Below are 72,089 nucleotides of genomic sequence, written 5' to 3' on the forward strand. Positions count from 1 at the left end.
TGCATTATTTTTTCTAGATTTCTGTTTGTGGTTTTCCCGTTTTTGTTTTTGGCTTACTGTGTTGGTTCTTTTTGTTCTCTTTGTTTTTATTCTCTTTTTTTAAACAATTCCTTATTTAAATCTAACATTTTATGGATCAACAATTTTCAAATATACTATGAATAGTTTTCCAAACATGATGAACATTTTTAAAATATACAATGAACATTTTCGTAATATATGATGATCATTTTTAATTACTCGGTGAACATTTTTTTATACACGTGATCATTCTTTCGAATATACACTGAACATTTTTTCATAACACGGTATATAATTTCTCAAACAAGGTGGACATTTTTTGAATTTACACTGAATTTTCTTGTACTCCTGTTGGAAATATACATTGAACATATTTTCTGCAGTAATTAAATGCATTTTCTGTTCATTTTGCTAAACAGTCACTTAGTTGACATTTCACAACAACATTGTATCTTCGAGCCTTTTTCTGTCATTTACCTTTTAGAATTCTTCTCAGGTTAGCATTTTTGTTCTAGAAAAATGGAAATGCAAATAGTCAACGCATGAATGAAATAGTAAACAATCAAAATAAAAAATTGAAACAGTCAGCCAAAGTAGTTAGGAAATTGGAGGAAGAACACACGCTAGAAATAGGAATACAATGTATGAAACAGGAAAGAAGGGTAAGAAAGTTAATGGGCACAAAATAGTCAACCCGCCAGCAACCTCTCTTTGCGAAGGCTAGTTAATTTGACGCCAATACGCATCAACAAGGAGCTCTCCAAAAAAATGACACCACCAAATGTGAGTCTTTTTGGGGAAAAACTACTAAAAAGACCTAGTATTTTTTTTTTTGCTTGTGAAGCAAACCTACGAGGAAAAAGCAAAAAAAAGTCTTAGTTGCGAGTTTATGGTGGACTTGCAACTAAGGCGGAAAAAAGTCTCGCCCAGTTGCAAGCCAGGGGTGGAGCTAGGAAAAAAGGATTAAGGGCCCAGTTGCATGTCGATGGTGGACTAGCAACTTGGACAAAAAAAGAGTCGGGCCCAGCTCGAATGGTTGACTTGAAATTGGGAAAAATATTGGGCCTATTCCGAGTCAGTAGTGGACTTGCAACTGATGCAGGAAAAGCTCAAGCTCAATTATGAGTCAAATGGTGGACATGCTAACTGGGGCAAAAAAAGATCAAAAAGCCCAGTTGCATGTCATGATGGACTTGCAACTGCCACAAAAAGGGCAACCCCAGTTGTGAGTCAATGGTGGATTTGCAACTGGGATAATAAAAGGGTCAATCCTAGTTGTTAGTCGATGATGGACTTGCAATTGGCTGGAAAAAAATTGGTGAAAGAGCATGGTGCCCCCATGTTTGGTTTCGGGAATTGATGTCAATCCTATTGACTAATGTTTGCCTTGAGTTATATTTTAAGGGTTTATCCATAGGCGTTACTTGAAGACACCATTTGTTGGTTTCACAGTTATTAGAAGAAGATTATGTGTAGACCAAGGTGTTATTCAAGGAGTTATCCAATGATTGATCATGCGAGAGTTGAGCTTATTACAAGCATGTATGTCTTGAACAAGAAGATTGTGTGAACATTCATGTTTAGCTTCAAGACATCATCTTTATAAAGAGAGAAGATAAGATACAAGGTTGATCAAGACTAAGTCAAAGAGTGATTCAAGTTGATCAACACACAAAGCGTAGAAGATGTACCGAGAGGGAACAAGTGATCCCATGGTATTTTAAGCATTGGCCATTATGCTTTGTCTAGTAGCCCATGATCTATGTGAGGGTTCTTTATGGGGTTAGGTATGTTTCCATGGGCGTGCATCAAAAGAAATATCTCATATGACCCATGGAGGATGACATCAAGTGGTGATCGTCATCAAGGTTGTGTTGTGCAAGTTCAAGTGGAGCATCATGAAGAGACCACATGGTTGAAGCTTGTCATCCATCCTCGTGATGATGGACATGTGAAGATATGCCTAAAAGAGGCTCACCCATAGTTGAGTATGGGAGACCAATTCACTAGTCTTCATCGAGTCAGCGCAATCAAGAAAGGTGGTCCAACTTGAGGAGGTCAAGATTTTCATCATCTAGCTCAAGTATATTATGCGCAAGGCAAAGGTTTGATCTTGATAGGTTTTGTATTTTACCGGTCTCATGGTGTTAGTGATAACCCACAAGTATAGGGGATCGCAACAGTTTTCGAGGGTAGAGTATTCAACCCAAATTTATAGATTCGACACAAGGGGAGCCAAAAAATATTTGAAGGTATTAGCAGTTGAGTTGTCAATTCAACCACACCTGGAGATTAATTATCTACAGCAAGTAATTATTAGTAGCAAAGTAGCATGATAGTTTTGATAGTAGTAGCAGCAGCAATAGTAACGGTAACAGTGATAGCAGTAATTTTGTAGCAAGTGTAACAGTGATGATAGCGATAGTAACTTAGAAAAAACAATATAAGATAAATTTGTAGACATTGGATCGGTGACTTGTTGGATGATATTCATCATGAGACAGTTATAACCTAGGGCGATACGGCACTAGCTCCAGTTCATCAATATAATGTAGGCATGTATTCAGTAAATAGTCAGACGGGCTTATGGAAAGAACTTCCATGACATCTTTTGTCCTACCCTCCCATGGTAGCGGGGTCCATATTGGAAACTAAGGGATATTAAGGCCTCCTTTTAATAGAGAACCGGAACAAAGCATTAACACATAGTGAATACATGAACTCCTCAAACTACGGTCATCCCCGGGAGTGGGCCCGGTTGTTGTCACTCTGGGGTTGCCGGATCATAACACGTAGTAGGTGACTATAACTTGCACGATCGGATCTAGAACATGGATATAATGATGATAACATAAACGGTTCAGATCTGAATTCATGGCACCCGGGCCCAAAGTGACAAGCATTAAGCATAGCAAAGTCATAGCAACATCAATCTAAGAACATAGTGGATACTAGGGATCAAGCCCTATCAAAACTAACTAGATTACATGATGAATCTCATCCAACTCCTCGCCGACCAGCGAGCCTACGAAGGAATTACTCACTCCCGATGGGGAGCATCATGGAATTGACGATGGAGAAGGGTTGGTGATGACAAAGAACGAAGATCCCCCTCTCCGGTGCCCCAAACGGACTCCAGATCTGGCCTCCGGATGAAGAACAGGAGGTGACGGTGGCTCCGTCTTGTGGATCACGATAATTCTTTCTCCCTGTTTTTTGTTGGAAAAATAGGATTTTATAGCGTCGGTTTCAGGGTCTGCGGGGCTACCAGGTGGGGACAACCCACCTGGGCACGCCAGGAGAGGGGGGCGCACCCTAGTGGGTTGTGCGCACCCAGGGGCCCCTCTCCGGTAGGTCTTGGCTCAAGAAATTCTTATATATCATATAAAAATTCCTCGCAAAGTTCCGTTCCGTTCCGAGAACTTTTGTTTCTGCACAAAAACAACACCATGGTAGTTCTGCTGAAAACAGCATCAGTCCGGGGTTAGTTTCATTAAAATCATGCAAATTAGAGTCCAAAACAAGAGGAAAAGCGTGAGGAAAAGTAGATACGTTGGAGACGTATCAACTCCCCCAAGTTTAAACCTTTGCTTGTCCTCAAGCAATTTAGTTGATAAACTGAAAGTGAAAAAGAAAAACTTTTACGAACTCTTTTGCTCTTGTTTGCATAAATAAGCTTAAACAACACCCAGGTTTTCAGCCAACATTGTAAGTAACCATGCCGACAATAACTCTTAAAGATTATATTAACTCATATCAATGACATAATCAGCTAGCGAGCAATAATAAGATATCTCAAACAGCAACGCGTTGTCAAAACAACCATGATATAATATGACAATAGTGGTATCTCGCTAGCCCTTTTTGAGACCGCAAAACAAAAAAGCAGAGCACCTCCAAAGTTCAAGCAGCGACTAAACATTGTAATTCATGGTAGAAAAGATCTAGTCATGATGCACCCAACATTAGCTACACACAATGCATAAATCATGACAGTTGTGCTCTCTTAGTTTCTGGCGCTTGTTTAAGAAGGTGATGACACAGCATAAAAATAAATAGATAGTCCCTTCGCAGATTTGCAGAGGTGCCAGAGCTCAAGTTTTAAAACAGAGATAAATGATATTTGAGACATGCACCCTTCTTATTCACTTCACGACCATCAGTTATCAACATCTTCCATGCTAAGCACGCTAGTGGCAGTTCCCAAGCGATAAAAGTAAAGGTTTTGACTCCATTGGGAGTTTTTGTTTGATTATTTAAGAGATTAACTCTTTTTCATGTTTGCAGTTTGGGATTGGGCATCCCTATTACCGCCCTTTTCTCGTGCAATGGCGAGTGAATAAACACTCAGCCTGAGAATAACCCGCTTAGCATGGAAGATACCGACCACCTCCTGTCGTTCCATGAACGATTCAGGCACACAAAAAGGATAATATTTAGAAGTGTTTAGAGGTGGCACATGCAAATTTACTTAGGACGGCAGGGTAATACCGCATATAGGTGAAGGAAATGTGCCCTAGAGGCAATAATAAAGTTATTATTTATTTCCCTATTTCATGATAAATGTTTATTATTCATGCTAGAATTGTATTAACCGGAAACTTAGTACATGTGTGAATACATAGACAAAACAAAGTGTCCCTAGTATGCCTCTACTTGACTAGCTCGTTTATCAAAGATGGTTATGTTTCCTAACCATAGACATGTGTTGTCATTTGATGAATGGGATCACATCATTAGGAGAATGATGTATGTGATGGACAAGACCCGTTCATTAGCTTAGCATTATGATCGTTACAGTTTCATTGCTACTACTTTCTTCATGACTTATACATGTTCCTTAGACTATGAGATTATGCAACTCCCGAATACCAGAGGAACACCTTGTGTGCTATCAAATGTCACAACGTAACTGGGTGATTATAAAGATGCTCTACAGGTTTCTCCGATAGTGTTTGTTGAGTTGGCATAGATCAAGATTAGGATTTGTCACTCCATGTATCAGAGAGGTATCTCTGGGCCCTCCCAGTAATGCACATCACTATAAGCCTTGCAAGCATTGTGGCTAATGAGTTAGTTGCGGGATGATGCATTACGGAACGAGTAAAGAGACTTGTCGGTAACGAGATTGAACTAGGTATTGAGATACCGACGATCGAATCTCGGGCAAGTAACATACCGATGATAAAGGTAACAACGTATGTTGTTATGCGGTTTGACCGATAAAGATCTTCGTAGAATATGTAGGAACCAATATGAGCATCCAGGTTCCGCTATTGGTTATTGACCGGAGATGATTCTCGGTCATGTCTACATAGTTCTCGAACCTGTATGGTCCGCACGCTTAACGTTCTGTGGTGATTTGTATTATCAGTTATGTGATTTGATGACCGAAGTTTGTTTTGAGTCCCGGATGAGATCGGGGACATGACGAGGAGTCTCGAAATGGTCGAGACGTAAAGATCGATATATTGGAAGGCTATATTCGGACATCGGAAAGGTTCCGAGTGATTCGGGTATTTTTCGGAGTACCGGAGAGTTACGGGAATTCGTATTGGGCCTTAATGGGCCATACGGGAAAGGAGAGAAAGGCCTCAAGGGTGGCCACGCCCCTTCCCCATGGACTGGTCCGAATTGGACTAGGGAAAGGGGGCGCCCCCTTCCTTCCTTCTCCTTCTCCCTTCCCTTTTTCCTATTCCATGTGGGAGGTGGAATCCTACTAGGACTAGGGAGTCCTAGTAGGACTCCACACTTTGGGCCTATGAGGGCCGGCCTCCTCCTCCCTCCATCCTTTATATACGTGGCCAGGGGGCACCCCATAGACACACAAGTTGATCATTGATCTCTTAGCCGTGTGCGGTGCCCCCTCCACCATAATCCACCTCGGTCATATCGTTGCAGTGCTTAGGCAAAGCCCTGCGCCGGTAGCTTCATCATCACCGTCATCACGCCATCGTGCTGACGAAGCTCTCCTTCGACACTCTGCTGGATCGTGAGTTCGTGGGACATCACCGAGCCGAACGTGTGCAGATCGCGGAGGTGCCGTACTTTCGGTACTAAGATCGATCGATCGTGAAGACGTACGACTACATCAACCGCGTTGTCATAACGCTTCCGCTTACAGTCTACGAGGGTACGTGGACAACACTCTCCCCTCTCGTTGCTATGCATCACCATGATCTTGCGTGTGCGTAGGAAACTTTTGAAATTACTACGCTCCCCAACAGTGGCATCCGAGCCAGGTTTATGCGTAGATGTTATATGCACGAGTATAACACAAGTGAGTTGTGGGCGACAATAGTCATACTGCTTACCAGCATGTCATACTTTGATTCGGCGGTATTGTTGGATGAAGCGGCCCGGACCGACACTACGCGTACGTTTTTGCGAGACTGGTTCTACCGACGTGCTTCGCACACAAGTGGCTGGCGGGTGTCAGTTTCTCCAACTTTAGTTGAATCGAGTGTGGCTACGCCCGGTCCTTGTTGAAGGTTAAAACAGCACATACTTGACGAAAAATCATTGTGGTTTTGATGCATAGGTAAGAACGGTTCTTGCTCAGCCCGTAGCAGCCACGTAAAACTTGCAACAACAAAGTAGAGGACGTCTAACTTGTTTTTGCAGGGCATGTTGTGATGTGATATGGTCAAGATATGATGCTAAATTTTATTGTATGAGATGATCATGTTTTGTAACGGAGTTATCGGCAACTGGCAGGAGCCATATGGTTGTCGCTTTATTGTATGAAATGCAATCGCCATGTAATTGCTTTACTTTATCACTAAGCGGTAGCGATAGTCGTAGAAGCAATAGTTGGCGAGACGATAACGATGCTAAGATGGAGATCAAGGTGTCGCGCCGGTGACGATGGTGATCATGACGGTGCTTTGGAGATGGAGATCAAAGGCACAAGATGATGATGGCCATATCATATCACTTATATTGATTGCATGTGATGTTTATCCTTTATGCATCTTATTTTGCTTAGTTCGGCGGTAGCATTATAAGATGATCTCTCACTAAATTTCAAGGTATAAGTGTTCTCCCTGAGTATGCACCGTTGCTACAGTTCTTCGTGCCGAGACACCACGTGATGATCGGGTGTGATAAGCTCTACGTTCACATACAACGGGTGCAAGCCAGTTTTGCACTTGCAGAATACTCGGGTTAAACTTGACGAGCCTAGCATATGCAGATATGGCCTCGGAACACTGGAGACCGAAAGGCCGAGCGTGAATCATATAGTAGATATGATCAACATAGTGATGTTCACCATTGAAAACTACTCCATCTCACATGATGATCGGACATGGTTTAGTTGATTTGGATCACGTGATCATTTAGATGACTAGAGGGATGTCTATCTAAGTGGGAGTTCTTAAGTAATATGATTAATTGAACTTTAATTTATCATGAACTTAGTCCTGATAGTATTTGCATAACTATGTTGTAGATCAATAGCTCGCGACGTAGCTCCCCGTTTATTTTTGATATGTTCCTAGAGAAAAATAAGTTGAAAGATGATAGTAGCAATGATGCGGACTTGGTCCATGATCTGAGGATTATTCTCATTGCTGGACAGAAGAATTATGTCCTTGATGCACCGCTAGGTGACAGAACTATTGCAGGAGCAGATGCAGACGTTATGAACGTTTTACAAGCCCGGTATGATGACTACTTGATAGTTTAGTGCACCATACTTTATGGCTTAGAACCGGGACTTCAAAAATGTTTTGAACGCCACAGAGCATATAAGATGTTCCAAGAGTTGAAATTGGTATCTCATACTCATGCCCGTGTCAAGAGGTATGAGACCTCTGACAGTACTTTGCCTACAAGATGGAGGAGAATAGCTCAACGAGTGAGCATGTGCTCAGAATGTCTGAGTACTACAATCACTTGAATCAAGTGGGAGTTAATCTTCCTGATAAGATAGTGATTGACAGAGTTCTCTAGTCACTATCCCCAAGTTACTAGAACTTCGTGATGAACTATAATATGCAAGGGATAACGGAAACGATTCCCAAGCTCTTCGCGATGCTGAAATCGGTGAAGGTAGAAATCAGGAAAAAGCATCAAGTGTTAATGGTTGACAAGACCACCCGTTTCAAGTAAAATGGCAAGGGAAAGAAAGGGAATTTCAAGAAGAATGTCAAGCAAGTTGCCACTCCCATGAAGAAGCCCAAAGCTAGACCCAAGCCTGAAACTGAGTGCTTCTACTGCAAAGGAAATGGTCACTGGAAGTGGAACTGCCCTAGATACTTGGCGGATAAGAAGGATGGCATAGTGAACAAAGGTATATTGGATATACATGTTATTGATGTGTACTTTACTAGTGTTTATGGCAACCCCTCGGTATTTGATACTGGTTCAGTTGCTAAGAGTAGTAACTCGAAACGGGAGTTGCAAAATAAACAGAGACTAGTTAAGTGCGAGGTGATGATGTGTGTTGGGAGTGATTCCAAGGTTGATAAGATCACCATCGCACACTCCCTTTACCTTCGGGATTAGTGTTGAACCTAAAATAAATGTTATTTGGTGTTTGCGTTGAGCATGAATATGATTGGATCATGTTTATTGCAATACGGTTATTCATTTAAGTCAAATAATAATTGTTGTTCTATTTACATGAATAAAACCTTCTATGGTCATACACTCAATATAAATGGTTTATTGAATCTCGATCCTAGTGATACGCATATTCATAATATTGAAGCCAAAAGATGCAAAGTTAATAATGATAGTGCAACTTATTTGTGGCACTGCCGTTTAAGTCATATTGGTGTAAAGCGCATGAAGAAACTCCATGCTGATGGGCTTTTGGAATCACTTGATTATGAACCACTTGATGCTTGCGAACCATGCCTCATGGGCAAGATGACTAAGACTCCGTTCTCTGGAACAATGGAGCGAGCAACTGATGCTTACGAACCATGCCTCATGGGCAAGATGACTAAGACTCCGTTCTCTAGAACAATGGAGCGAGCAACTGACTTATTGGAAATAATACATACTGATATATGTGGTCCGATGAGTGTTGAGGCTCGCGGCGGGTATCGTTATTTTCTGACTTTCACAGATGATTTGAGCAGATTTGGGTATATCTACTTGATGAAACATAAGTCTGAAACATTTGAAAAGTTCAAAGAATTTCAGAGTGAAGTGGAAAATCATCGTAACAAGAAAATAAAGTTTCTATGATCTGATCACGGAGACGAATATTTGAGTTACGAGTTTGGTCTTCAATTAAAACAATGTGGAATAGTTTCACAAACTCATGCCACCTGGAACACCACAGCATAATGGTCTGTCCGAACGTCATAACCGTACTTTATTGGATATAGTGCAATCTATGATGTCTCTTACCGATTTACCACTATCGTTTTGGGGTTATGCATTAGAGACAGCTACATTCATGTTAAATAGGGGACCATCTAATCCGTTGAGATGACACCGTATGAACTATGGTTTGGCTAGAAACCTAACTTGTCGTTTCTTAAAGTTTGGGGTTGCGATGCTTATGTGAAAAAGTTTCAACCTGATAAGCTCAAACCCAAATCGGAGAAGTGCGTATTCATAGGATATCCAAAAGAAAATGTTAGGTACACCTTCTATCATAGATCCGAAGGCAAGATCTTTGTTGCTAAGAATGGAATCTTTCTAGAGAAGAGTTTCTCTCGAAAGAAGTGAGTGGGAGGAAAGTAGAACTTGATGAGGTAACTGTACCTTCTCCCGAATTGGAAAGTAGTTCATCACAGAAATCTGTTCCAGTGATACCTACACCAATTAGTGAGGAAGTTAATGATGATGATCATGAAACTTCAGATCAAGTTACTACCAAACCTCGTAGGTCAACCAGAGTACGTTCCGCACCAGAGTGGTATGGTAATCCTATTCTGGAAGTCATGTTACTAGACCATGACGAACCTATGAACTATGAGGAAGCGATGATGAGCCCAGATTCCGCGAAATGGCTTTAGGCCATGAAATATGAGATGGGATCCATGTATGAAAACAAAGTATGGACTTTGGTGGAATTGCCCGATGATCGGCAAGCCATTGAGAATAAATGGATCTTCAAGAGGAAGACGGACGCTAATGGTAGTGTTACTATCTACAAAGCTCGAATTGTCTCAAAAATGTTTTCGACAAATTCAAGGTGTTGACTACGATGAGATTTTCTCACTTGTATCGATGCTTAAAAGTCTGTCCGAATCATGTTAGGAATTGCCGCATTTTATGAAATTTGGCAAATGGATGTCAAACCTGCATTCCTTAATGGATTTCTTAAAGAAGATTTGTATGTGATGCAACCAGAAGGTTTTGTCGATCCTAAAGATGCTAACAAAGTGTGCAAAGCTCCAGCGATCCATCTATGGACTGGTGCAAGCATCTCGGAGTTGGAATATATGCTTTGATGAGTTGATCAAAGCATATAGATTTATACAGACTTGCGGTGAAGCCTGTATTTACAAGAAAGTGAGTGAGAGCACTATAGTTTTCTGATAAGTATATGTGAAAGACATATTGTTGATCGGAAATGATGTAGAATTTTCTGGAAAGCATAAAAGGAGTGTTTGAAAGGAGTTTTTCAAAGAAAGACCTTGGTAAAGCTGCTTACATATTGAGCATCAAGATCTATAGAGATAGATCAAAACGCTTGATAAGTTTTTTCAATGAGTACATACCTTGACAAGATTTTGAAGTAGTTCAAAATGGAACAGTCAAAGAAAGAGTTTTTGCTTGTGTTGCAAGGTGTGAAATTGAGTAAGACTCAAAGCCCGACCACGGTAGAAGATAGAAAGAGAATGAAAGTCATTCCCTATGCCTCAGCCATAGGTTCTATAAAGTATGCCATGTTGTGTACCAGATCTATTATATACCCTACACTGAGTTTGGCAAGGGAGTACAATAGTGATCTAGAAGTAGATCACTGGACAGCGGTCAAAATTATCCTTAGTGGAATAAGGATATGTTTCTCGATTATGGAGGTGACAAAAGGTTCGTCGTAAAGGGTTACGTCGATGCAAGTTTTGACACTGATCCAGATGAGTCTAAGTCTCAATCTAGATACATATTGGAAGTGGGAGCAGTTAGCTAGAGTAGCTCCGTGCAGAGCATTGTTGACATAGAAATTTGCAAAATACATACGAATCTGAATATGGCAGACCCGTTGACTAAACTTCTCTCACAAGCAAAACATGATCACACCTTAGTATTCTTTGGGTGTTAATCACATGGCGATGTGAACTAAGATTACTGACTCTAGTAAACCCTTTGAGTGTTGGTCATATGGCGATGTGAACTATGGGTGTTAATCACATGGTGATGTGAACTATTGATGTTAAATCACATGGCGATGTGAACTAGATTATTGACTCTAGTGCAAGTGGGAGACTGAAGGAAATATGCCCTAGAGGCAATAATAAAGTTATTATTTATTTCCTTATTTCATGAAAAATGTTTATTATTCATGCTAGAGTTATATTAACCGGAAACTTAGTACATGTGTGAATACATAGACAAAACAAAGTGTCCCTAGTATGCCTCTACTTGACTAGCTCGTTTATCAAAGATGGTTATGTTTCCTAACCATAGACATGTGTTGTCATTTGATGAACGAGATCACATCATTAGGAGAATGATGTTGTGGACAAGACCAATTCATTAACTTAGCATTATGATCGTTACAGTTTCATTGCTACTACTTTCTTCATGACTTATACATGTTCCTTAGACTATGAGATTATGCAACTCCCGAATACCAGAGGAACACCTTGTGTGCTATCAAATGTCACAACGTAACTGGGTGATTATAAAGATGCTCTATAGGTTTCTCCGATAGTGTTTGTTGAGTTGGCATAGATCAAGATTAGGATTTGTCACTCCATGTATCAGAGAGGTATCTCTGGGCCCTCCCAGTAATGCACATCACTATAAGCCTTGCAAGCATTGTGGCTAATGAGTTAGTTGCGGGATGATGCATTACGGAACGAGTAAAGAGACTTGTCGGTAACGAGATTGAACTAGGTATTGAGATACCGACGATCGAATCTCGGGCAAGTAACATACCGATGATAAAGGTAACAACGTATGTTGTTATGCGGTTTGACCGATAAAGATCTTCGTAGAATATGTAGGAACCAATATGAGCATCCAGGTTCCGCTATTGGTTATTGACCGGAGATGATTCTCGGTCATGTCTACATAGTTCTCGAACCTGTATGGTCCGCACGCTTAACGTTCTGTGGTGATTTGTATTATCAGTTATGTGATTTGATGACCGAAGTTTGTTTTGAGTCCCGGATGAGATCGGGGACATGACGAGGAGTCTCGAAATGGTCGAGACGTAAAGATCGATATATTGGAAGGCTATATTCGGACATCGGAAAGGTTCCGAGTGATTCGGGTATTTTTCGGAGTACCGGAGAGTTACGGGAATTCGTATTGGGCCTTAATGGGCCATACGGGAAAGGAGAGAAAGGCCTCAAGGGTGGCCACGCCCCTTCCCCATGGACTGGTCCGAATTGGACTAGGGAAAGGGGGCGCCCCCTTCCTTCCTTCTCCTTCTCCCTTCCCTTTTTCCTATTCCATGTGGGAGGTGGAATCCTACTAGGACTAGGGAGTCCTAGTAGGACTCCACACTTTGGGCGAGCCCTATGAGGGCCAGCCTCCTCCTCCGTCCATCCTTTATATACGTGGCCAGGGGGCACCCCATAGACACACAAGTTGATCATTGATCTCTTAGCCATGTGCGGTGCCCCCCTCCACCATAATCCACCTCGGTCATATCGTTGCATTGCTTAGGCGAAGCCCTGCGCTGGTAGCTTCATCATCACCGTCATCACGCCGTCGTGCTGACGAAGCTCTCCTTCGACACTCTGCTGGATTGTGAGTTCGTGGGACGTCACCGAGCCGAACGTGTGCAGATCGCGGAGGTGCCGTACTTTCGGTACTAAGATCGGTCGATCGTGAAGACGTACGACTACATCAACCGTGTTGTCATAACGCTTCCGCTTACAGTCTACGAGGGTACATGGACAACACTCTCCCCTCTTGTTGCTATGCTTCACCATGATCTTGCGTGTGCGTAGGAAAATTTTGAAATTACTACGTTCCCCAACAATAGGTAGGTATGGTGGACTCATCTGGAATAACTTTGGGTTTAAGGTTTTTGATGTACAAGCATAATTCCCACTTAGTACAGTCGAGGGCTAGCAATTAGATTGAGAAGCGGCCAGCTAGAGAGCAACAACGGTCATAACCATGCATTATGCATAAGTAACATTGGACACTAGCATGAGTAGGATATGAACACCATGAATATAAATATCATAGAGGTTATGTTGGTTTTGATTCAACTACATGCATGAACATGTGCCAAGTCAAGCCACTCGAACATTCAGAGGAGGATACCACATTATCATACTACATCACAATCATTTTAATGCTATATTAATATCCAAGATAAATCATTATCCACTCCTAGATACTTATGCATGGCATGAGAAGCTATAATCTCTAATTGTCATTGCAAACATGTTTAATCATAATGGGCCGAATTATGGATACTAGGTTAAACATATGTACACAAACAGAACAAGTTGAGTTCATACCAGTTTCTCTCTGCCACGGCCAGTTCATCGAATATTGTCATTATTGCCTTTCACTTGCACGACCGAGTGATATGAAAATAATAATAGTGCAAGAGTGCCGTGGACTAAGCTGAATCTGCAAAACATTTTATTCAACAGGAGAAGACAAGATAAAATGGGCTCTTTATTAGATCAACATTTATTCATATGAGAGTCACTCAACATTTTCATCGCGGTCTTCTCCTCGGTAAGATTCGAATAAAAAGAAAAGAAATTTAGAGAAACACACTAAAATATTTTTGGAGTTTTTGGTTTTCTTGAACAAGCAAATTAAAGGGGAAAAGCAAAAACAAGAAAAACTATTTACACGGGAAAGCTCCCAACAAGCAAAAGAAGAACAAGGAAGTCTTTTTGGGTTTTCTTTTTAGTGCTACTACTAAGCATGCAAAGAAAGTAAACTACTACAACTAATTTTTTTAGTTTTTCTGAAGTCTTTTAAACACACAAAAAGAAAGCAAGAAAATAAATTTAACATGGATGATACAATGAAAAAGTGTGAACACCGACAAATAGAAATAAGTGGACATGAATGTAATGTCGGTGGGAAATACGTACTCCCCCAAGCTTAGGCTTTTGGCCTAACTTGGTAATCAATCAGTAGTCTGGATGGTAGTTGGGGTACTGAGGCGCGGGCATCCACTCATCCAACTGTTGAGGCTCCTCCTCTGCCTCTGCAGCAGCCTGAGCATTCCGGTAGGCGATGATGTCTACAGGCATAATCCGATATCCGCCCTTGGCAATAGAGTCAAACAAAGGAGGTGCAGGCAAAGAATAATATCACGAGTTTTAACGCTAAAGACCAGGTTATAAGGAATGGAGATGTTAGGATAATCTCTTGCAATAAAATGATGGTGCTCCATGGCTGCGCGGTCTAGGTAAACCTTGGTCAGAGGGTAATCATGAGGGTGTATTTCGACATTAAAGTGAGCCGCCAAACGAGTAGCAAAGATCCCACCATGTATCTTACCCTGGGATTTATTAAGATGGAGGCGACGAGCCACAATAGCTCCCAAGCTATGAGTGTTATCACCCTCTAGTGCACGACGTAGAACCGCAAGGTCTGGTGAACTAAGTGCACCCACCTTCTTCCTAGCAAGCAAGCATTTTGTAATGAAAAGTGCAAAGTAATGAACAGCGGGAAAATGCAAGCCAGCGGCAGTGGTAGCCGACACCCCTCTCTCATCTCCCACTGTCAAAGAGCGATAAAAAGCCTCAAACTCAGCCGGCCTAGGCTCAACTAAACTCCCATCAGAAGGGATCATGCATATGTCACAAAATTCAGTAAGTGGTATCTGATGGTTTTTAGCGTATAAATCAAAGCTCACTTCAGGAGGATTATTTCTAGGCAGGAAAGTAAAACTCTGAACAAAGATGTTTGTGAGGATTTGATGCTATTCACACTCATCTGCGATGAAGTCGGTGAGGCCGGTATTAGCAACATATTGTGTGAACTCCTGAAGAATTACAGCCTCTTCCAGGAATGGGGTGTGCGGCCATTCGCATGGCCGTACCTCCGCCAACCTCCGAGGGTGGAGATCACTGTCAGAAGACTCCCCAATAACACCCTTGGAGTTCTTCTTAGAGCCAAACTTCCTAAAGATATTCATGTTCGCGTACAACTTTCTAAAAAAATTTGGGTGACAAAAATTTGTCAACAAAACTTCATTAAACTGATAGCAGCTACTCATAGGGATACTTAGAGGCCATAGCAAGCATTCAAACTACTTAGAACTCTAAGAATTTAACATGCAAGCTCATCTACAGCAGCACCAAGAGTAGCTAATTATCCAAAATATAAACCACTAAAACAAAAACTAATTGGACAAACGGTGGAGTCACATACCAAGCAACAATCCCCCGAAACAGTTTCGGAAACGGAGCTTCGAGCAAAGAGATCGAAATCTGCGGGTTTGAGGGCAAGAACACGGGAGAGAGAGCAATCGAGATTTTTTTTCTAGAGGTAAGTGATGATGTGGGCTAAAGAGATAAGTGAGGGGGCCCACGTGGGGACCACAACCCACCTAGGCGCACCAGGACCCTGGCGCGCCCAGGTGGGTTGTGCCCACCTGGTGCACCTCCCTCTAATATTATTTGCACCAGAAATTCAGAAATATTCAGAAAAAAATCATATTAAATTTTCAGAGCATTCTGAGAACTTTTATTTTTGGGTCATTTTTTATTGCATGGGAAATTCAGAAAGCAGACATAACATGGCATTTTATTTTATTTAACTAAGAAAAACAAAAAACAAAAGGTAGGGACAGAAGGTAGTGCTTACTAAATTCATCAACTTCATACCGCTCAAAAATGATCCATTAATAAGGTTGATCAGGTCTTATTAACAACCACTTTCGATTAGCATGAAACCGAAGAACTTTCATAAATCACTAAGTTACCTCAACGGGGATATGAATGTCCCCAACAATAAGCATTTCATATTTCTTTTTGACAGTAGGTAGAGGTATTTGAAAACTTCCAATAGTGATAGTCGGAGATGATTCAATAACATTAATACCATTCACTTGGAATTGTTTCTTCGGAAAGTACACCGTATGCTCATTACCATTAATATGAAAAGTGACCTTGCTTTTATTGCAATCAATAACAGCCCCTGCAGTATTCAAGAATGGTCTACCAAGGATAATCGACATGCTGTCGTCCTCGGGCATCTCAAGTATAACAAAGTCAGTCAAAATAGTAACATTAGCAACAACAACGGGCACATCCTCACAGATACCGATAGGTATGGCAGTTGATTTATCAGCCATTTGCAAAGATATTTCAGTAGGTGTGAGTTTATTCAAGTCAAGACTTTGATATAAAGAGAAAGGCATAACACTAACACCAGCTCCTAAATCACACAAAGCAGTTTTCACATAATTCTTTTTGATAGAGCAAGGTATAGTTGGTATTCCCGGATCTCCAAGTTTTTTAGGTACTCCATCTTTGAAAGTATAATTAGCAAGCATAGTGGAGATTTCAGCTTCCGGTATTTTTCTCTTATTAGTGATGATGTCTTTCATATACTTTGCATAAGGAGGCATTTTCAAGATATCAGTCAAGCGAGTACGCAAAAAGACTGGCCTCCGCATTTCAGCAAAGCGTTCAAATTCTTCATCATCTTTCTTTTTAGTTGACTTGGGTGGAAAAGGCATAGGTTTTTGAACTGACTGTTCTCTTTCTTTACCGTGTTTTCTAGCGATGAAGTCCTATCATACCTTTTATTTTTGGGTTGTGGGTTATCAAGATCAACAGGTGGTTCTATCGCAACATCATTATCTGGTTCTTTTTCATTTGGTTGAGCATCTTCATGAACATCAGCATTATCCTTTTCATTATCACTAGGTGGATGTTCATTACCAGATTGATTTTCAGCATCAGAGATAGAAGTTTCATTTTCATTATCAGGAGGTTTTCCTACTTCAGGTTCACTAGAAGCATGCAAAGTCCTGTCATTTTTCTTCTTCTTTTTCTTTCTAGAAGGACTAGGTGCACTAATGTTATTTCTTTGTGAGTCTTGTTCAATTCTTTTTGGGTGTCCTTCAGGATAAAGTGGTTCCTGAGTCATTCTACCTCCTCTAGTCATTACTCTAACAGCAAAGTCATGCATATTATGATTCATTTCATCAAGCAATTCTCTTTGTGATTTAGCAACTTGTTCTAGTTGGGTTTGAACCATAAAGGCATGTTTTCCAACACCTCTATCATCATTTGAAATTCTAAATAACAAGTCACCCAAGCGAGCAATCATATCAGAATTATATTTCAATTGTTTCATGACATTTGCATTGAAGTGATCTTGTTTTCTAATGTAGTTTTGAAACTCATAAAGGCATTGGCTAGGATGCATATTGTGAGGATTGTCATTATCATTGAACTTCATTAGAGAATTTACCTCTACCACCTTAGGCAATGGTGGTGTATCAAGCCCATGTATTTCTTCAATAGGAGGTAAATTTTTAACATCCTCGGCTTTAATACCCTTTTCCTTCATAGATTTCAATATGTTATTCAATAATTCTTCAGCTTGCCCAACAATTCGTTCCCTGAAAACACAACCAGCACAACTATCTAGGAAGTCCCTAGAAGCATCGGTTAGTCCATTATAGACGATATCAAGTATTTCATTTTTTTCTTAAGAGGATGATCAGGCAAAGCATTAAGTAACTGGCAAAGCCTCCCCCAAGCTTGTGGGAGACTCTCTTCTTTAGTTTGCACAAAGTTAAATATTTCCTGTAAGGCAGCTTGTTTCTTATGAGCAGGAAAATATTTTTCAGAGAAGTAATAAATCATATCCTCGGGACTACGCACACAACCAGGAGTAACAGTATTGTACCAAGCTTTAACATCACCCTTTAATGAGAAAGGAAATAATTTGAGAATAAAGTAATAGCGGGTTTTCTCATCATGAGTAAAAAGGGTGGCTATATCATTCAACTTAGTAAGATGTGCCACAACAGTTTCAGTTTCATAACCATGGAAAGGATCAGATTCAACAAAAGTAATTAACTCTGGGTCAACAGAGAATTCATAATCCTTATCATCAATAAAAATAGGTGAAGTAGCAAACTTAGGATCACATTTCATTCTAGCATTCAGAGATTTTTCTTTATACTTGCATAATAATTTCTCTAGATCTCTCTATCCTTACAAGAAAAAATATCTCTAGTTGTCTCCTCATTCATAACATAACCTTCTGGTACCTTAGGCAATTCATATCTAGGAAGGCTAGTTCTAGCAGGTGTTTCAGGAGTTTCAGTTTCAAGCTCATCATCAGATTCAACAACATCATGTTGATTACTCTAGCAATTTGTGCATCAAGAAATTCACCAAGTGGCACATCATCATTATCAAGAATGGTACTAGCATCATCATAAGCATCATTCATAGTAGAAGTAGCATCATCAACAACTTGCGACATATTAGAATTGATAGCATGTGGAGGTGTTGCAAGTTTACTCATAACAAAAGGTGAATCTAAAGCAGAACTGGATGGCAGTTCCTTACCTCCCCTTGTCTTTGAGGGATAAATCTTAGTCTTAGGCTCCTTCCGATTATTCATAGTGATAAATTGATAATAATCCCAAGTGACTCAACAAATATAGCTATGCTCCCCGGCAACGGCGCCAGAAAAAGGTCTTGATAACCCACAAGTATAGGGGATCGCAACAGTTTTCGAGCGTAGAGTATTCTACCCAAATTTATAGATTCGACCCAAGGGGAGCCAAAGAATATTTGAAGGTATTAGCAGCCGAGTTGTCAATTCAACCACACCTGGAGATTAATTATCTGCAGCAAGTAATCAGTAACAAAGTAGTATGATAGTTTTGATAGTAGTAGTAGCAGCAATAGTAACGAAAACAGTGATAGCGGTAATTTTGTAGCAAGTGTAACAGTGATGATAGTGATAGTAACTTAGCAAAAACAATATAAGATAAATTCGTAGGCATTTGATCAGTGACTTGTTGGATGATATTCATCATGAGACAGTTATAACCTAGGGCGATACGGCACTAGCTCCAGTTCATCAATATAATGTAGGCATGTATTCCGTAAATAGTCATACGTGCTTATGGAAAGAACTTGCATGACATCTTTTGTCCTAACCTCCCGTGGCAGCGGGGTCCATATTGGAAACTAAGGGATATCAAGGCCTCCTTTTAATAGAGAACCGGAACAAAGCATTAACACATAGTGAATACATGAACTCCTCAAACTACGGTCATCACCGGGAGTGGGCTCGGTTGTTGTCACTCCGGGGTTGCCGGATCATAACACCTAGTATGTGACTATAACTTGCAAGATCGGATCTAGAACATGGATATAATGATGATAACATAAACGGTTCAGATCTGAATTCATGGCACCCAGGCCCAAAGTGACAAGCATTAAGCATAGCAAAGTCATAGCAACATCAATCTAAGAACATAGTGGATATTAGGGATGATACGTCTCCAACGTATCTATAATTTTAGATTGTTCCATGTTATATTATATTCTATTTTGGATGTTTAATGGGCTTATTATACACTTATATATTATTTTTGGGACTAACCTATTAACCGGAGGCCCAGCCCAAATTGCTGCTTTTTTGCCTATTTCAGTGTTTCGAAGGAAAAGGATATCAAACGGAGTCCAAACGGAATGAAACCTTCGGGAACGTGATTTTCGGAACAAACATGATCCAGAGGACTTGGAGTGGACGTCAATCAATCAACGGGGAGGCCACGAGGCAGGAGGGGTGAGCCTACCCCCCTGGGCGTGCCTTCCACCCTCGTGGGCCCCTCGTAGCTCCACCGACCTACTTCTTCCTCCTATATATACCTACGTACCCCCAAACCATCGCCAGAGGAGCAAAAACCCTATTTCCACCGCCGCAACCTTCTGTACCCATGAGATCCCATCTTGGGGCCTTTTCCGTCGCTCCGCCGGAGGGGGCATTGATCACGGAGGGCTTCTACATCAACACCATAGCCTCTCCGATGATGCGTGAGTAGTTTACCTCAGACCTTCAGGTCCATAGTTATTAGCTAGATGGCTTACTCTCTCTCTTTGGATCTCAATACAAAGTTCTCCTCGATTCTCTTGGAGATCTATTTGATGTAACTCTTCTTTTTGCGGTGTGTTTATCGAGATCCGATGAATTGTGGGTTTATGATAAAGATTATCTATGAACAATATTTGAATCTCCTCTGAATTCTTTTATGTATGATTGGTTATCTTTTCAAGTCTCTTCGAATTATCAGTTTGGTTTGGCCTACTAGATTGATCTTTCTTGCAGTGGGAGAAGTGTTTTGGGTTCAATCTTGCGGTGCTCAATCCTAGTGACAGTAGGGGAAACGACACGTATTGTATTGTTGCCATCGAGGATAAAAAGATGGGGTTTATATCATATTGCATGAGTTTATCCCTCTACATCATGTCATCTTACTTAAAGCGTTACTCTGTTCTTATGAACTTAATACTCTAGATGCATGCTGGATAGCGGTCGATGTGTGGAGTAATAGTAGTAGATGCAGGCAAGAGTCAGTCTACTTGTCACGGACGTGATGCCTATATAGATGATCATACCTAGGTATTCTCATAACTATGCTCAATTCTATCAGTTGCTCGACAGTAATTTGTTCACCCACCGTAATACTTATGCTATCTTGAGAGAAGCCACTAGTGAAACCTATGGCCCCCGGGTCTATTTTCCATCATATTAATCTCCCGTCAACTAGCAATTTCCATTACCGTTTATTTTGCTTTCTTTACTTTTACTCTTTACCATAAAAATACCAAAAATATTATCTTATCATCTCTATCAGATCTCACTCTCGTAAGTGACCGTGAAGGGATTGACAACCCCTTTATCGTGTTGGTTGCGAGGTTCTTATTTGTTTGTGTAGGTGTGTGGGACTCGAGCGTGGTCTCCTACTGGATTGATACCTTGGTTCTCAAAAACTGAGGGAAATACTTACGCTACTTTACAGCATCACCCTTTGCTCTTCAAGGGAAAACCAACGCAGTGCTCAAGAGGTAGCAAGAAGGATTTCTGGCGCCGTTGCCGGGGAGTCTACACACAAGTCAAGACATACCAAGTACCCATCACAAACTCTTATCCCTCGCATTACATTATTTGCCATTTGCCTCTCGTTTTCCTCTCCCCGACTTCACCCTTGCCGTTTTATTCGCCCTCTCTTTCCCTTCGCCTCTTTTTTGCTTGCTTCTTGTTTGCTCATGTGTTGGATCGCTTGCTTGTCACGATGGCTCAAGATAATACTAAATTGTGTGACTTTACCAATACCAACAACAATGATTTTCTTAGCACTCCGGTTGCTCCTCTTACCGATGCTGAATCTTGTGAAATTAATGCTGCTTTGCTGAATCTTGTCATGAAAGATCAATTCGCCGGCCTTCCTAGTGAAGATGCCACTACCCATCTAAATAGCTTTGTTGATTTGTGTGACATGCAAAAGAAGAAAGATGTGGACAATGATATTGTTAAATTGAAGCTATTTCCATTTTCTCTTAGAGATCGCGCTAAAACTTGGTTTTCGTCTTTGCCTAAAAATAGTATTGATTCTTGGAATAAGTGCAAAGATGCTTTTATCTCTAAGTATTCCCCCCACCCCCCGCTAAGATCATCTCTCTTAGAACGATATTATGCATTTTAAGCAACTTGATCATGAACATGTTGCCCAAGCTTGGGAGAGGATGAAATTAATGATACGTAATTGCCCTACTCATGGTTTGAATTTGTGGATTTATACAAAATTTTATGCCGGATTGAATTTTGCTTCTAGAAATCTTTTACATTCGGCCACGGGAGGCACTTTTATGGAAATCACCTTAGGAGAAGCTACTAAACTCCTAGATAATATTATGGTTAATTATTCTCAATGGCATACCGAAAGATCTACTAGTAAAAAAGTGCATGCAATAGAAGAAATTAATGTTTTGAGTGGAAAGATGGATGAACTTATGAAATTGTTTGCTAATAAGAGTGTTTCTTCTGATCCTATGATATGCCTTTGTCTACGTTGATTGAGAATAATAATGAATCTATGGATGTGAATTTCGTTGGTAGGAATAATTTTGGTAACAACGCGTATAGAGGAAACTTTAATCCTACGCCGTCCCTAGTAATTCCTCTAATAATTATGGTAATTCCTACAACAATTCTTATGGAAATTTTAATAAGATGCCCTCTGATTTTGAGACTAGTGTTAAAGAATTTATGATTGCGCAAAAGAATTTCAATGCCTTGCTTGAAGAAAAATTGCCTAAGATTGATGAGTTGGCTAGGAACGTGGATAGAATTTCTCTTGATGTTGATTCTTTGAAACTTAGATCTATTCCACCTAAGCATGATATCAATGAGTCTTCAAAGCCATGAGAATTTCCATTGATGAGTGCAAAGAAAGAACCACGAGGATGCGTGCTAAGAAAGATTGCTTTGTAAAAGCGTGTTCTTCTAATTTTTATGAGAATAAAGATGAAGATCTAAAATTTATTGATGTGTCCCCTAGTAAATCTTTTTTTTGCAATATGAATCTTGATAATGATGGGACTGGAGATGAGTCAACTTTAGTTAGAAGGCGTCCCAAAAATTCGGAGTTTCTAGATCTTGATGCAAAATTTGGTAAAAGTGGGATTGAAGAGGTCAAAACTTTAGATATGAATGAACCCACTATCTTGGATTTCAAGGAATTTAATTATGATAATTGCTCTTTGATAGATTGTATTTCCTTGTTGCAATTCGTGCTAAATTCTCCTCATGCATCTAGTCAAAATAAAGCCTTTACTAAACATATCGTTGATGCTTTGATGCAATCTTATGAAGAAAAACTTGAGTTGGAAGTTTCTATCCCTAGAAAACTTTATGTTGAGTGGGAACCTACTATTAAAATTAAAATTAAAGATCATGAATGCTATGCTTTGTGTGATTTGGGTGCTACAGTTTCCACGATTCCAAAAACTTTATGCGATTTGTTAGGTTTCCGTGAATTTGATGATTGTTCTCTAAACTTGCACCTTGCGGATTCCACCATTAAGAAACCTATGGGAAGAATTAATGATGTTCTTATTGTTGCAAATAGGAACTATGTGCCCTTAGATTTTATTGTTCTTGATATAGATTGCAATTCTTCATGTCCTATTATTCTTGGTAGACCTTTCCTTAGAACGATTGGTGCAATTATTGATATGAAGGAAGGAAATATTAGATTCCAATTTCCGTTAAGGAAAGGCATGGAGCACTTTCCTAGAAAGAAAATAAAATTACCTTATGAATATATTATGAGAGCCACTTATGGATTGCCTACCAAAGATGGCAATACCTAGATCTATCCTTGCTTTTATGCCTAGCTAAGGGCGTTAAACGATAGCGCTTGTTGGGAGGCAACCCAATTTTATTTTAGTTTTTTGCTTTTTGCTCCTGTTTAGGAATAAATAATCCATCTAGCTTCTGGTTAGATGTGTTTTTATGTTTTAATTAGTGTTTGTGCCAAGTTAAACCTATAGGATCTTCTTGGATGATAGTTATTTGATCTTGCTGAAAATTCCAGAAACTTTCTGTTCACGAAAACAATTGTTTAAAATCACTAGAACGTGATCAAATGATTACAATTGCAGCAGATCAATAAACAAATTATTTAGGTCATCCTATTTTGGTAGATTTTTCTGAGTTCCAGAAGTTTGCGTTAGTTACAGATATACTACAGACTATTCTGTTTTTGACAGATTCTGTTTTTCGCGTGTTGTTTGCTTATTTTGATGAATCTATGGCTAGTAAAAGAGTTTATAAACCATAGAGAAGTTGGAATATAGTAGGTTTAACACCAATATAAATAAATAATGAGTTCATTACAATACCTTGAAGTGGTGTTTTGTTTTCTTTCGCTAACAGAGCTCACGAGATTTTCTGTTAAGTTTTATGTTATGAAGTTTTCAAGTTTTGGGTAAGGATTTGATGGATTATGGAACAAGGAGTGGCAAGAGCCTAAGCTTGGGGATGCCCAAGGCACCCCAAGGTAAATCTAAGGACACCAAAAAGCCAAAGCTTGGGGATGCCCCGGAAGGCATCCCCTCTTTCGTTTTCGTCCATCGGTAACTTTACTTGGAGCTATATTTTTATTCACCACATGATATGTGTTTTGCTTGGAGCGTCTTCTATGATTTGAGTCTTTGCTTTTAGTTTACCACAATCATCCTCGCTGAGTACACTTTTGAGAGAGACACACATGATTCGGAATTTATTAGAATAATCTATGTGCTTCACTTATATCTTTTGAGCTATATAGTTTTTGCTCTAGTGCTTCACTTATATCTTTTAGAGCATGGCGGTGGTTTTGTTTTGTAGAAACTATTGTTCTCTCATGCTTCACTTATATCATTTTGAGAGTCCTACGAAACAGCATGGTATTTTGCTTAAATTGAGAAATTAGTCCTAATATGATAGGCATTCAAGATTAGTAAAAACTTTCTTATAAGTGCGTTGAATACTAAGTGAAGTTTGATGCTTGATGATTGTTTTGAGATATGGAGGTAGTGATATTAAAGTTGTGCTAGTTGAGTAGTTGTGAATTTGAGAAATACTTGTGTTGAAGTTTGCAAGTCCCGTAGCATGCACGTATGGTAAACATTGTGTAACAAATTTGAAACATGAGGTGTTCTTTGATTGTCCTCCTTATGAGTGGCGGTCGGGGACAAGCGATGGTCTTTTCCTACCAATCTATCCCCCTAGGAGCATGCGTGTAGTGCTTGGTTTTTGATGACTTGTATAATTTTGCAATAAGTATGTGAGTTCTTTATGACTAATGTTGAGTCCATGGATTATACGCACTCTCACCCTTCCATCATTGCTAGCCTCTTCGGTACCATGCATTGCCCTTTCTCACCTTGAGTGTTGGTGCAAACTTCGCCGGTGCATCCAAACCCCGTGATACGATACGCTCTATCACACATAAACCTCCTTATATCTTCCTCAAAACAGCCACCATACCTACCTATTATGGCATTTCCATAGCCATTCCGAGATATATTGCCATGCAACTTTCCACCGTTCCGTTTATTATGACACGTTTCATCATTGTCATATTGCCTTGCATGATCATGTAGTTGACATCGTATTTGTAGCAAAGCCACCATGCATATTATCATACATGTCACTCCTGATTCATTGCCCATCCCGGTACACCGCCGGAGGCATTCATATAGAGTCATACTTTGTTCTAGTATCGAGTTGTAATCATTGAGTTGTAAATAAATAGAAGTGTGATGATCATCATTCATAGAGCCTTGTCCCAATAAAAAAAGAGAAAGGCCAATTAAAAAAAGGAAAGGCCCAAAAAAAGAAAGAAAAAAAAGAGAAAAGAAAATAAAGAAGGGACAATGCTACTATCCTATTTTTCCACACTTGTGCTTCAAAGTAGCACCATGATTTTTATGATAGAGAGTCTCTTGTTTTGTCACCTTCATATACTAGTGGGAATTTTTCATTATAGAACTTGGCTTGTATATTCCAACAATGGGCTTCCTCAAATGCCCTAGGTCTTCGTGAGCAAGCAAGTTGGATGCACACCCACTTAGTTTCTTTTGTTGAGCTTTCGTACATTCATAGCTCTAGTGCATCCGTTGCATGGCAATCCCTACTCCTTGCGTTGACATCAATCGATGGGCATCTCCCTAGCTCGTTGATTAGCCGCATCAATGTGAGACTTTCCTTTTTTGTCTTCTCCACATAAACCCCATCATCATATTCTATTCCACCCATAGTGCTATATCCATGGCTCACGCTCATATATTGCGTGAAAATTGGAAAAAGTTTGAGATTACTAAAGTATGAAAAAATTGCTTGGCTTGTCATCGGGGTTGTGCATGTTGAGAGCATTCTTGTGTGACGAAAATGGAGCATGACCAAACTATATGATTTTGTAGGGATGAACTTTCTTTGGCCATGTTATTTTGAGAAGACATAATTGCTTAGTTAGTATGCTTGAAGTATTATTACTTTTATGTCAATATTAAACTTTTATCTTGAATCTTTCGGATCTGAATATTCATACCACAAATAAGAGAATTACATTGAAAATTATGCTAAGTAGTATTCCACATCAAAAATTCTGTTTTATCATTTACCTACTCGAGGACGAGCAGGAATTAAGCTTGGGGATGCTTGATACGTCTCCAACGTATCTATAATTTTTTATTGTTCCATGCTATATTATATTCTGTTTTGGATGTTTAATGGGCTTTATTATAAAATTTTCTATTATTTATGGGACTAACCTATTAACCGGAGGCCCAGCCCAAATTGCTGCTTTTTTGCCCATTTCAGTGTTCCGAAGGAAAAGGATATCAAACGGAGTCCAAACGGAATGAAACCTTCGGGAACGTGATTTTCGGAACAAACGTGATCCAGAGGACTTGGAGTGGACGTCAAGCAATCAATGAGGAGGCCACGAGGCAGGGGGCGCGCCTACCCCCTGGGCGCGCCCTCCACCCTCGTGGGCCCCTCGTAGCTCCACCGACCTACTTCTTCCTCCTACATATACCTACGTACCCACAAACCATCGCCAGAGGAGCAAAAACCCTATTTCCACCGCCGCAACCTTCTGTACCCGTGAGATCCCATCTTGGGGCCCTTTCCAGCGCTCCGCCGGAGGGGGCATTGATCACGGAGGGCTTCTACATCAACACCATAGCCTCTCCGATGATGCGTGAGTAGTTTACCTCAGACCTTCGGGTCCATAGTTATTAGCTAGATGGCTTCTTCTCTCTCTTTGGATCTCAATACAAAGTTCTCCTCGATTCTCTTGGAGATCTATTTGATGTAACTCTTCTTTTTGCGGTGTGTTTGTCGAGATCCGATGAATTGTGGGTTTATGATCAAGATTATCTATGAACAATATTTGAATCTCCTCTGAATTCTTTTATGTATGATTGGTTATCTTTGCAAGTCTCTTCAAATTATCAGTTTGGTTTGGCCTACTAGATTGATCTTTCTTGCAATGGGAGAAGTGCTTAGCTTTGGGTTCAATATTGCGGTGCTCGATCCGAGTGACAGTAGGGGAAATGACACGTATTGTATTGTTGCCATCGAGGATAAAAAGATGGGGTTTATATCATATTGCATGAGTTTATCCCTCTACATCATGTCATCTTGCTTAAAGCGTTACTCTGTTCTTATGAACTTAATACTCTAGATGCATGCTGGATAGCGGTCGATGTGTGGAGTAATAGTAGTAGATGCAGGCAGGAGTCAGTCTACTTGTCACGGACGTGATGCCTATATACATGATCATACCTAGATATTCTCATAACTATGCTCAATTCTATCAATTGCTCGACAGTAATTCGTTCACCTACCGTAATACTTATGCTATCTTGAGAGAAGCCACTAGTGAAACCTATGGCCCCCGGGTCTATTTTCCATCATATTAATCTCCCGTCAACTAGCAATTTCCATTACCATTTATTTTGCTTTCTTTACTTTTACTCTTTACCATAAAAATACCAAAAATATTATCTTATCATCTCTATCAGATCTCACTCTCGTAAGTGACCGTGAAGGGATTGACAACCCTTTATCGCGTTGGTTGCGAGGTTCTTATTTGTTTGTGTAGGTGCGTGGGACTCGAGCGTGGTCTCCTACTGGATTGATACCTTGGTTCTCAAAAACTGAGGGAAATACTTACGCTACTTTACTACATCACCCTTTCCTCTTCAAGGGAAAACCAACGCAGTGCTCAAGAGGTAGCAAGGGATCAAGCCCTAACAAAACTAACTCGATTATATGATGAATCTCATCCAACTCCTCACCGACCAGCGAGCCTACGAAGGAATTACTCACTCCCAGTGGGAAGCACCATGGAATTGGCGATGGAGAAGGGTTGGTGATGACGAAGAACGAAGATCCCCCCCTCCGGAGCCCCAAACGGACTCCAGATCTGGCCTCCCGATGAAGAACAGGAGGTGACGGCGGCTCCGTCTCGTGGATCACGATAATTCTTTCTACCTGATTTTTTCTGGAAAAATAGGATTTTATTATGTCGGTTTCAGGGTCTGCGGGGCCACCAGGTGGGGACAACCCACCTGGGCGCGCCAGGAGAGGGGGCGCGCCCTGGTGGGTTGTGCCCACCCAGGGGCCCCTCTCCAGTAGGTCTTGGCTCTAGAAATTCTTATATATCATATAAAAATTCATCGCAAAGTTTCGTTCCGTTCCAAGAACTTTTATTTCTACACAAAAACAACACCATGGTAGTTCTGTTGAAAACAGCGTCAGTCCGGGGTTATTTTCATTCAAATCATGCAAATTAGAGTCCAAAACAAGAGGAAAAGCGTGAGAAAAAGTAGATACGTTGGAGACATATCAGTTAATTGGGAGACTGAGTTATAGGATTGATTGTCGTACTATCAAGGGGGGCTCTCGAGTGAGTATCTTAGAGAGCTCAAATCATTGCATCCTTGGCATCATCTTTATTGGTTCTTATTTGGTTTTCTCTATGTGAGGTTTTAGAGTTTGTGTTCGTCTTCTTGTCAAACTCAAGTTCATCGAAAACAGAGTTCGTATGCATCATCTTTGTGTTTTTGGTGTCGGAGATTTTGCCGATTCATATTTGGGGAAGGTTCTCTTCCTTATCCTATTGGCATTTCTTCTCCATTTCTAGTTCTTTTGGATAGTGCTCGTCGTCATCTATCCAACAAGCTTGAGTTTGCTGATTGAGAATATTGCTTATTTACCATAGACAACCTCGGCTATTGCTTATTTGCCATCGAACAAACCAACTTTGCTCTTGTACCGCTTACAAGCTCGTTTCGTTGCCAATTTGCCATCACCGTTACTCTGCCGTTATACATCCACCGTTAGATTGAATAGCCCCTGTCAGTTTATCTGAAAATACCAGTACTACCCTCATCTATCACCCTCTTATTTTCTTGTAAAAAAAAGGAAAAACATGTGGTAAAAAAAACCCTTTCTTTCCTCCCGCAATACTCGACCCGCACAACTCCCCTGATTCCAACCCTAGCCTCCTAGCCTGGCCGCGGCGTGGCCATGGCGGAACCGCCGCCGCCGCCCCTCCCGCATCTGTTCCCGCTGGCCGGAGGTCCTCCTCTCGTGGTCGTCTCTCCATCCACCGGCCCTTCCGCCCCCTGCCCTCCAGCTGCTGCTCCCGCTGGTGGTCCTCCAGCTGCTGCTTCGGCCACAGCCGGCCCTCCATCTGCTGCTCCGGCCGCCAGCGGCCCTCCAGCTGTTGCTCCCTCCGCCGCCGACCCTGCAGCTGGGGATCTTGCCGCCATTGGCCCTGCAGCACCAGATCTCGGAGCCGCCGGCCCTGCAGCTGCGGATCCAGCCGTCGGCGCCCCTACAGGTGCTTCTCCAGCCGCCGGCCCTGCAGATGCTGCTCCAGCCACCGCCGCCCCTGCACTGTCTACTGCTGCCTCATCCCCAGCAGCCGGCGCCCCTACAGCCGATGGACCTTCTGTTCCAGCTGGTGAGGATGTTGCTTCTTCAGCATCTGCTCAATCCCCGCGACGAATTGCTGCAGTAAGGTAGTTCATTGTCTCATGTGTTCGTGATATGTTCTCTCATGATATTTAGTTGCACATTGCGCCTAATCTTTAGACAAATTGGTTGATGATTGTCATGGTTGCGTCCGCAGGATGGACCAGGCATCAACATGTGTGCTAGAAGTTAGGATATGTAGCAGTCGCCGTAACTTCAGCGGAGGTTTTTCCTTCAGTTGGAGCATTGATTTGCATGCTATCACTACTATGAAGGGGTTTCTAGATGCTATTTCTGCACAGTACTCTTGGGTTGTGTGGTCTGATGATGAAACTATCATTGTAGAATGGTTTGATAGTATTAGTGAGAAATACAAACCTGTTGCAAATGATGAAGAGTTGATGACAATGTTTGAGTGTTTTAAGCAAGTTAGACATGGCAAAGTAGCACTTAAAGTTTTAAATGAACATGAAAAAAGGGATGAGTTAAATGCTGATATGCCATCTACTCCTTCACATGCAACACCTTCTCTAGCACTGCCTAGTCAGCCAAGTAATGTCAGTGAAGAAACTGAAGAACCTACGGATACATATCTAGCGAATCCACACGAGGAATATGAACATGTAGGTGTTGATGAGGAAGACCAGTACTCAATTGGTAGTGCTTGCTCGGATTCCGATAGTAGTGAGGATGAGCTTGATAATGTTGTAGTTGATGTGGACGGTGTTGAGGACAGCAGTGATGATGAGGAGTGGATTGTAGAAGATGCTATACCGGATGATGCTCCTCCGGATGAGGTGATCCCAGCTGCAGCGGACAGCCCCGCAATGGCCACTCGAAGCAAGAAAAGGCAACCAAACAGCCCTGCGATGGCCACTCGTAGCAAGAAAAAACTGAAAGTGTGAACTTGTTTCTTTCTATGACATTTGTGGACTTGTTTTCTTGCACTGGACATTGGTCTCTTTTGTGCATTTCAATTTCTTGTACTGGACATTGGTCTCTTTCGTGCACTTCAGTTTCTTGTACTGGAATATGAGTACCATGTCTATTTCTCCTGTTTACTATCCTCATTATGTGTCATGATGCAAATATATTATTGTCATGTTTATAACAGTTTGATCCTGAAATTACAAGCTAGGTGCTGCCAATTTTTTATAGAGAAATATGTTATCTTAATATTTGTTATTCTCATGCAAGCTAGCTCCAGCAAGGTGCTACCTTTTATCCTTGTTATGTGTTATGATGAAAATACTATATTGTTCTCATAAATTGTTTGATCTATAATTACAAGCAAGGTGTTGCCAATTTATTTTACAGAAATATGTAATCACAATATGTTATGATAATTTGAACAGAAGTGCTTCAACATGGTTAAAAGGAACAATAGGTAAGGTTGCTCATTTGCCATTGAGGGTAAAATCGTCATTTTGCTTACTTTAACAGAAGTGGCTAACACCAAGTAAACGGCTGATGGCAAATTAGCAACGAAACAAGCTTGTAAGCGGTACAAGAGCAACGCTAGTTTGTTCGATGGCAAATGAGCAATGACCGAGCTTGTCAATGGTAAATAAGCAATTGTCTCTTGCTGATTTCGGAGTTCATTTGCAGAAGTTATGGCAGTTTTGGTCTTACTTGACTCTTTTGTTGTGTTCTGGTATTCCTGATGGTAGTTGCCGCTAGTACCGCTTGTGCGGTACTTCAACTAGTGTGCGTTGTTACTACTGGGAGGGTCTCTGTTACTCTTCAGGAATTCGCCGTAGTGCCGCTTGCTCCTAGCGGTAGTACAGTTGGTGCGTACTTCTGTTGGAGTACCGCACGCACTTGTGGATTTCTCTGTTACCCTTCTGGAATTCGCAGTAGTACCATTTGCGCCCATCGGTACTTCCGCTGGAGTACTGTGTGCACTACTGTGGAAGTCGTTGTTACCCACCGGCTAATTCATGATAGTACCGCTTATCTAAGGCGGTAGTACCGCTTTGGCAGTACTATCGCACCAATTCCGCGGTGGTCCTCAATGGCTCTCGGCGACTACCCTGTACTTAGCAGTAGTACCGCTCTCCTGAGCGGTAGTACCGTTTAAGGTAGTTACAAAACATAACGGTTGGATTCGTGGGGTCCTATAAAAGGGGGTCTTCTTCCCCAATGACCTCGATGGTTCTTAAACAAGCATTCTCCTCTATTGTTGACCTCCAAAAACTTTGCTTTCTCTTTATTTCTCTCATGATTCTTGCATCTTTTTGAGGGAAAAGAGAGAGAAGATCTAGATCTACACTCTCCACCAATCCATCTCTTCTCTGAGAGAGGGGAACCTTGTGGATCTAGATCTTGGAGTTCTTGAGTGTTCTCCTTGTTCTTCCTCTCATATTCCTCCATAGCTTACGTTGGTTTGGTGGGATTTGAGAGTGTGGGACTTGAGCACTTCACGTGTTCTTGCCATTGCATTAGTTGCATCGATTTGAGTTCTCCATGTTGATAAGTGGAAGTGAAAGTTGAGAAGCTTATTACTCTTGGGTGCTTGGACACCCTAGAGCTTCTGCCTCTTGGGTGCTTGTGCACCCAAGACGGTTGGTGATGTCGCGGAGCACAATCATTGTGGTGTAAAGCTCCGTGTAAGCTTCGGGGTCTCCAATTAACTTGTGGAGATTGCCCTGAGCAATTTGTACGGGTTCGATGACCACTCCAAGGGTCTCCAATTGTATGGGTTCGGTGACCTCCCTCAAGGATCCCTTAGTGAAATCACGACACCTTGCATTGTGCGAGGGCGTGAGGAGAATACGGTGACCCTAGTAGCATTTTGGGGAGCATTGTGTCTCCACACCGCTCTAACGGAGATTGGCATCTGCAAGGGTGTGAACTTTGGGATACATCGTCGTCTCCGCGTGCCTTGGTTATATCTTAGGCAAGTTCTTTTGTTATACACTTTGTGATACCCTTCGCGCTTGAAGTTATATATCTTGCTATCACTTAGTCGTTTGTCTTGCTTAGCATAAGTTGTTGGTGCACATAGTTGAGCCTAGTATATTTAGGTTTTGTGTTGACAAATTAAACACTAGTTTATTCCTCATTCGTTCAAGCCTAAACCGTAATGATTTTAAAGCGCATATTCACCCCCAGGCGAAATCCACATCCTTTCGACCGGGCCCAGTTGCGAGTCCAGGGTGGATTTGTAACTGGGGCAAAAAAAGATCAATGACTCAGTTGCATGACAATGATGGATTTGTAACTATGACGACAACAAAGGGTCATGCCCAATTGCGAGTTGTAGGTTGACTTGCAACTACGGCAAAAAAAGATCAAAAGCCTAGTTGTGAGTCAATGGTTGTCTTGCAAGTAGGATAAATAGGGGTGGCTAGTTGTGACTTAATGGTTGACTTGCGACTGGGCCAAAAAATAGTCAGTGCCTAAAAGTTGCGAGTTGAAGGTGAACTTGCAATTGAGGCGAAATAAAGTCAGGCCCAGTTGCAAGTTAAGGGTGCACTTGCACTAATGCAAAAAAATAAGAGTCGGACCCAGTTATGATACAAAAGAAACATCGAGCCCAGTTGCATGTCGAGGGTGGACTTGCATCTGGAGAGAAAAAATTCAGACCTAGTTGTGAGTCAAGGATGTACTTACAACTGGGGAAAAAGGATCAAGGGCCTAGTTGCATGTCAATGGTGGACTTGCAACTTGGACAAAAAGTGGGTCGGACCTAGTTGTGAGTCGTTGGTTGACTTGCAATCGCGGCAAAAAAAAGATCAAGAGCCCAATTGTGAGTATGGTTGTCTTGCGATAGGGATAAAAAATGGGGCAGACTCAGTTGCGAGATGACGGATAACTTGTAACTTGGACAAAAAAAGCTCCTAGTTGCGAGTCAATGGTGGACTTGCAACTGAGGGGGAAAAGTCAGACCCAGTTGTAAGTTAAGTGTGGACTTGCAACTAATGTAAAGAAGTGTTGGGTTCAGTTGTGATACAAACAAATATTGAGTCCAATTGCGAGTTGAGAGTAAAATTGCAACTAGAGACAAATAAAATGTTGAGCCCACTTGCAAGTTAATAGTGGTCTTACAACTCAGGCATAGAAAAAAGGTTTGCCTGAGTTGCAAGTAGATGGTGGAGCTCTAACTCGGGCAAGAAAAAAGGTCCCACAAAAAAGGGTTGCACAAAAGAAAGGCGTCGCTCTAGTGGAAGAGAAAGGGGAAATGAAGAGAGAAGGAATGGGGACAGAAAACGCAGTCACAAAATGGAGGCGATAAAAGAGGTAGCGAACAAAGCACCCTGTCTCTTTCGATTTTACAAAGTAGGCCAATAACAAATGACAAAAAAATCCCATAAAAACAAAACAGAGACTAAACAAAAATAGGCCTGATAAAACAATTGGATATTGCGACAACGCGGTATGCGCGCCCATGGGATGCGCCCGACAAGAACATAGTGGGATCAAGTTTGTGCAAAGAATACAACGAATTGATTGGACAAGCCACAACTTAGATGAGACATTGTTAAATCTCATCTAGATGAGATTTACCAAACCTGATTTGAAATTTGTTCAAATATTTTTAACATGTTCATGAATTAAAAAAGCACAAATTCAAAAAAAGTGTTGAAAAAATAAATAAAAAAATCATGAATTTTAATAACTGTTCGCACACTTCAAAAAGGTGTTCACATACTTAAATATCATGAATTGAAAAATGGAAAATGGAAAATGAAAAGGAGAAGAACAAAAAAAGAAAAAGAAATAAACGGACACATTCACTCTACTAGGGTAAACATAAAAAACAAGAAAAGAGGAATGTTATTTTTGACAAAATTCCATCACTGGATTCTATCTACTTGAACATTTGTATACAGGAACAAAAAATAAATAAAAATAAGAAATCTAATTCATACTTTCACAGCAAAACGAAAAATGTCTAGCAACCTAAAATAATGACTTGCTATCTAAAAAAACTCCCCCCGTCACTCAAAAATACAACATTAGCTTATCTTCAATCGCACTAAGCATGGTTGAGGAAATTTTACTCCACATGTATAGACACATATAATAACAAAAAGACAAAAATCTACGAGTATGGAGACATACTTGAACAAAAATTTCTAATCGCAGTAGCTAATATGCATATATAGACACAGAAAAAAAAAGAAGCAAAACCATGAGACAATGAAAAGCACACAGGTAATCCGGCCCACAAGAATGTACAGACAGAAGAGCAACTATTTTTCGCCATTGGCCCTGGCCCAGGAACGACAACTTAAACACACACAACCGAGAAACGAACACATCGGACATACACATAGAGCGTGAGCGACAACTCTCGGATAAGTAAACGAGCGTGAGGGACCGTTGCACCAATTTTGCAGCAAGTTTTTTTCTCGATTTTGCAGCAAGTTTGATCCTGTGGTGATGGACTTAGATGTGACATAATTATACCTCATTTAGATGAGATTTAGCAAATCCGAAAAATAAATGTGATTCCCAAACAAGGTTGCCTCCCAATTTATTGTTCAGGCGTCACTTGGAAACAATTAAATGTAAAACCCAGCCAGTAAATCTTCTATTTTGTACCCCTACATGACGAACCGGGAAAATTCTGGAATTCCGAACTAGGATGTAGTCTGTCCATAAGAACACCAACCTGAACTGCATGTACTCCTGCGTATAATTCACGTGAGGATGAAGAATGGGCATAAAGCCCGATAAGGGAATAATACCTCACTTCTTGCCTTCCCGCGAGCATACATCCCAATCAAAAGTGTCATTTTCCCACTGCAATCTGCCACCAAACACCCATAAGAGAGAGAGACTGCGAGGAATAAAAAGGGGAGGAGATAAAGAAGGAGAAAAAACGCGAGGAACGAAAGTGAAAGGGGGCGCATGGTGTATGGACGAAAAGACCAATCTATATCTTCCATCCTAGGCCGGCCACCTCCAAGCAACAAGTTACACTCGCCTCTTTTTCACACAACACATCCAAACAGACACTCCTGTCCTTCACCATTCCAAGTCCCCAGCTCTCTCTCCTCCTCCCATCCCTCAGCTCCTCCCCTCCCCCCTCCTCTCTCCCAGCAAGAAATCTTCCAAGTTCCGCACCTCAATTCCGCCCTAGCCCAACCAGCAACCTTTGGCCAACTCTGTCGATCTCTCTAGGTAGCCACAAGTCCACAGCGGCAGCGGATATCACACCACTTGCTCTTCGCCAGTTGCGAGAGGGATCAATGGAGCTGTTCCCGTCGCACCCGGACCTGCAGCTCCAGCTCCAAATCAGTCCGCCCCCTGCCACCAAGCCAATGGACCTAGGGTTTTGGAAGAGGGCTCTCGACACCACCGCCGCCGCCGCCGCCGCCGCGACCACGGCAGCATCAGCGGGAGCTACCTTCGCACCTCCGTCCATCGCCAGGACACACCCCTCGGTGCCGGCAGCTGCCGGCGGCGGCTTCCATGCAGCGCACTACGGCGCAGCCGATGGCCACCTGGGCGGGCTGCAGTTCTTGCAGCACACCCAACCCATCCTCCACGAGGTGCAGGACCTGGCAGCGATGAAGCCCATCCGGGGCATCCCCGTGTACAACACCTCGCAGTCGCTCCCCTTCCTCCAGAGCCAGCTCCACCACCACAACTACCACCACCAGCATTGCTACGACGCGATCGGCGGCGCGGCAGGCGGGCCGAGGTCGCCCGGCAAGGTCGGCGCGCTGCGGCTGGCGGCGCCGCCGGCCAAGCGGAACTCCCGTGCGCCCAGGATGCGGTGGACCACGTCGCTGCACGCGCGGTTCGTCCACGCCGTCGAACTGCTCGGAGGCCACGAGAGTATGTACTGCTAACTGCTTCTCGCGCGTTCAAGTGTTCGTTTTCTTCTTCTCCTGAATTTTCTTGCTCGTTAGCAGCCGTTAGATGATTCTTTTTCTTCTAGCTAGCAAAGTAGGCAATCCTGTTGATCGAATCTTGCATTTCTTGTGCTGGCATTCAAAAGAACTAGACAAGGATGCATGGGCGTATTGGCATAGTACAGGCTAAGCTCTATATATGTTGGTGAAGGAATTATTGTGTACTGTTTCTTATCCTTCCTCTCTTGCGATTGTGCAGGAGCAACGCCCAAGTCGGTTCTTGAGCTAATGGACGTGAAGGATCTAACCTTGGCCCATGTCAAGTCTCACTTGCAGGTGAGGAGATCTTCTTTAACTACATAAAGTCCATGGTTAGCTCATTGGTTATACTATTTAATTAAGCTTTGATCACTTGTGCTAGCTCTCCTCAACGTACGTGTAGATCTACTACCACTTCAGATACTCCTTGATGTATGCATAACACACCTAATTGATTTGCAAGAGAATTCTACGTGCACCACGCGACCTTTAACTCATCATTTCTTGCTGCCGGAACAATATATAGTAGTACTAGTATTAGTTTTAAATGTTTGATGCATCTTCGGTCGGTCATGCATGTAAGAATAGTCATTCTACAGTTCACTTTCTGAGCAGTAAATTCCCCCTCTTGCTCGTACCTCCTCCCTCTATCTCTATCCCTGTCTCCCTCTAGCTTTACCACGACGTGGTGAGGAGAGGGGAGGAGGGCAGCTTTTCAATAAAAACCCGAGATCAGCAGCTGAGCAGCACAAAGATAAGCATGCAACGGGAAGCAAATGCGTGCCATTAAAAAGAGGAACGTCACACACAGTCACCGGAGAGGGAACGGTGGATGGATGACACAGTGGACACATGTGCACACAGGAGCGCGCACACATCCATTGATATGAATATGAATATGATACACATCCATGCATGCTGTGCTGCCCAAGAGCAGACGGCCCGGCAAGTACAACCCTGCATCATTTCTCAATAATTAAGGGCTTCTCTGCCTGCACACAAGCTACTAGCTGATCGCGCCATCAATGCCCCAATTGTGCATATATGCCGCTGCCCGCCCCTGCCACCCGTATTTATTGATCCGTCTCGTAGACCACCACTACACACCTTTGACTTTAATACTTCTACTACACTGCTCATCCTAGTTACTACTCCCTCACTCCGTGAATAAGTGTATTTCTAGCTTTTGTCTTAAGTCAAAGTTTTGAAATTTTGACCAATTATATACAAAAGAGTAATAACATGTATGACATTAAATTGATATATTATGGAAGTACATTTCAAAATAGATCTAGTAATATTAATTTAGTGTCATAAATGCTAGTACTTTTTTTTATAAAGTTGGTCAAAGTTGATCTAAGACAAAAGCTAGAAGTACACTTATTCACGGACCGAGGGAGTAGCTTTATTTAGTCAGCTATACTTGCTGTGTATGCTTCCTGGTTCGTATCAGCGGGTATTCATCAGTTGACTGTCTTGCAGATGTACCGGACCATCAAGACCACTGACCACAAACCAGCTGCTGCCTCATCCTACGGTATGATCAGTGTATATTGTACAAGTGTCACTGGCGTCTCGGTATCCCAGTGACAGACACAGATCGACATAGCATTGGATTAGCAGTGAGTAGAATATTTATTTTGCAGGACAAGCCAAGACAATCATCGACATCCCTGACGACAGCTCCTTCGACATCGCCAACACCAGCGGGTCTGAGTCTTCAGTCCAGCAATCAAATCTTGACGGGAACGAGCATGGATCCAACATGTGCGCTCTATGGAGCAACAACTCGAGGTAACAACGCCATTGCTAGCTAGCTTCTTTGTTGGTACTCCTCGTTTTGTATTCTGGTGGATGCATGCTGCTATATCACATGAGAGAACACACACAGTACCAAATCCTACACTAATATAATTCCCTCAGTGTTCAGTGCACCGGTGATGATCTCGGTTTGAATTTGTAGATTTATGTAGAATGATATATGGGCCCCTTCCCTTGCTACAATTATGGATTGATCCATGTCAAACTAAATATTCCTAGCTGGTGGGCTATTAATGGATATCAGTAGCTAGCTAGCTAGCAATAGCATGCACTTCAGAATTACTCCACACTGCTGGGCTCCGTCTTTTCTGCTATTTCAGGCGAAATGACAGAGCGGGGTACAGCTAGCTATAAGTCTAGCTAAACATTCTTGTGAGACAGAAAAACTGCTTTGCAGATCGATATAACTCCAGAGTCCTTACAGGTCAAAAGCTGCTGGTAATTTCCTGTGTAGAGCGCTAAAGCAACAAAGTACGCTTAAATACACGCGTACTACATGCTGTAGTAGTAGCACACATGCATGTTTGGGCTCTTCATCTCATGCATGATGATGTCTACAGGTATTCGTCAAGAATCAACTGTCACATTACATACATGATTAATTGATAGATTATGCATTTAGAATGATATAGTTGATCTGAAGAGGGTGCTTTAAGGTTCAAACCGCAGTCTAGCTAGTGCCTGCTTTACGCAAAACAAACTCTTATTCCTTTGTCTCATTTTCTTTGTTCCTACCATATCAACCACCTCCAAGTGCTCACAAAAAGCACCAGGGCTCTACCTTTGTTCCATCTGCTCCCCATGATGGTGCAATCATCTCTTGAATATATTATACATTAAGCTCTTTCATTAAACATATCCATCTAGCCATAGGCAGAAAAAGTGCACACACATATACACTTTCCACGACTACAATTAATTAAGGAGGCAATATAGTAGCACTACCATGGAATCTTGACCAGAAGTTACATCAGAAGCAACATGACATATATATATAGTGCTATACACAATTAATCTCTCTTGCGTGACCAGGCGTAGCTAGCTCTTCTACACATATCTGTATGTATATACAATCGCATACAAGCATCCAGCCGTCCATGTACCATATACATACACACGTACTGTGGTACTTAGGACTCTGCACGGCCAACTGTATAGCCATGTAACCCTAAAAAAACTGTATAGCCATGTAGGAGAGGAGTGAATGGTGTACATGTTTATTTAGATAATGACCGGAGAACATATGATATGTATGTGCATGTGCACACACATGTGGTGTAAGCAAGCATTGATCAGTGTGCCGTACCACATGGGTGAGTAAATAACGCGGCAAGCACCAAGCTATAGCTAATTACACAGCTTTTTACCCCCCATTAACCCCTCTGATAAAGCGAGCTGCTCGCCATTGACAGCATCTTAACAGTGAAAAGTTAGAGTTGCGCGCTTTGTTCCCTGCGCCTTTTCCCGCCTCTCCCGTGTTGCATGCAAATGGACTCCCACTGAAGAAAAGATGTGTAGATAGATCATAGATAGATAGGCCGGCATTTGATTCTTTCATCAGCCCATGATATACAGAAAAGAAGTTGATACTTAATTCAATTCCTTCCTTTGTCTTTCCTTCCTTTTGCTGGTGCAGCAGAGGGGCCTGGTCGTTCCACGGGAAATCAAGATCAGATGCCAACCCAGGCGACATCAAATCCTTTGAGGTTCGTACTCGCCTTTTTTTCCCCAAGGGAGCGATCATCATTACCACCTCCAATACCTCATCGGCAATGGCCATGATATGCTTTGCCTTAGTTAGTGCAGTGGCGATCATTCCTCCTTCCATTTCCCGCATGCATGCATCTTTCCGACGGCTCCCTGTGTGCAAAGTGTCGGCAGCATGCATTTCCTGTTATGATATACAGATCGCAATCTATTTAATCTGATGTTCCTTCTCCTTTGCACTCGCAGGACGTGCAATCGCAGTGCCCCAACGTCGTCGCCGACGATGCCGCCGACCTGATGTCGGCTCCGTTCCGATTGTCGGAGCTGGTCGTCGGCGCCAAGAAACCGAACCTGGACTTCACCCTAGGAAGAATGTAAGGCCGCCGTCGATTTGTCGACCGGCCGGCAACGGAAGATATGCGTAGCTAGCTAGCTATATGTGACGTTGATCTAGAGATTAATCAGATGCATACTCGTGTGACTCCCGCTCCATATGCACGTAACGTACGAAGCGGAGGAGGAGGAGGGAACCAGAGCTAGGAGCTGAGAAAGCAAAAGAGGCAGGCAGCTGGGGAATTAAAGAATAAGACGAGACCACCGTTGATCTAGGAACAAAGTGCAAAAGGGGCCGGGGAGGGAGAGACATGGGTGCGTGCAAGTGTGCGTGCGTGGTAGAGAGATGGATAGTGAGATAGATAGGCTTTATCAAAGGCAGGCAGGAGCATGCAACAAGCTGGTTAGCTTGCCTGCCTGCCTAAAGGGCTTGCTTCTGGTGCACAACACACACGATCAAGCTTGAAGAGTGTGTGTATGTATGCGTGCATGCTGCCTGATGAGACAGAGCTGCTAGGTTAAGAAAGGTCTCATCTTTTTGTTATGCCACAAGACAGGTGTAAAGCTGAGATGCTTATCTTACATATATGCGTGTGTATTGTACGTATGGACCATGCAAGCATGTATTATGATGGATCTGCCAGTCTTGCTCTGTGCTAGCTACTTCTATCTCCTAGCTAGCTGCTAGGTTGGAATCGATACCTTCCCTGGTCTGGATATCATTGGTGCAAATCTGGCTGGATTTCCAGTTCATGAGCTAAAGCGAATCAGTAAAGGTGATCAATCAACAAAAGGAGTTTTTGGAGTAGTATGTTTGATCATATGTCTGCCAAGTTGAATGCACTATACTTTCACCGCCATATTGATGGATCAGTCAATAATATAGTCCCTCCACCCCCGATGCATAATGCATATTTTGATTGGTTAAGACAAGCCGTTAACCAACAATTACTCTATTGCGGTCTAAAAGGGAAAACAATCGCAGTTACTCAATTATTGTGTAGTTTATGTGTCACAAAAATGATGCCATTGAATCGTATACATTTTTACTTATGATACTATTGTATCACCTCCATACCAAAACATAATTGTTGGTCAAAGCCTTGTCGTAAACAACCGAAAAAGATTATACTCGGACAGGAGAGTATGATGCTTTCCCCAGTGTGTTAGTTGTGGTTTAGTTGGACCAACGTGGTGATGAATCCTAGCTGTAGTTTAGTTGCTTTCACCGTAGATTTAATTGGCAAAATATAAGTGACATGCCATAAGAATTATATTGTTGGATTCACGTTCAAAAGAAGTTTTCAACGGTACTATTTTTGCTACATATAAATTATATTTTGTTATGAAAATGTATGGTCAAACTTTTTTTTTGGCAGGGAAGTATAGTAAAAACTTGCAATTGAACCCGGACGAAGGAAGTAATTTTAGTACCTTGACCAATTGAAATGCATCGGAAAATATAGTCGTATGTGTCAAAGTTTGAATCGACCATACAACTTTTGTTAATATTTCATCAGTATTTATAAACCACAAGCATGATGTGCTGTTGGATCGACTCCAGTGGCATCATCTTTGTGTCGCATAAATTGCTGGCCAAAACTTTAGCTTAGGCCTCTATACTACACTATACATTAATTATCAAAAAAGGCTTTCGCCCCGCTTTATATATAAAAGCATACCGCCCAAGCCACAAACAAACACACGAGTTCAGCCACAGCACGCCCAAGGCGCGGAGGTCCAACACACACACACAAGCACGACACAAGGTACCAGGGTTAATGATGAGGGCACAGCTCAACAAGCCCAAAGAAAGAAACAGAAAAAAGGAGGCCTTGCAATGGATGAGTATAGCATGTATGACATTGCCGAGAGTATTACCTCCCTTTGTCTCGAAATAGAAGATTTTTTTGGACTTCACACATTATCTAGTGTGCAACTTTGACAATTACTTATCAGTTGAGGATTTATGTATAATATCATAGAAAATTATATCTTCAAACAATATTTAATCCCAACATTAGGGGTATCATTTAAATCAAACCAACTTAAGTCTTCTCTAGTACCAACTTAAGTCTTCTCTAGTACCAACTTAAGTCTTCTCTAGTTAATTAATGGTCAAACATTGAGTGTATCTCTCTAAAAGACGTATTTTTAGAAGGGAGAAAATAGAACAATGAGTCAAAATGTTATTACTTACTCTGTTTATTTTTCGTGGTCTTGGGAACTTAAAAGTTGATGATATAACAAGCGTATAGAGACATACGGTATAGTGTGAGGAAAGTGTAATCATTTTATTTGCTCTCTCAGCAGGATTATTATACATTGCAGTTGCTAAATTGTGTTGTATAGTTAACTTGATTGATAACTAACGATATCTCATGGGTCGCCGTGGGAATTGGTTACAATATATTTGAATGACATTTCGTTCTGTGGACATGAATATATGAAGTAATAATATGAGAAATGAAATTGAAAAATACATATGATTCGGTTTTTTTTAATTAGTGTAGTTGTAAAATTATGAAATATGATCAGCAAAATAGAAGATTTTCATATGAGTGGTTGCATATCCAGTTCAGGAGGGTCTTTAGTAGGGGAATGTTGGAATTCCTAGCTACACTTGGTGCGGGGGCTGATGGATGTTCAACTCTCAAACCAACCAGACTCCTTTCACTGGAAGTTAACGGGCAATGGAGTGTTTTCGGTTAAATCTATGTACTTGGATCTCATTAATTCTGGCACAATCCCAAGATCGATACATATTTGGAAAGCCCTTGCGAATCAAAATTTTCATGTGGTTTGTCCACAAGCGGGTGATCCTTACCAAAGATAATTTACTAAAGCGACGATGGGTAGGTAGTGCACAATATTGTTTTTCTAATCAAGACGAAACGATACAACACCTCTTCATAGATTGCCCTCTCGCGAAGTTGCTTTGGCGAACTATTCATATAGTCGTTAACATTACTCCTCCAGCTAGCATAGATGCGTTGTTTGGGACGTGGCTAACTGGAGTGCAACCTGCTATTGTGTCACGTATTCGGATTGAAATATGCGCACTACTTTGGGCTATATGGAACTGCAGGAACAATATGATTTTTAACAGACAAAATATTTAACATAAGGCAGGCACGGGATTTCCTACTACTCCCTCTGGATATAGGAATATAAGGCAGGCATGGGTTTTTAGGTCCACGATTTTAAACAAGTGTTGTTTGACATAAAAATTATATATCTAGGTTCATTATCAAATGAACTTTCTAAATATTTTTCTATGTCATATTGTGCGTTTCAGTAGTTAAACTGACGACCTAAATTCCCATGCTCGACTAATATTCCTATCCACTAGTAAACAAGGCATGGCTCGACTAATATTCACATGCTCGACTAAAATTAATTTCATAATGCATCTAATGATATTGATTTCATATTGGGAATGTTGATATTTTTTCTTATATAGTTGGTCAAACTTACGAAGTTTGACTTAAGAAACCTTTTATATGCAGACAAAAAAGAAAAAGAAACGGAGGGAGTAGTTAACTTGTTTTATAACTAGATGATATCTCATGGGTCGCCGCGGGAATAGGTTACAATGTATTTCAATGGCATTTGGTTGTGTGGACATGAATATATGAATTTATAATATGAGAAATAAATTGAAAATACATATGATTTAGTATTTTTTTTTTAATTAGTGTAGTTGATATATGAAATATGATTAGCAAAATAGAGATTATTCATATGCATGGTTGCATGTCGAGATAGATCTTTTCGCATGCATGGTTGAATGTTTGTGTCCTGCTCAGGAAAGGCCGCTCCTTGAAGGTGGAATAAGGTTCTCCCTGCCTAGTCCCAGGCTCGGCGATGTGTTTAGCACAGTGAGAGGGTGTGTGGAGATGTGTCTCCAGCGAATCTAGTGGGATTCGGTCGGTGCTAGTCTTTGGTGGTTGTGCTTGGATCTTGTCTTCGTTTATGTGTCGGTAGGTTGGATCCTTTCGATTTATGGTTCTTTTTATCTGCAACGGTTGTTGTTCTGGTGCGCTCGTGTTACAGTGCCATAGCAGGACGACTTCCCAAATGCCTACTACAAGTCTACAACAAGTTTTGCCCAGCTCCTATGAGGAAGGGGCGCGCCTTCGACTCGCTCCGGTGTTTGTAGTAGTCGCTCGGTGGTCTACGGACCAAGATGTAATTTTTGTTACTTCTGGTGTTCTTTCTACTGCCATGACAGATGTTGAATTGATCGAAAGTGTTTTTTTCACAAAAAAAAATATTTGAGGTAAAATGTTTGCATATTGAGAAAAATATGTTAGTGTAGATCACATATCTAAATACTATATAGGATGTGATATGAAAAAATAACCAGGTAGACATGAAATGGTCAGGTAAGCCGGGTCATTACTAAGACGAACGGGATTTCCTACTACTCCCTCCGGATATGAATATAAGGCGGGGACGGGTTTTTAGGTCCGCCATTTTGAGCAAGTAGTTAAATTGACGACCTAAATTCCCATGCCCGACTAATATTCCTATGCACTAAACAAGGCATGGCTCTTGCGTCGTCCTTGACATTTCCTGAACAAAAACACTGGCGCATAATACAGGCAAACATGCACCTCGCACGTACGTATACGGAGCTACAAACAAACAAAGCAAACAAGCGCAGCGCGGAAGCATCAATCGAGGTCCAGTACGGCATTCTTCTAAAGAAAAAGAAAAACATTTGGTACGGCGGCAGCGATGCTATCCCCCGCTAGTAAACAACGCATGGCTCGTACGCACGGCGCATGCACGCATGCATGCATGCGAAACAGCAGATTTGTCAATTTGGGGAACAACCCTACGAACGCCGTGCATGGATGCGTGCATGCAATTGTCCCCGTCAATCACTCACTCCATCACGTCACGATATTATACGATAAAGAAGGGAGAGAGTAAGAAAAATCTAGAGAGGAAGAAGGGGGCCGGGAATTGAAGTCAAATCTTTTCAGAGAGGTTGGGCGGTAACGCGCGTCTGGGTCGGTCGACGACGGCATGTCTGCGTGGTGTGATTGACGCTCCTTGGCCTTGGCCTGAGAGGTGAGGTGAGGGTGAGGTGACCTCTCTTGGAAAGCCCTTGATTCAACACGAGCGTTTACCCTCTTCCCTAGCCTACGCCTGCCTATTTTTGTTCTCGTGCGTGGATGCATGGCTCGATCAATCACCGATCGATACCCGAGCCCAAGTGTACTGCCGCGCTAGCATGCATGCATGCATTTACGTTCCCAAACCACCACCACCTGCACCACCGACCGGCCGGGCCTCTTGGATTCGCACTGCACACTATGCATGCATCGTCTCGTCCGTTTCGCTCGCTTTGGAGGCAGCTACATAGCTCTCCTCCAAATTTAAATGACGATCATGTCTACTGTAGAGCAGTGTGTATATAGCTAGGGCACTGGCCAGCGCCCAGCAGTGAGTCATCTGTGTGACGCATCGACGGACGGCGCGTAGGCGTAGCTAGATGTGTACGAGTATATATGAGAGTGTGACGAGGCTTGCGTTTGAGTCAGCGTCGAAGCTAGCTAGCTACAGGTAGCTTCGTACACTAAATTTTTTGGGACAATACAAACACATTTTGTACAGGGAATATCGTCCTGCAGAAACCTCGACATACATCTTGACAGGTCAGGCTCTGGCGCAAGTGGTAGTCGTCGTCGTAGCTGGTAATCGATCGCTGTTCCACAACAGTCGCGGACGCTTTTGGAAGGGCAGCAGGGAAAAGAAGTTGTAAACTAAAGCCGGTCAAATCCCTTGGCCCCTAGAAAACGAAAAGAAATGCAGACAAATATGCTTGCATGAGGGGCAAGCTAGCTGCTGCCATATGCGTGGCATTCAGCAGCGGTGGTTAGTTGATGAGCGCACGCAAGCGACATGGCTATGGCGAGCCATGCATGCATGTTGCGTAGACCAAGAAGGTCACAGCTTTTCCCCGTGATTTCCGCGGGATCCATGCATGCGTGCGTCCATCACGAATGCACACACATAGACTACGTGTGGCCCCGCCCCTCCAGCAATGCCAACGTGCAGCGCAGGCCTGTGCGTGCATGCACGCTTGGTTCAGCAGCGTGTAGCTATGCAGTGTGCCTGCTGCAACCTCACACGTACTGTACGTGGTACTGCCTGACCTGCTCTACGCACACGTACGTACGTACAGAACTAGGTACTCCATTCGCACCGTTTTACTTGCCTTCGAATTCGCGCGCACTTACCTTTAGCATCTTTCTAGTGTTGCTGCGAGTGACTGATTGATCGCCACAAAGATCTTGACTTTTGTGAAAGCAAATTAAACAAAACCTAAGGTAACCTCATAGTCACAGTTGAGCGTGCACTGGTAAAAGTATGCGCCAAGTCATGTCATGACACAATAAATCGGTTGATTGCACAGTTTCTACATCAGTTCGAAAGTTCTTACTGCATGTGTGACAATGCTTAATCGTGCACGGGTCAGAGCTAGTTTAGGCCCCAATGGAGTGGCCAACCCCTGGAGGAAGGTCAGGTCAGCTCGATGCGGAGGCTGGAGAATCTCTGATCGACGAAGACTACGCACTGTCCAAGAAAGGCTTTGGGCAGACGCAGAGAGAGAGAGGAAGAAGGAAGAAAATGGGAGGAAATGAATGATGAGGCACTCCATTACGCTATGATTGGGGGGCGCCCCAAGGAGAAACAACAAGGGATCGAGTAGCGTAGCCATGCCAGCTTGCTTGCTTGCTTTGGGGCCCGAGACGAGCGTTGCATGCAGCAGCAGGGCGTGGCAGAGATGCATGCAGGCAGAGAGAGAGAGAGAGAGAGAGAGAGAGAGAGAGGGGACGGAGAGAGAGGAGGGAGAGAGGTCATTTCATGTCAAACCAAACGCGACGACGCAGCGCAGGCAGATGCAGAAGCAGAGGCTTCCTCGAACGCAGCAATCGAAAGCAGGGCGGGGCAGCGTTGGCGCCCAATGGATACGACCGATCCGCCGTGCTGATGACCGCGACCAGACGTGCATGCCCACCCGGCATTCAAGGCCCCCAACCCCCCCCCCCCCCCCCCCCCCCCCCCCCCCCCTCTTCTACTCTGCCAAATATTACCCCACACGCCCTCACGTTGCCCTACTCCATTCCATGGGCTAGTAATACTCATGCATGCATGCATGTACACATCCATCGTTTTCATATCCTCGTGTCCGTATGCGTGTCAGTGTGTGTGTGTGTCGGTCTTTAACTTTTCACGTTGGTCCTGGCCAGTCAGTCACAAGGGTTAAAATATTTGAACTTGTCAACCAAAGAGGAGTTTTCCTTGTTTTCTAAAAAAGGGAGAAGTTCTTCAGCTTTGCACCCTGACGTACGTTTGGAAGACAAATTAGGGACCCTATATTTCTCAAACGACTAGCTTTGTTTCACTCTATAGATTTTCTTTTACCAAAAAAGGCTTTCGCCCCGTTTTATAAATAAAGCAACCACCGAGCACAAAGTTATCCCCGGGAGAGAGACGCCATCACCTCCATCATCATCCAGCTTCGCTCGATGCTCGATGACTCTCCGGATCACTTTTCTTTTCTCAAGTAAAAAACAAAATATATATGCAAGAACAAGTTACCTTAAAAACAAAATAATATTCTAAGGAAGAATGAATTAAGGGTTTTGGTATTACCTTAATAATAAAATTTAATAAAATATAAAAATGTGGTAAAAAAGGTATACACGAATTGCACGGTTACACAATATGCAAGAACGAGCAATTAATTGGGCAGTTTTCGGACAACCAAATGATTTTCACGCATTACCCCTATAAAGAATGTTGGGGATGCTAGAGTACCCGCCTCCCTGGGGCTTCTCGAGCAAGAGCGCCCTCCGTGCCGTTCATTTCCAGGTGGCGTATCGCGGGAGCCTCTCGGGGTGTTTCTGTGCCGTCTGGTCGGTAACCCGGCTAGGCGGTCCATGACAGGTTAACCACTAATGCACGCCTGAGGCCAGAGTCATTGGGCGGCGTCGGGCGCGCCCGTGATGGCCCTATCGCACGTTGCCCCGCGTGCGATGTCATGATTGGGCCCGCATGCCGGCGTCTTTGCGCCATACGGTGGTGTGGCTACGCACGTGCAGAGTGCATGATGTGGCATCCATGTGCGCCGGCGTTGCATCCATCCGGCTGTGCGAAGGGCCACCCAGCCGTCTGACTAGAAGGGGTTGGTCTGCCCGGATGCGTAGGGGTTGTGCTACCCAGATGCAGAGGGGCTCGGCCAGCCCGGACCCCGGCTGTCATTGGTTCTTCCCGGCGGTCGCGGGATGGACGTGTAACTTTGGTTGCCCTCCCTGGGTCGTCTATAAAATCGCCTCGCGTACTCGCTCGACCTGTTTCGCAAGAGAAAGGTTGCCCTTGCGGTGCGGCTTTCTATATCCTCCTTTTCTTGCCAGAGCACGTGAGATTCCTCTCGCTTCGCCCCTCTATGAGCTTCTTTGCCCAACCGATGGAGAAGTTACCTTAGCGCGTCCCTGCGCCAATCCTATCCATAGAAAGTTCTCAAAACCGCTCCAGGAAGCTACAAAACACATGTTATGGGTCGGCCCATCCTAGCGATAGCGTGTTGTGAGATGTTACTCCGTGCTACCTATATCGCGCTTATACTGAGATAGTAGCTCCCCTCGCCCGTAGCGCCCACGTTTTTGGGCCGGCCGACTAGAGTGTTCTCAGTCGTCTATTCACTCGTTTGGTCATTGCTACATTTGATTTCTTTTTTGTTTTTGTTTTCTTTTATTATTTCTTTGGTATTATTCGTTTCTTCATCGATTTTCTTCGGTATTTTTTTATTCTGATTTCTTTGCTTTGGTTTTATTTGTTTCTTTCTTGGTTTTCCTTGTTTTTTATTTTTCACTGCGTTCCACTGTTTTGCATTGGTTTTTTTTGCTTTCTATTTTCTCTCTCTCTCTCTCTCTCTCTCGCTCTTTGATTTTCTTTGTTTATTTCTACTTTTCTTTGGGTTTTTACATTTTCCATACACATTGTACATTTCCTCAATACAGTCAAAACATTTTTATACAATTTTACCATTTTCAAAATACATGATTTTTACATTTTTAATATTTTTAGGTATTTTTTCATACATCATTTAAAATTTCGTATACTAAAGAAACATTTCTATATACATGTTTATAGTTTTTTAAATACACGATTAACATTTTTTATATGTGTTTTGATGTCTATATTTTTTATGCCCATTGTACATTTTTCTATACATTAGAAACTTATTTATAAATATGTGACATTTTTCAAAAACAAAATGAACATTTTTAAATATATTTTTTATGTATAATTTTATTTATGTGTTGTATATTTTTTGTATACATCAGGAACTTGATTTTATACACGTTTAACCTATTTTAAAATTCATGATTAATAAAATTTCAATATATGTTTTAATGTCTACATTTTCATACATGTTGTACATTTGTCGTATACATCAAGAACATTTTTTATACATATTTAACATTTTATAAATACATGACTAATACTTTTGCATAATGTCACATAATTTCTTTTTGAAACATGTGAATATTTTATATTAAAAATAATTTAAAATGCTATCAACAGTTTTTAAATATTGGACAACCACGGCCAGTTCTTTTGGCAGCTTAAAAAAAATAAGCCGCCTCCTCCCATGATTTTCCCATAAGCCACCTCTCGTATTTGTTGGAGCTTCTAAACTGGCTATGAAATAAATAATTTGATAGTCTCAACAAAATAGGGGAGGGGCTTATTTTTAAGCATGGGAGAGGCAGCTTAATTTTTATGCAACCCAAAAGAACTGGCCATAACACTGCACAAACTTTTTTTAACATAGGGCGATCTTTTTAAACTAAGTAATTCTTTGTGGAATATTGTATTTTTAGATTTTCTTTGAAAATAAAAATAAAATGGAAAGAGGAAAAAGAGAGAAACACCATCAAACCGGAGAAATGAACAAACATGTTGCTAACCTGCTCACCAGGGGCGTTCCTTCAAGCGATGCATGCTTCTACCTCGCTATAAGAAATACATAGTCATTCACATGTTGCTAGTTTTTTTTGTATGCATAGTCATCAGGAGCAACTAACTAATGGTTACTCCTTGTGGGGCTCCCGTAAGGGTTACTTTTTTGCCTGGGAGTGTGTCAAGTGGTGTATCCAGCCGCTGTCACATGTCGCGTGTTGGAAGCTCCCTTTGGATTTTGATAGTTTTCTCGTATGCATTTCAGGTTTTAGATGATATTTTTAGTTTTTCGTCATTTTTTTGCCTGGTTTCCATAGGTTTTGAAGATTTTTTTTTCAAAGCATAGATGTGCTTCTAAAAAAAGGAAATCACAGTTGTGCGTCCAAAAAGGAAAAATCATAGTGTGGGCTTATTCTACGAGAAGCACAACCTGCTTCTGCAAGAAACACAACCTGTGCTTCCCGAAAAAAAGAAAAGGCATAGCCTGTGCTTCTAGGAGAAACACATGAAGCATAGTTGTGCTCGCGCGACAAGCACAGCCTCTTGCTTTCACGAGAAGCACAACCCGTGTTTCCCAAAAAAGAAGGAAAAGCACAACATGTGCTTCCGAAAAAGGGAAAGCCACAACCGTGCTTTCGGGCTCTGTTTGTTTTTTCTTCCTTTTTGTTTTATTATTTCCTTTTTCAGTTACTGATTTTTCTTTAAAAAGGTTCATGGAAACATATTAACATGGGATCTAGTTTCAAAAATCTCGATGCGAGAAATCCAATGTTGAAAATTGTTCTGTGTTTAGACGCATGGTTTAAAAGATAAAATGTTTTGAATAAACGAATCTACGAAAAAATGGGAAATCTTACAGGTGGGTAACCCTTCACCGATGATTTCGATGTTCCACGGTCTCTCGCAATAATAGGCGAGAAGTTACGTTTTCCAGGAATGTTATCTGATGGACGTTCTCCGGTAGGGAGATGGCAAATGAATGTATTTTCTTGGCAGTTTTAGTTGCGACGCGAGATTAAATAGTGACAGTTTTTAGAATAAAATGTTAATGTGAATTTGAAGAAACTGCTAGCAAAAACGTTCACAAATTCCATCCCTTTCAGCAACGTTCGCCAGCTACTACGGTCCTTTTTTAAAAGCATGCGAGAGGTTTTTTTTATTTTTAGGGATGCGAGAGGTAGGTTTTTTGGGCTCGTTTTCATGTAGCCAATTCTCCCTTCAAGCCTTGGTTTTAAATTTAATTTTCCTTTAGCAAACCCGGTCGGGCATTGGTTTGCCGGCCGTGGATCTGTAGCATGCTACCTGATACGTCTCCAACGTATCTATAATTTTTTATTGTTCCACGCTATTATATTATCTGTTTTGGATGTTTCATATTCATTAATATGCTATTTTATATTATTTTTGAGACTAACCTATTAACCTAGAGGCCAGTGCCAGTTTCTGTTTTTTTGCTTGTTTTTGAGCTTCGCAGAAAAGGAATACCAAACGGAGTCCAAACGGAGTAAAACTTTAGAATGATTTTTCTTGGACCAGAAGACACCCAGGAGACTTGGAGTTCAAGTCAGAAGAGCCACGAGGCGGCAACAAGGGTGGAGGGCGCGCCCAGGGGGTAGGCGCGCCCCCTACCTTGTGGGCCCCTCGATGACCCCTGGCCTAGTTCTTCCTCCTATATATTCACATATATTCCCAAACCACCAGAAGCATCCATGAAAACACTTTTCCACAGCCGCAACCTTCTGTTCCCGCGAGATCCCATCTTGGGGCCTTTTCCGGCATCCTGCCGGAGGGGGATTCGATCACGGAGGCCATCTACATCAACTCTATTGCCCTTCCGATGAAGCGTGAGTAGTTTACCTCAGACCTACGGGTCCATAACTAGTAGCTAGATGGCTTCTTCTCTCTCTTCAGTTCTCAATACCATGTTCTCCTCGATGTTCTTGGAGATCTATCCGATGTAATCTTCTTTTGTGGTGTGTTTGTCAAGATCCGATGAATTGTGGATTTATGATCAACTTAACTGTGAATATTATTTGAATCGCCTCTGAATTCTTTTACGCATGATTTGGTATCTTTGTATTTCTCTTTGAATTATCGGTTTGGTTTGGCCAACTAGATTGGTTTTTCTTGCAATGTGAGAGGTGCTTAGCTTTGGGTTCAATCTTGTGTGATTTCATCCAGTGACAAAGTAGGGGTAGCGAGACACGTATTGAATTGTTGCCATCGAGGATAAAAAGATGGGGTTTTCATCATATTGCATGAGTTTATTCCTCTACATCATGTCATCTTAATTAAGGTGTTACTCCGTTCTTTATGAACTTAATACTCTAGATGCATGCTGGATAGCGGTCGATGTGTGGAGTAAGAGTAGTAGATGCAGGCAGGAGTTGCTTTGCTTGACACGGACGTGATGCCTATATTACATAATCATTGCCTTGGATATCGTCATAACTTTGCGTTTTTCTATCAATTGCTCGACAGTAATTAGTTCACCCACCGTATTATTTGCCTTCATGAGAGAAGCCTCTAGTGAAACCTATGGCCCCCGGTCTATTTTCCATCATATAGTTTTCCGATCTACTATTTTGCAACCTTTTACTTTCAGATCTATAAACCAAAAAACCCAAAAAAATATTTTATCTTTTGTTTAGTTTTATTTATCTATCTCTATCAGATCTCACCTTTGCAAGTGACCGTGAAGGGATTGACAACCCCTTTATCGCGTTGGGTGCAAGTGTTTGATTGTTTGTGCAGGTATTGGTGATTTGTGCGTTCTTCTCCTACTGGATTGATACCTTGGTTCTTAACGGAGGGAAATACTTATCTCTACTTTGCTGCATCACCCTTTCCTCTTCAAGGGAAAAACCAATGCAAGCTCAAGAAGTAGCGGGAAGAATTTCTAGCGCCGTTGCTGGGGAGATCTATGCCAAGTCAAGACATACCAAGTACCCATCATAAAACTCTCATCTCTTGCATTACATTATCGCCATTTGCCTCTCGTTTTCCTCTCCTCCACTTCTAAAACGATTTTTGAAAAGATTTGTCTTTTCTTTCGCCTTCTTTCCGTATGCCTTTTTGCTCGTTTGCTATCTTTGCTTGTGTTGCCATGTGCCTTCTATTTGCGTGCATCTTTGCTTGCTAAAAATCTATTGATATGGATCCACTTAAAGTTTTCTACTTGGATCATCTTCGATCCATATGTGCTCATGCTCAAACCCCGACTAGTTTAGTTGAGGGAAAATCTTTAGATGAGCATGCTCATTTTGTGCGTCACCGTTTGTCTGAAAAAGGGAGACTCTTATGGAATCAAATAGTTGTTTGCTATGTTATGCTTGGAATCTTTGTGAACTTTGCGATTTTACTTGTTGCTCCAAGAACCCTAAAAAACACCTTCCCTACCTATGCGAGTTTAATGATAATGAAATCTTATCTTCTTATGAAAAGGGTGTTTATAGTTACTATGATATCTAACAAATTGAAGAATTTGTTGCTTTTAAGGGTGCTTATGAAGTTGCTTCTTTGATTGAAAAGTATGATATTACTCTCTACAAATCTAAAAATTTGACATACTTAAATATTGCTATGAAAACTATGCTCATATTTCTATGTCAAAGAATTTATTGAGAGAATGACCGTTGCTTTGGAAGAAAATAATGATATGCATGAATCTGTAGATAGTTATGATTTTGTTGATTTGATTGAAATATCCCTTGATGAACATGATGCTTGCTATTCTTGTGGCCATGATGCCAATATTTATGGAGATGAATTTGCTATAGCTCCTTATGTTAAACATGAGATTATTGCTATTGCACCCGTACTCGATAGTTCCTTGAATCAAAAGCATGATTGAAATGATGTTATTGTAAATTCTATTAATGTCAATTGTGCTAATAATATGCAAAACCCCAAGCTTGGGGATGCTAGTTTTGCTATGTCTGCTACTTATTGCAACGATCATGATTGGGGTGATAATGCTTTCTATGATCTTGAAAATTTATTTAAGCCTCGTGATGAATATGTTTGCTATAATATTGAAAGTGGGTTTGGAAGAGTGTCAACTTTAGGAAATAATGATCCCACTAGTTTGGAGATTAATAAGTCTTATGAATTTTTTGATAAAAGTGGGTTTGGAGAGGTCATGACTTTATTCGATGATAGTCCCACTATTTTGGAAGAGTGTCAACTTTGCATGCATGTAGATCATGTTGAGAATATTATGTGATAGTTATATTGTTGAATTTGATTATGATAATACATGTAATTATTATGAGAGAGGAAAATATGGTTTTAAAAAATTTCATGTTACTAAATTACCTCTCGTTATGTTGAGATTGCTATTGTTTCTTTCTTCTTCTTTGCATATGCTAGTTTTTGCTTTCCTTGGTAAATTTTTTGCCTATAAGATGCCTATGCATAGGAAGTATGTTAGACTTAGATGTGTTTTTCACATGCTACATGATGTTCTCCTCGTGTTTCAATTGCTATCTTTCATGTGAGCATCATCGAAATTATCAATGACTAGCTAAGGGCGTTAAACAATAGCGCTTGTTGGGAGGCAACACAATTTTATTTTCGTTCTTGCTTTTTTTGGTTCTTTTTTTCAATAAATAATTCATCAAGCCTCTGGTTAGATGTGTTTTTGTGTTTTAATTAGTGTTTGTGCCAAGTAAGACCTTTGGGATGGCTTACGGTGATAGTTGATTTGATCTTGCCGAAAAACAGAAACTTCTGCGCCCAGTAATATAATTCTCATTTTCAACAGAAGGGCGATAAAATACTGATTATTTTTTCAGAAGATTAAGATACAAATTGCCTCTGTTGTCCTAATTTTTCAGAATTCTTGGAGTTACAGAAGTATTCGAGAGATACAGATTACTACAGACTATTCTCTTTTTGACAGATTCCGTTTTCTATGTGTTGTTTGCTTATTTTGATGAATCTATGGGTAATATCGGGGGGTATGTGAAGGAAATATGCTCCAAAGGCAATAATAAAGTTGTTATTTTATATTTCCTTATATCATGATAAATGTTTATTATTCATGCTAGAATTGTATTAATTGGAAACTTGATACATGTGTGGATACATAGACAAAACACTTTGTCCCTAGTAAGCCTCTACTAGACTAGCTCGTTAATCAAAGATGGTTAAGTTTCCTAACCATAGACATGTGTTGTCATTTGATGAACGGGATCACATCATTAGGAGAATGATGTGATGGACAAGTCCCATTCGTTAGCTTAGCATATTGATCGTTCAGTTTTATTGCTATTGCTTTCTTCATGTCATATACATATTCCTTTGACTATGAGATTATGCAACTCCTGGATACCGGAGGAATACATTGTGTGCTATCAAACATCACAACATAACTGGGTGATTATAAAGATGCTCTACAGGTATCTCCGAAGGTGTTTGTTGGGTTAGCATAGATCGAGATTAAGATTTGTCACTCTGAGTATCGGAGAGGTATCTCTGGGCCCTCTCGGTAATGCACATCATAATAAGCCTTGCAAGAAATGTGACTAATGAGTTAGTTGTAGGATGATGTATTACAGAACGAGTAAAGATACTTGCCGGTAACGAGACTGAGCTAGGTATGAAGATACCGACGATCGAATCTCGGGCAAGTAGCATACCGATGACAAAGGGAATAACGTATGTTGTCATTGCGGTACGACCGATAAAGATCTTCGTAGAATATGTAGGAACCAATATGAGCATCCAGGTTCCGCTATTGGTTATTGACCGGTGAGGTGTCTCGGTCATGTCTACATAGTTCTCGAACCCGTAGGGTCCGCACGCTTAATGTTCGATGAGGATTTTGTATTATATGAGTTATGTGATTTGGTGACCGAATGTTGTTCAGAGTCCCGGATGAGATCATGGACATGACGAGGAGTCTCGAAATGGTCGAGAGGTAAAGATTCATATATAGGACGATAGTATTCGGACACCGGAAGTGTTCTGAGGGTACCGGGTACGTATCGGGTCACCGGAAGGGGTTCCGGGCATCCCCCCGGCAACTACATGGGCCTAATGGGCCAAGAAGGGGACAGACCAGCCCCTAGGGGGCTGGTGTGCTCCATGTAGGCCAAAATAGGGGGAAGGAAAGAGGAGAAGAGGGAAAGGAAGGGGAGGGTGATGCGGCTTGAAGCTACGTCGGTATTTCCACAAAGAGGAAGGGATGATGCAGCACAACGGCGGTAGGTATTTCCCTCAGTGATGAAACCAAGGTTATTGAACTAGTAGGAGAACCAAGCAACACTACGTAAACAACACCTGCACACAAATAACAAATACTCGCAACCTGACGTGTAAAAGGGGTTGTCAATCCCTTTCGGGCAACGACGCCAGAAATTGGCAAACGGAAGTGCAGAGTAGTAAAATTGATAGAACGAACGCCAAATAAAATAAATTGCAGCAAGGTATTTTTGTATTTTTGGTTTAATAGATCTGAAAATAAAAGCAAAGGAAAATAGATCGCAAAGGCAAATATATTAAAGAAGAGACCCGGGGGCCGTAGGTTTCACTAGTGGCTTCTCTCGAGAAAAATACGAAACGGTGGGTGAACAAATTACTGTTGGGCAATTAATAGAACTTCAAATAATCATGAAGATATCTAGGAAATGATCATTATATAGGCATCACATCCAAGATTAGTAGACCGACTCCTGCCTGCATCTACTACTATTACTCCACACATCGACCCTTATCCAGCATGCATCTAGTGTATTAAGTTCATGGAGAAATGGGGTAAGGCAATAAGAACGATGACATGATGTAAACAAGATCTATTTATGTAGAAACAGACCCTATCGTTTTATCCTTAGTAGGAACGATACATACGTGTTGGTTCCCCTTCTGTCACTGGGATCAAGCACCGTAAGATCGAACCCACTACAAAGCACCTCTTCCCATTGCAAGATAAATAGATCAAGTTGGCCAAACAAAACCCAAATATCAGAGAAGAAATATGAGGCTATAAGAAATCATGCATGTAAGAGATCTAAGAAGACTCAAATAACTTTCATGGATAAAAAGATAGATCTGATCATAAACTCAAAGTTCCTCGGATCCCAACAAACACACCGCAAAAAGAGTTACATCATATGGATCTCCAAGAGACCACTGTATTGAGAATCAAACGAGAGAGAGGAAGCCATCTAGCTACTACCTATGGACCTGTAGGTCTACAAAGAACTACTCACGCATCATCGGAGAGGCACCAGTGGAAGTGGTGAACCCCTCTGTGATGGTGTCTAGATTGGACTGGTGGTTCTGGACTCTACGGCGGCTGGAATTGATTTTCGTCGACTCCCCTAGGGTTTCTGGAATATTGGGGTATTTATAGATCAAAGAGGCGGTCTGGGGGGCACCCGAGGTGGGCACAACCCACTAGGGTGCACTTGGTCCTCCAGGCGCGCCCTGGTGGATTGTGCTCCCCTCGGAGCACCCCCCAAGCGCTTCTCCGTGAAGGAAATATGCCCTAGAGCCAATAATAAAGTTGTTATTTTATATTTCCTTATATCATAACAAATGTTTATTATTCATGCTAGAATTGTATTAACCAGAAACTTGATACATGTGTGGATACATAGACAAAACACCGTGTCCCTAGTAAGCCTCTACTAGACTAGCTCATTAATCAAAGATGGTTAAGTTTCCTAACCATAGACATGTGTTGTCATTTGATGAACGGGATCACATCATTAGGAGAATGATGTGATGGACAAGACCCATCCGTTAGCTTAGCATAATGATCGTTCAGTTTTATTGCTATAGCTTTCTTCATGTCATATACATATTCCTTTGACTATGAGATTATGCAACTCCCGGATGCCGGAGGAATGCCTTGTGTGATATCAAACGTCACAACGTAACTAGGTGATTATAAAGATGCTCTACAGGTATCTCTGAAGGTGTTTGTTGGGTTGGCATAGATTGAGATTAGGATTTGTCACTCCGAGTATCGGAGAGGTATCTTTGGGCCCTCTCGGTAATGCACATCATAATAAGCCTTGCAAGCAATGTGACTAATGAGTTAGTTGCGGGATGATTGATACGTCTCCAATGTATCTATAATTTATGAAGTATTCATGCTATTATATTATCATTCTTGGATGTTTTACAATCATTTTATAGCGACTTTATATCATTATTTGGGACTAACCTATTGACCCAGTGCCCAGTGCCAATTGCTGTTTTTTGCTTGTTCTTTACATCGCAGGAAATCAATATCAAACGGAGTCCAAACACCGCAAAACTTTTTGGAGATTTTTTATGGACTAGAACAACCAGGATGGGCCAGAGTAGCACCTGGGGGGTGCCCTGAGGGGGGCACAACCCACCAGGGCGCGCCTGGGGGGCCAGGCGCGCCCAGGTGGGTTGTGCCCACCTCGGTGGCCTCCCGCACCCCCTCTTTACCCTATAAATTCCCAAATATTCCGAAAACCTTCGGGGTTAACCTAGATTAGAAGTTCCACCGCCGCAGGCCTCTGTAGCCACCGAAAACCAATCTAGACCCTGTTCCGGCACCCTGCCGGTGGGGGGAATCATCACCGGTGGCCATCTTCATCATCCCGGCGGCCACCACGATGAGGAGGGAGTAGCCCACCCTCGGGTCTAAGGGTTTGTACCAGTAGCTATGTGTTTAATCTCTCTTTCTCGTGATCTTGAGATGTCACGATCTTGATGTATCACGGGCTTTGTTAATATAGTCGGATCATATGGTGTTTTCCCCTCTCTATCTTGTTGTGATGAATTGAGTTTTCCCTTTGAGATTTCGCTGTTATCGGATTGAATACTTTCATGGATTTGAGAACACTTGATATATGTCTTGGAATTGAATACTCGTGGTGACAATGGGGTATCGTATTGATTCACTTGATATTTGTTTTGGCACTCAACTCGCGGATTCCTGAGGTGACATTTGGGTAATCTATGCATAGGAGTTGATGCATGTTCTTGTCTTTGTTTCTCTGGTAGAAATCTTGGGGCACTCTTTGAAAAGTTCTTTGTGTTGGATTTAGTATTATGAATATGAATTTGCTTTGGTGTTATTTTAGTACGAACTCTAGGATAGATCGAACAGAAAGAATAGCTTTGTGTTATTTTAGTACGAACTCTTGAATAGATCGAACGGAAAGAATAGCTTTGAGGTGGTTTCGTACCCTACAAACAATTTATTCTTATGTTCTCCGCTAGATAGGAAATTTGGAGTGATTCTTCATCTCACTTTGAGGGGTGGTTATATGATCCGATTATATTAGCACTATTGAGAGATTGCACTAGCGAAAGTACGGACCCTAGGCCTCATTTTCAAGCATTGCAATACCGTTTTTGTGCGCGTTTACTATTTTCTACCTTGCTTTATTTATTTATTCAGATTATAAAAATATATTTCTACCATCCAAATTACACTTTTATCACCATCTCTTCGCCGAACTAGTGCACCTATACAATTTGCCAATGTATTGGGTGTGTCGGGGACACAAGAGTTTTCTTGTATTTGGTTGCAGGGTCGTTTGAGAGAGACCATCTTCATCCTACGCCTCTCACGGATTGATAAACCTTAGGTCATCCACTTGAGGGAAAATTGCTATTGTCCTACAAAACTCTGTGCTTGGAGGCCCAACACGTGTCTACAAGAATAAAGTTGCGTAGTAGACATCAAGCTCTGTTCTGGCGCCGTTGCCGGGGATGTGAGTGCTTGAAGGTATATCTTTAGATCTTGCAATAGAATCTTTTAGTTTCTTGTTTATCACTAGTTTGGTTCATAAAAAGAAAACTACAAAAAATGGAATTGAGGTTGCATCATATTATTGATCATCTTTATAATATCTTTCATGAAAATGATGGAAAGGAAAATTGTGCTCAATTGATATAAGAAGAATTCAATAGAATGTTTGGTATAAATGATGAGCATGATTGCAATGTTGTTAGTATGAATTCTTTGAATATCCATGATGCTAATTATATGCAAAGCCATAAGCTTGGGGATGTTATGTTTGATGAAGATGATATTTTTAGTCCCCCAGGATTTGATGTGCAAATTTGTTATAATGATTGCATGCCTCCTATTTATGATGATTATAATGATGAAAGTGGATTTGGAGAGGTCATGACTTTATTTAGTGATGAATCCACCATTTTGGATGAGGTTGCAATTGATTATGACAACAAAGTTGCTATCTATGATGATTATGGTGATGACATGTATGCTATATTGAATAATGATCACCATGAAACTTGTCATCATGATTTTAATTTTTAATCCCATGATATTTATTTTGTTAAGTTTGCTCCCACTACTATTCATGAGAATAAATTTTCTTATGTGGAGAGTGAGAAAATTTCTATGCTAATGTATCATGAAAATAATGCTTTATTTGATAGCTATTTTGTTGAATTCATTCATGATGACACTGAAAATTATTATGAGAGAGGAACTTATGCTTGTAGGAATTGCAATAATATCAAGTTTCCTCTCTATGTGTTGAAAATCTTGAAGTTATGCATGTTTTGCCTTCCTATGCTAGTTGATTCTTGTTCCCACAAGTTATTTGCTCACAAAATCCCTATGCATAGGAAGTGGGTTAGACTTAAATGTGCTAGTCATATGCTTTATGATGCTCTCTTTATGTTTCAATTCTTATCTTTTATGCGAGCATCATTGAAATCATCATGCCTAGCTTAAAAGGCATTAAAGAAAAGCGCTTGTTAGGAGACAACCCAACACTTTTACCTACTGTTTTTATGTGTTAACATGATTAAGATACTGTAGTAATCATGTTGTATTGCTTTTGTTTCAATAAAGTGCCAAGTAAAGCCTTTGGGATCATGTGGGGGTGATAGTTGATTTGATCTTGCTGAAAAACAGAAACTTTTGCGCTCACAAAAATATGTCTCATTTTTAAAAGAAGAGTGATTTTGAGTTGATTCTTTTTGCGGAAGTTTAATATAAAAATTTCCCACGTGGTCCTAGTTTTTTCATAATTTTTGGAGTAGTTATCCAGATCATTACAGAATGTTCTGTTTTTGACAGATTCTGTTTTCAATGCATAGTTTGCTTGCTTTCTAGTTTCTATGGCTTATATTGCTCAATATAAATTGTGGAAATGATATGCTACAGTAGGCATTGTGTGAGAACAATTATGAATCTTGTCTTTTACAGTACCAAAAGTGAAATGGTTTGCTCTTTATCATACTAACCTATCTCACGAAGTTCCGTTAAGTTTTGTGTGATTGAAGTTTTCAAGTTTTGGGTGAGATGTCGATATGAGAAGAATAATGAGTGACAAGACCCTAAGCTTGGGGATGCCCAAGGAACCTAAAGTTAATATCCAAGGAAGATCCAAGCAACTAAGCTTGGGGGTGCCCCGGAAGGCATCCTCTCTTTCGTCTCCAACATTATCGGTAACCTCACTTGGAGCTATGTTTTCATTCGTCACATGATATGTGTTTTACTTGGAGCGTCAATTTATTTTGTTAGTATTTAATTACTCTTATTTAAAATAATGTTTTGAATCTTTATTTTCAATAAAAATGTCAAGTATAGCCTTTTCCATGCTTATTTTGCAAGTCTACATGTTGCTGTTTGAAAACAGAAAGTTTATCAGTGTTGCAAAAATTCCCCAGAAAAGTCAGTATGTGATAAAATGCTGGATTTTTTTGCACAATAAGCTCTGATGAATTTTCTACAGTGTGGTAAATTTTCATAATTTTTGGAGTTAGGGAAGTATTGATACTCTTGCATTCTTTACAAACTGTACCGTTTTGGCAGATTGCTTTTATGTTTGCATTGTTTGCATATGTTTGCTTGTTTAATGATTCTATTTGAGGATAGGGCAGAGGCATTTAGTATGCAATGTTGAATAATAATTTTTGTGATTTGCTACAGTAGAGAATGATAAGGTTTTTGCATTGGTTTATACTAACTTATCTCACGAGTTCTTGTTGAGTTTTGTGTGGATGAAGCTTTTGAGATTTAGGAAAATTGTGAAATAAAAGGAATTAAGGAGACACAAAATCTCAAGCTTGGGGATGCCCAAGGTATCCCAAGATAATATTTTAAGAAGTCTCAAGCATCTAAGCTTGGGGATGCCCCGGTAGGCATCCCACCTTTCTTCTTCAACAATTATCGGTTAGTATCGGTTGAGCTTAAGTTTTTGCTTCTTCACATGATGTGTGCTATTCTTGGAATGTCATTTTATTTTGGTTTTGCTTGCTGTTTTAATAAAATACTTAGATCTGAAAGTTTTTAAATAAAATAGAGTCCTCAAATAGTTGCTAGGGAGGCTAAGTAAGCGGCATTCACATCCAGTCAACGAAGCTCTTTTCTATGGAATTGCTCTTGTGCTTCACTTATATCCCATGAGTAAATTATTGAATAAATTGAATGTCATGAAGTTGAAATTATATCATGCCTTGTGGTAGCTTCACATTAGGTTCATAAAGTGAAATCTTTTGAGGCCTGACAATCACAATATTGGTCATACAAACAATTCACGAATAATTAGTATAAGGAAGAGAACTTTCACATGCAAATACACTATCTTGGAAATCTTTTGTGATTGTGAGCTGATACATCTCCGTCGTATCTACTTTTCCAAACACTTTTGCCCTTGTTTTGGACTCTAACTTGCATGATTTGAATGGAACTAACCCGGACTGACGCTGTTTCAGCAGAATTGCCATGGTGTTATTTATGTGCAAAAACAAAAGTTCTTGGAATGACCTGAAACTCCACGGAGCTTTTTTTTGGAAAATATTAAAACTATTGGCGAAAGAATCAAGGCCAGGGGGCCTACCACCTGTCCACGAGGGTGGGGGGCGCGCCTGCCCCCTGGGCGTGCCCCCCTACCTCGTGGGCCCCCTGGAGCTCCACCGACCTCAACTCCAACTCCATATATTCATGTTCGGGGAGAAAAAAATCAGAGAGAAAGAATCATCGCGTTTTACGATACGGAGTCGCCGCCAAGCCCTAAACTCTCTTGGGAGGGCTGATCTGGAGTCCGTTCGGGGCTCCGGAGAGGGGAATCCGTCGCCATCGTCATCATCAACCATCCTCCATCACCAATTTCATGATGCTCACCGCCGTGCGTGAGTAATTCCATCGTAGGCTTGCTGGACGGTGATGGGTTGGATGAGATTTATCATGTAATCGAGTTAGTTTTGTTAGGGTTTGATCCCTAGTATCCACTATGTTCTGAGATTGATGTTGCTATGACTTTGCTATGCTTAATGCTTGTCACCAGGGCCCGAGTGCCATGATTTCAGATCTGAACCTATTATGTTTTCATGAATATATGTGAGTTCTTGATCCTATCTTGCAAGTCTATAGTCACCTACTATGTGTTATGATCCGGCAACCCCGAAGTGACAATAATCGGGACCACTCTCGGTGATGACCATAGTTTGAGGAGTTCATGTATTCACTATGTGTTAATGCTTTGGTCCGGTACTCTATTAAAAGGAGGCCTTAATATCTCTTAGTTTCCGCTAGGACCCCGCTGCCACGGGAGGGTAGGACAAAAGATGTCATGCAAGTTCTTTTCCATAAGCACGTATGACTATATTCGGAATACATGCCTACATTACATTGATGAATTGGAGCTAGTTCTGTGTCACCCTATGTTATGATTGTTACATGATGAACCGCATCCGGCATAATTCTCCATCACCGATCCAATGCCTACGAGCTTTTCACATATTGTTCTCCGCTTATTTACTTTTCCGTTGCTACTGTTACAATCACTACAAAACCCAAAAATATTACTTTTGCTACTGTTACCGTTACTTCCATATTACTTTGCTACTAAATACTTTGCTGCAGATATTAAGTTATCCAGGTGTGGTTGAATTGACAACTCAACTGCTAATACTTGAGAATATTCTTTGGCTCCCCTTGTGTCGAATCAATAAATTTGGGTTGAATACTCTACCCTCGAAAACTGTTGCGACCCCCTATACTTGTGGGTTATCAAGACTATTTTCTGGCGCCGTTGCCGGGGAGCATAGCTCTATTCTTTGAGTCACTTGGGATTTATATCTGCTGGTCACTATGAGGAACTTGAAAGACGAGAAAACAAAAATTTATCCCTCAACTACGAGGGGAGGTAAGGAACTGCCATCTAGCTCTGCACTTGATTCACCTTCTGTTTTGAGTAAGCTTGCGACACCTAAACCTGCTTCTGCTATTAATTCTGATATGTCGCATGTTATTGATGATGCCACTTCTGCTATGCATGATACTTATGATGAAACTACTTCTATGCTTGATACTACTGTGCCACTTGGTGAATTTCTTGATGAACAACTTGCTAGGGCTAGAGAGAATGAAATTATTGAAACTGATAATATTGATGAAAGTGATGATGAAGGCTCTCCCAATAAATATGAATTGCCTGTTGTGCCTGAGGGCTATGTTATGGATGAAGAAACTAAAAGAGACTTTCTTGCTTGCAATGATAGAAGTGATCTTAAGAAACTATTAGCTAAGCTTAAACAAAAAACTCTGAATGCTAGAATGAAATATGTTCCTTCTTATGCTACTTCACCTATCTTTGTTACTGATAAGGATTATGAATTCTCTATTGATCCTGATATAATTACTTTGGTTGAATCTGATCCTTTTTATGGCTATGAATCTGAAACTGTTGTGGCACATCTTACTAAATTAAATGATATAGCCACCCTGTTCACTAATGATGAGAGAACTCGCTACTTTTACATCCTTAAAATATTTCCGTTCTCATTAAAGGGTGATGCTAAGGTATGGTTTAATTCTCTTGATCCTGGTTGTGTGCGTAGTCCCCAGGATATGATTTATTACTTCTCTGCTAAATATTTCCCCGCTCATAAGAAACAAGCTGCTTTAAGGGAAATATATAATTTCATGCAAATTGAAGAAGAGAGTCTCCCACAAGCTTGGGGGAGGCTTCTACAATTACTTAATGCTTTGCTTGATCATCCTCTTAAGAAAAATGAAATACTTGATATCTTTTATAATGGAGTAACCGATGCTTCCAAAGACCACCTGGATAGTTGTGCTGGTTCTATTTTCAGGGAAAGAACACTAGATGAAGCTGAAATTCTATTGAATAATATGTTGACCAATGAAAATAATTGGACACTTCCTGAGCCAATTCCTGAGCCTATTCCTAAACCAACTCCGAAGAAAAGAGGTGTTCTATTTCTCAGTCCTGAAGATATGCAAGAGGCAAAGAAATCTATGAAAGAAAAAGGTATTAAAGCTGAAGATGTAAAGAATTTACCTCCTATTGAAGAAATACACGGTCTTAATTTACTGCCTGTTGAAGAAATATATGATCTTAATTCATCACCTATTGAAGAAACTCATGGTCTTGATAACCCGACACAGGTAGTAAAGGTAAATTCTCTCTATAGATATGATAAAGCTGAAATCCCTCCTACTAAGTTTGCTAGCCAATGTTTGGATGAGTTTGATAACTTTATGGTTAAGCAAGAAGACTTCAATGCTTATTTTGGTAGACAATTGAAACAAAATGCTTATATGATTGAACACTTGGGTGATTATATGTCTAGAGTTAAAGGTGAACTTAAACTCATTAGTAAACATGCTTCTATGGTTACCACTCGAGTATAACAAGTACTTAAAGCTCAGAATGATTTGCTCAATGAACTGAATAGTAAGAATAATGACTTTGCTGTTAGAGTGGCTACTAGAACTGGTAAAATGACTCAGGAACCTTTGTATCCTGAAGGCCATCCTAAGAGAATTGAGCAAGATTCTCAGAGAAATAATATTGATGCACCTAGTCCTTCTAAAAAGAAGAAAAAGAAAAATGACAGGACTTTGCATGCTTCTAGTGAACCTGTTGTAGACACACCTGAGAATCCCAATGATATTTCTATTTCTGATGCTGAAACACAATCTGGTAATGAACATGAACCTAGTGATAATGTTAATGATGATGTTCATGTAGATGCTCAACCTAGTAATGATAATGATGTAGAAACTGAACCTGCTATTGATCTTGATAACCCACAATCAAAGAATCAACGTTATGATAAGAGAGATTTTGTTGCTAGGAAACACGGTAAAGAAAGAGAACCATGGGTTCAGAAACCCATGCCTTTTCCTCCCAAACCATCCAAGAAAAAGGATGATGAGGATTTTGAGCGCTTTGCTGAAATGATTAGACCTATCTTTTTGCGTATGCGATTAACTGATATGCTCAAAATGAATCCTTATGCTAAGTACATGAAAGATACTGGTACTAATAAAAGAAAGATACCGGAAGCTGAAATTTCCACCATGCTTGCTAATTATACTTGTAAGGGTGGAATACCTAAGAAACTTGGAGATCCAGGAGTACCAACTATACCATGCTCCATTAAAAGAAACTATGTTAAAACTGCTTTATGTGATCTTGGAGCCGGTGTTAGTGTTATGCCTCTCTCTTTATATCGTAGACTTGATTTGAATAAGTTGACACCTACTGAAATATCTTTGCAAATGGCTGATAAATCAACTGCTATACCTGTCGGTATTTGTGAGGATGTGCCTGTTGTGGTTGCAAACGTTACTATTTTAACGGACTTTGTTATTCTTGATATTCCCGAGGACGATAGTATGTCTATTATTCTTGGAAGACCCTTTTTGAATACTGCAGGGGCTGTTATTGATTGCAACAAAGGCAATGTCACTTTTCATGTTAATGGTAATGAGCATACGGTACACTTTCCGAGGAAACAACCTCAAGTCCACAGTATCAATTCTATTGGAAAAATTCCATCGATTATTTTTGGAGGTTTTGAATTTCCTCTTCCTACTGTCAAAAAGAATATGATATTCTTATTATTGGGGATGTGCATATCCCCGTTGAGGTAACATAGTGTTATTCGAAATTTCTCCGGTTTCATGTTATTCGAATGAGTTTGTTAACAAGACTTGATCAACCTTGTTAGTGGATTCCTTTTGATGAGCATGAGATGGATGAAGTTAGAAAGCACAACCTTCTGTACCCTCCTTTTACTTTCTGTTATTTAGTTGAAATAAAGTAAAAATAGTATTTTCTGTCTGTTTTCTGAATTATCCGTGCAATATAAAAATACCCCGAAAATAAAAGTTCTCCAAATGCCCTGCCAATTTAATATGATTTTTTCTGGAATATTTGAGAATATCTGGCACTGAGAACACAGCAGGGGGAGCAAGCACCTGGCCACGAGGGTCCAGGGCGCGCCCACCCCCCTGGGCGCGCCCCTGCCTCGTGGGCCCATGGTGGCCCCCCTCCACTTATCCCTCCACCCACCCACTTCTTCTTCCTCCCAAAAAATCACCATCCAGCTCAAGCACGAGTTCTAGCTCATTTTGCTGCGTTTTTCGATCTCCTTGCTCAAAGCACCTCTCACAAAACTGCTTTGGGGGATTGTTCCTTGGTATGTGACTCCTCCATTGGTCCAATTAGTTTTTGTTCTATTGCTTTATTCATTGCAAATTTGTGCTGCCTAGGTGACCATGTTCTTGAGCTAGCATGTCAAATTTATATGGTTCCAAGTAGTTATAATGCATGATATAGGCTCTAGGCACTTGTAGGAGTAGTTGCTATCAATTTTGTTGAGTTTGGTTTACTTTTATTGAAGTTACTAAAAATTTCAGAAATTTTGCAGAGGAAGAAATATGTTTAGGAAAATGTACCAAGGTGGTCCTTCAAGGAAGCAAGGACCTAGGCTTGCAATGCGTGATGCTGATGATGAACCACCAAGGGACGCCCCAGTGCGGCCTTGTGAATGGCCTTCAGAGGACTTCATGGATCGAGCAGGAATTAAGGAAGAATTTAACGCCTATTTGTGTAACGCCGATCTTGTGAGCTTCGAGGCAGAAAAATGCCCTCAGTACCACTATCTCACTAGTTCCTTTGTGAGGAGGTTTGAATTTTCATCTTCACGCAATTCTCAAACTGTCCTATTTGATCTTTATGAAAATTCTTATACTATGGACTTAGAGGATTTTACCACTGCTTGCAAACTTCCACAATGGGGTAGTACTAGTGAACCTCGCAAATCTGAATTTAGAGATTTTCTTGCTAGTATAACTATGGGGGAATCTAGAGACATAGCACAAGCTACCATAGGGAGCATTCATTTTCCTGCTATACATTATTTTGCTCTCTTCATAGGTAGGTGCATAAATGGTAAGGATGAAGCATGTCACATGTGTGTCCCTGACCTCAGTATTCTTAGGAGTGCTGTGTTAGGAGATAAATCTTATAATTTGGGAGCCATTGTTGCACGTAGGTTGCATCATAATAGGTTTAATGGAGATTTCTTTGGTGGAATTTATGCAACCCGTACAGCTAATTTTCTTGGTATAACCATACGTGAGGATGATATTGAGTTGCCTCCTGCTTATTTGGATTATGAGGCTATGGTTCATCATCATTTTGTTGAGAGGAACGATCAGTTCCTCCAGTACCGACTAATCTTTGACAGACGAAGCACCTATCACGTCGCTCTCCCTGCTTCTACTTTCTTTGACTTTCAGGCAAAAGGGAGATATTTTATAACCAGAGAGGAGGCGGATGAGTATAAGAGGAGGGCTGAGATAGCTCGCCTCCAAGCTGCAGCCTACGATGCAATGACCGCTGCATCTCAGTACGACCCCAACTATAACTTTGGATATCCGCCAGGCCAGCCATGGCAATAGACCAACTTAGGCCAAAAGCCTAAGCTTGGGGGAGTACGTATTTCCCACCAACATTACATTCATGTTCACACACTCATTGCTAGATGTCGGTGCTCATACTTTTTCATTGTAATATTCATGCTAGTTTATTTTCTTTTTCTTGCTTTCTTCTTGTGTGTTTGATAAACCTTAAGAAAAACAAAAAAAATTAGTAATTGCTTTTAGCTAGTTTACTTGTTGTAGTAGTAATAATTAAAAGAAAACCCAAAAAGATTTCCTGTTCTTATTTTGCTTGTTGGGAGCTTTCCCGTGTAAATAGTTTTATTTCTTTTCTTTTCTTTGGGGGTCGATAGGAGAAGACCATAATGAAATTGTGGAAGTGGCTCTTATATGCATTATTGTTGATTTAACCAAGAGCCCATATTGCCTTGTCTTCTCATGTTTAAATGCTCCCAGATTCCAGCTTAGTCCAATGCACGTGCACTACTATTATTATTCACATCGTTCGGTCGTGCAAGTGAAAGGCAATTATGACGATATATGATGGACTGATTGAGATGAGAGAAGCTGATATGAACTCAACCTCTCTTGTTTTTGTAAATATGATTAGTTCATCGTTCCTGATTCAGCCTATTATGAATAAACATGTTTGCAATGACAATTAGAGATTATAGTTACTTATGCCATGCTTAATTAGCTAGGAGTTATAATGGTTTACCTTGCGTGCCAACATGCTATTAAAATGGTTGTGATGTGGTATGATAGGGTGGTATCCTCCTTTGAATGATTCGAGTGACTTGACTTGGCACATGTTCATGCATGTAGTTGAAACAAATCAACATAGCCTTCACGATATTTATGTTCATGGTGGATTATATCCTACTCATGCTTGCACCCAATGTTTATTAATTTTAATGCATGTTCATGACTGTTGTCGCTCTCTAGTTGGTCGCTTCCTAGTTTTTTGCTAGCCTTCACTTGTACTAAGCGGGAATACTGCTTGTGCATCAAATCCCTTAAACCCCAAAGTTATTCCATATGAGTCCACTATACCTTCCTATATGCGGTATCTACCTGCCGTTCCAAGTAAATTTGTATGTGCCAAACTCTAAACCTTCAAATGAAATTCTGTTTTGTATGCTCGAATAGCTCATGTATCAACTAGGGCTGTCCGTATCTTCCATGCCAGGCGGGTTATTCTCAAGAGGAGTGGACTCCGCTCCTCACTCACGAGAAAATGGCTGGTCACCGGGATGCCCAGTCCCATGCATTATGCAAATCAAATCAAAATAATTGCAAACAAAACTCCCCCTGGGACTGTTGTTAGTTGGAGGCACTCGTTGTTTCGAGCAAGCCATGGATTGACGCTTGTTGGTTGAGGGGGAGTATAAACTTTACCATTCTGTTTGGGAACCGCCTATAATGTGTGTAGCATGGAAGATATCGCCATCTCTCGGTTGTTATGTTGACAATGAAAGTATACCGCTCAAAATATTATTTATCTCTGCTTTAAAATCGAGCTCTGGCACCTCTACAAATCCCTGCTTTCCTCTGCGAAGGGCCTATCTATTTACTTTCATGTTGAGTCATCACCCTCTTATTAAAAAGCACCAGCTGGAGAGCACTGCTGTCATTTGCATCCATTACTATTAATTTATATTGGGTATGACTATGACTGGATCTCTTTTACCATGAATTACAATGTCTAGTCAGTCCTTGATCTTTAAAGGTGCTCTGCATTCATGTTTTGCGGTCTCAGAAAGGGCTAGCGAGATACCATCTTGTTATATCATATTATGATTGTTTTGAGAAAGTGTTGTCATCCGAGATTTATTATTATTGCTCGCTAGTTGATTATACCATTGACATGAGTAAACATGAGACCTAAGAGTTATTGTGAATATGGTTAGTTCATAATCTTTGCTAAAAACTTGAATGCTGGCTTTAAATATTTACAACAACAAGAGCAAACAGAGTTTGTAAAAGTTTTTCTTTATCACTTTCATTTTATCAACTGAATTGCTTGAGGACAAGCAAAGGTTTAAGCTTGGGGGAGTTGATACGTCTCCGTCGTATCTACTTTTCCAAACACTTTTGCCCTTGTTTTGGACTCTAACTTGCATGATTTGAATGGAACTAACCCGGACTGACGTTGTTTTCAGCAGAATTGCCATGGTGTTATTTATGTGCAGAAACAAAAGTTCTCGGAATGACCTGAAACTCCACGGAGCCTATTTTTGGAAAATATTAAAAATATTGGCAAAAGAATCAAGGCCAGGGGCCCACCACCTGTCCACGAGGGTGGGGGGGCGCCCCCTGCCTCGTGGGCCCCCTGGAGCTCCACCGACCTCAACTCCAACTCCATATATTTGTGTTCGGGGAGAAAAAAATCAGAGAGAAAGATTCATTGCGTTTTACGATATGGAGCCGCCGCCAAGCCCTAAACTCTCTCGGTAGGGCTGATCTGGAGTCCGTTAGGGGCTCCGTTCGGGGCTCCGGAGAGGGGAATCCGTCGCCATCGTCATCATCAACCATCCTCCATAACCAATTTCATGATGCTCACCGCCGTGCGTGAGTAATTCAATCGTAGGCTTGCTGGACGGTGATGGGTTGGATGAGATTTATCATGTAATCGAGTTAGTTTTGTTAGGGTTTGATCCCTAGTATCCACTATGTTCTGAGATTGATGTTGCTATGACTTTGCTATGCTTAATGCTTGTCACTAGGGCCCGAGTGCCATGATTTCAGATCTGAACCTATTATGTTTTCATGAATATATGTGAGTTCTTGATCCTCTCTTGCAAGTCTATAGTCACCTACTATGTGTTATGATCCGGCAACCCCGAAGTGGCAATAATCGGGACCACTCCCGGTGATGACCAAAGTTTGAGGAGTTCATGTATTCACTATGTGTTAATGCTTTGGTCCCGTACTCTATTAAAAGGAGGCCTAAATATGCCTTAGTTTCCGCTAGGACCCCGCTGCCACGGGAGGGTAGGACAAAATATGTCATGCAAGTTCTTTTCCATAAGCACGTATGACTATATTCG

At 41.2% G+C, this 72,089-nt stretch overlaps 1 protein-coding gene across 3 annotated transcripts; it reads left to right on the forward strand.

The window, feature by feature from the left end:
* The first annotated feature begins 35,516 nt into the window (after positions 1 to 35,516).
* Positions 35,517 to 41,019, forward strand: LOC123145163 (probable transcription factor KAN2). Of its 3 annotated transcripts, none has more exons than XM_044564500.1 (6): positions 35,519 to 36,459; positions 36,736 to 36,812; positions 37,998 to 38,052; positions 38,162 to 38,309; positions 39,976 to 40,042; positions 40,290 to 41,019. In XM_044564500.1, exons 1-6 carry the CDS (start codon positions 35,868 to 35,870, stop codon positions 40,419 to 40,421), a joined length of 1,071 nt encoding a protein of 356 aa, XP_044420435.1. In that variant the 5' UTR covers positions 35,519 to 35,867; the 3' UTR covers positions 40,422 to 41,019. The 3 variants fall into 3 exon arrangements, with proteins under 3 accessions (XP_044420436.1, XP_044420435.1, XP_044420434.1); XM_044564499.1 differs by having other exon boundaries at positions 35,523 to 36,459; positions 39,973 to 40,042; XM_044564501.1 differs by lacking the exon at positions 39,976 to 40,042 and having other exon boundaries at positions 35,517 to 36,459.
* The last annotated feature ends 31,070 nt before the right edge of the window (positions 41,020 to 72,089 follow it).

This window comes from Triticum aestivum, chromosome 6D (assembly GCF_018294505.1).
Source record: "Triticum aestivum cultivar Chinese Spring chromosome 6D, IWGSC CS RefSeq v2.1, whole genome shotgun sequence".
In the NCBI taxonomy this organism is placed as follows: domain Eukaryota; kingdom Viridiplantae; phylum Streptophyta; class Magnoliopsida; order Poales; family Poaceae; genus Triticum; species Triticum aestivum.

What these genes read in the sequence shown, in the direction of transcription:
- LOC123145163 (XM_044564499.1), top strand. Translation starts at nt 35,868, where the DNA reads ATGGAGCTGTTCCCGTCGCACCCGGACCTGCAGCTCCAGCTCCAAATC. An exon ending in ACTGCTCGGAGGCCACGAGA is followed by an intron (nt 36,460 to 36,735) that starts GTATGTACTGCT and finishes GCGATTGTGCAG; the next exon opens with GAGCAACGCCCAAGTCGGTT. An exon ending in CTATGGAGCAACAACTCGAG is followed by an intron (nt 38,310 to 39,972) that starts GTAACAACGCCA and finishes TTGCTGGTGCAG; the next exon opens with CAGAGGGGCCTGGTCGTTCC.